Here is a 72,089-nt window from a genome sequence, read left to right as displayed (position 1 = left end):
TTGAGACCATGCTGACAAAAAGAGGCAGGTCTTTCTACAAGTCTGGTAATAGGAATTGTAAAATGTTAGCCAATGCTCTCCATGGTAACCAGGAGTGCAAAATTTTATCGCAGATTGATGTTAAGTCAGGTCTTTGGCTTTGCTATAATAAATATTTAGCAGCAACTTACCACAACTTTTACATGAAGCTAATAATATTTATTATAGTGCCTCTCAGTCCTAGAGTTGATGCAATAAGGGCTTATCTGCATTGTCTAAGAATCTCTCAACCTTCTTCCCAAGCTAGGAATGCCTTTGAGCCCCCTATATACTTTGAGAAATTGAGGGAGGCAACAAAAAACATCATCAGGTAAGGCTCCTGACCCGGACAGTGTTTCCCTGCCATATTACAAAACATACGTATCCCTTGTTTATTCAGCTTTCCTTGATGAACTGTGGTCATTTTCCCCTAGACTTTCTTAAGGCTCACTTTCTTCAAGATCTTGGACTCCTATTTGCTGTGTCTACTGCATAAACTCATATATTAATAACAATTAGTGTTTCTGTCATCCAGAGAGGTGAGTAATAACACTACTAGTAATAACACTACTCTTATTGAGTCAACACAGCTAGGTCAAGAGATAGCCCTTTAATGTTATTCTCCAACAATATGGAAAAGTGAATTACTAGAGTGAAGACTTATCTGTCTGACTATTTTCCCAAATCCAATGGCCCAGATCAGGTCTTCATCCTATACCCTGTTATTTTCATTTACATCCTTGAACCTTTGGTACAATTAATAAAGGCTAACCCAGATATTACAGGTATCCAGTTCATCAGAAGATAGTGACATTTACAGATCTATCGTTGTGGTCACCAACCAGACTCATTACTCAATCTTCTTAAAAATCCCACTGAGTATGGTTCACCAAATATTTAGGCAAGGCATTATCTTGGAAGTACATTATATGTGATTTAACTCTGTGTTCCATTTAAACTTCCTCCCTCCATTATGAATTAGGATAACATCCTTGTTTGAAATGGAAGCTGCTTTATCACTGGAAATCAAATGGGGATTCAGGGATACTAGATGTTTCACTGTATTATGTTGTTGGTTGTTGTTAGTTAAGGTTGTAGACTGGTGCAGCCTTTCTGCTTCTAAACAGCATGTTAACTTTTAGTAAGACTACATTAAATCCTCTACCCTGGTTAAAGGATATTACCTTGGGACATGCTTAGCCTACTTGTACTAAAATCCTAACTGGGCATAATTCATCGATTAGCCCACCCCAGTTGTTTCTGAGCTTGGTAACAGCAGAACAGAATCCTTCCTTCTCACCTGGTGTGAAGGTCCCCAGCTCTACCAGAGTGGTGGAATTTGCATGGCTCAACATTTTCTACATCATGATCATAAAAATTTACCTCTTCCTCGGTTTACTTGAGATTTCCTGAACTGTCCCATTTGTTTTGCTCTATTATCCCGGGTCATTGTTTCCGACATTCTGGGGGCCTGCTGGCTGCAAATCAGCCAGCTCTCTATGCTATGTGATCTTTATTCCCCTGATGTCACACTTCCAACAACAATGTCCATCTGGTCCTGTATTTGAGCAGACATGTATACTGACGTGTTATGACAATTGAGATAGTTGTAACAGAAACTGCGTGCAATCTCTACCGGGTCTACTTTGTCCATTTACAGTTTAATAGCTGTGTAATTAATTTTAAAGCAATTTGTTTAAATAATAAAGTATTCTGTAATACCATGTTAGCATGAGATAGTTTACTATAAAAACAAAGTCTATCATCCTTCTGATTTGTGAGTTTACCCCCTAATTTCTAAACAAATCTTGTTTGCTTTATTACTCCACCATCACAGACCCACCTATTTCTGGCAATGTAATTCAAAACAAATTCATTCCTGGAGTTTACAATGACCATGGCAACAATACTATTACAAATTTGTAGTTGCAGTAATACCATCCATTTTCTGGTAACATGCTGATCTGCACATCCTTTCAATTTATTCAGAATTGGACAATTTGGAAAGTTTCAAATTCTTGAGCTGTGGCTACCATATTGCTTGGTAACTGTAAAGACTGTCAGAATATGTAACAGTTGGCCTTTACTAGAAAGACCTAATAAAGGAAACAGGCAGAGTACGAAAGAAAAAGCATTTTGTAGCAATCGGTAACATTCTTAAATAAACCAGAAGATGAGCTGCCAAGTTCTATTATTTGCATTAAATTAAGCAGAAAAGCAATGTGAAAACTCATTACTACTAAGGTGGTAATAAGGGTCTAGTGCTGCAGCTCAACCCACAGTTCCCCTTTTGGAATTTTCCCAATACCTAGCAGTGACATTACGCACTTTGGTATATTCAAAGTTTCAAAAACGATCCACATTATTATCACCACTCTGGCCCTTTTTGTGTGTGTTTTTATATATATATAGTAACAACAGGTTTAAGGTCTATTATATCTTTTTTATTTGCAGTATTATGAAATTATATTTTCAGGCCAAGATTTTTTGTGTTAACAAACAATCTCTGAATTCAAAAAGGTCAAAAACAAAACAACATAGGACAAAAAAATGGGAGGTTTAATCAGAAAAGTGTTGTTGGGATCAGAGAAGAAGAAAACAGACAGGTTATCCAGAAACTGAGAATATGCTGCCCAAGATTCGCCAGGAAATCCAGTTAGACTCATCATAACATAAATTAATACATTGACAGAACAACTTTCAGGCCTTGTAGAAAATTTACTAAAACCATTAGTCAGAATCACATCATATTTTCTGAAAAAACATCACAACGTTCAGGAATCACTATTAACGAGTGACTATGGATGCAGAATCATTTTTTAGCAATACCCCTCAGAAGTATAGGACTGCTGCATGTTGCATATTGTCTTACAGAATGCAATCTAAACAAGCAATCACAATGTGGTAACCAACTCATGCAGTATATGCTTTCATATCAATAAAGTCTTTAATACTTTCTAACCTACTTCCCAAGCATTAAAAAAATTTATAAAACTTCTAGGTCTAACTTTCTAGAAAATACCCTTACACTGAATAATCAAAGTAGTAGCATGATGGGTTTGTCTAATTTAATCTACAATGATGACATTGTAATTTTCAAAATGATCTATAATTGTTCATGTGTCTAAAAAGATTCCTATAATCTCATGTAATGCACTGAGTAGTTAGCTCAGCCACAGGAATTCCTTCAGTTCCTACAGGGACTGCAAAGTGTTTTGATCTAATATACTGATTTCTCAGACCTGGAGCTGTGTGAGTGCAGCTAGGTGAAAATACTGTTACTATAAGGGAATTTAACCCTTGACAACATACCTATTGTATAATTTCTGAGCAAACTGCTTCTCACCTGAAAAAGTTTTACTCTGTAAAGTTGTTTAGAAATTTATCAAATCATTTTTGAAAATATTACATTTTCTAAATAGTGGTATATTTGAAAAGGGATGACATTCACTGACAAATGACATTCACTGACAAAACTGTAGGTGCCTAAAAGCTCTGTTATTCATTTTTTTTTAAATAACTGTGAAGGCTTGAGTCTATTTACCCAATTCTACTATTTCATTCTCATCTTTCTGTTTAATGGTTTGCCTGAAGGCCACCCACAAAAATGACAAAATTACTTATGAGCTTGCTTATTTCCTCTGCATATTTAAATCTCTTGCTACAAGCCACACAGAGAGATAAAACATTATGGAGGCTATCAATGTACTTTATTAAAACAGAAAGGAATTTAATACACTGGAAACATATTATGTCATCATAATATGTAAGAAAAATAAATGGACCGTTAAGAAACTAACAGCTTGAAAATGATTGCAATTTGATGATTAATTCTACTAACTGGTTTGCACATGATAGGATGAATGGTATAATAGCTATTAATGTAAGAAGATTATTTGCCATAATTATATTCCTAACAGTTATGCAGTTTACAATTTAGACAATTGTATGCTAATACTGCCATCTGCCCTGCTTGATTAAAACAGGAATCTTATTTAGATATTTACCATCACAATTTTGTTTTATTATTTCTCTCCCTTTTCAAAACATGATGCCATACTTGCAATAAATCATAAATCCTGCAATAAATCTTGATAAGTATAATCAGGCTTCTATGTTATAGTTCAAGTAGACAATTGGTTGACATAGAGAATTCTATGATCAGGAGGACTGATAAAATAGTTTGTCGTCTTGATCCCTTCAACCGAATGGTTTGCTGTCTCCGCAGTGCCAGGGTTCGGCATGTGGTGTACTGAGTGGACAAAATACTGGGAGGGGTTGGGTATGACCCAGCTGTCTTGGTCCATGTTGGAACTAATGACAGGATATATGGAAGAAGGAGGTTCCTTAAAAATCAGTTTAAAGAACTAGGCTTTAAATTGAAGGGAAGGACCTGCAAGGTTATATTCTTTGGAATATTGCCTGTGCCATGGGCCACACAGGAAAGGCAACAGGAGCGTAGACCCCTAAACGCATGGCTTAAGTCCTGGTGTAAAAGGGAATGGTTTGGGTTCTTAGAGCACTGGGCTAACTTTTCATTGGGGTAAACCTATATGCCAGAGATGGTTTGCACCTAAATGGAAGGGGATCTGCTGTGCTAGGGGAAAAATTTATGGGAATAATGTAGGAATATTTAAACTAGGACAGAGGGGGGTGAGACAGTCATGTCTACGAGAGTCATGTGAGAGGTGATCTGAAATTGAATGTGAAAGAAGAAATTGTCGATGGAGCATGTGATGAGGTTGAGACATTATAGGTAGAGTTGCATATGGGGATGCATAAAATACAGATAATTATGGGAGTCTGCTATAGGCCCCCCAGTGCAGAGAATCAAATGCTGGTAGTCCCCGGGTTACATACGAGAAAGAGACTGTAGGTTTGTCCTTAAGTTGAATTTGTATGTATGTCAGAACAGGTGCATTATTTTAATGAATGCAATAAGGACAGATGTTTGTCTCAACATGTAATTAGGCAGCGTGATGTCAGTTACTGTATAAAATAACAAAGCAAAAAAAAATAAAAAAATTTGTAGAGCCTAGACATTTATTAACTTCTGGAGCCAAATGTGCTTTGATATGCAAAAACAAATAACTGCAGAGTTTGTCTTGGTCATTAAAGAGTTACAACCCAAAAAATTATTTTACAATTCATACAACCGCCCCCCTCCCCCCATCAAGCCTCCGTCCTGCACACGAACGAGCAGGGAAGCCCTGTTCATATCTAGGAGTCGTCAGTATGTCGGATGTCCTTAATTCGGGGACTACTTGTACTATCACAGATAGAAAGGGCTATGAAGGCTGGCAGCGTGTCAATGATGGGTGATCTACATAAACCACAACATTGACTGGCATAATGGCACTACAGATACAGCTAAAGGGCAAAATAATACAGAACAGAAATGGGAATGTTTCAAGTCTGTTCTACACAAACACACTGCAAAATATATTCCAATGGTCAATACCCTTAGGAGGCTAAAATGTCACTCACAGCTAATGTAAAAAAAAGACATAATGAATAAGAAAAGGGCATAAATATATAAAAAATATAAAAATGAAGGATCACCTTAATCATTTAAAAATTATAAAGAATGTAATAAATGTAAACAGGAAATAAAATGTGGAAAACAATGTGCAAAGTAAGGCAAACCCCCATTTTTTAAAAAAAATTATTAATAGCAAAAAGATCAGGTCTGAGCATGTAGGCCCCCTAAATATTTTTTTTTTAGCTCTGTGTACAGAAAGTACAGAAGGTACAGAAAATGGCAGAGCTCAAGTCCAAATTACTAATAACAATATCACTTCCTTAAATAAGCCAAAATAATATATATTTGAGAGCAAATATATTTGGAGTGCTTCTAAAGTTATTTAAATGATGTTTGCAACTATGGGTCTAATTATTGTTGTTTCCTGAAGAAACAGGCAAAGTATCTGTGAAGTGAAATGCCAAGCAGCATTATCTAAAGCTAGCAAATTACTTTCTTGTATTAACCACCTGGTGGTATTCCTGAGTTTGGCTCAGGGTGTATTTTTTGTACCAAAAGCGGTAACCCCGAGCCACGGGGTAGCGTTGTAAAGATCCTACCTTCTCCCCAAGATCCAGCGGCGTCCTCCAGCGATGCCGGGAAGCTTCTGTGTCACCTGGCATCACATCTCCGGTGTGATCGATGGGATGCTTGAAGCGTCAGTGGGGAGGCGTGGCCTGCTGGGAAAATTTAAAAGCAGAATACATTGTAATCTGCTTTTAACACATTGTTCACAGTAATAAAGTAATAAAAAAAAAATCCAAAAAATAATACGAATTTAACAATAATATTGCACCCTTGTTAGGACAGATTTCAGTGTTTTTGATTAAAAAATATTAAATTACATTTATTGTTATTATATTATTTTAATATTTAATAATTATTATTATTTAAATCTATTATAATATAATTTATGATTTGTGTTTCAAACTTGATCATACCCAGGATATATTCCTAACAATTACAGGCCTACAATCATAAACAACAAATTTCCATACAATGTACCCCTTTTGACTTCAAAAATACTGACATATTCAGGCCGCCAGGGGGGTTAAAAGAGGAATAGACTGCAGAGATGGAGACATAATCCTGCCCCTGTACAAACCATTGTTCAGACCTAATCTGGAATATGCAGTCCAGTTTTGGGCACCAGTTTACAAAAAGGATATTGTGGAATTGGAGAGAGGGCTGAGAAGGCCAACTAAACTAAAAAAAGGAATGGAGGAGCTCAGCTATGAGGAGAGATTAGCTGAACTGAGACTATTCTCCCTTGAGTAGAGATGTTTATGGGGGGATATGATCACCCTGTATAAATATTTAAATGGTCCATATAGAGAACTCTCTTCCCAATTATTCACTTTAAGGTCATTACAAAGAACAAGAGGGCACTTTTAGGAACTGATTTATTAAAGCATTCGAAGACTGCAGAGGAAACACTTTTATCAGTAAAGCTGGGCGATCCAGAAAATCTGAAATGGATTTCTTAAACATCATTTGTTAACAAATGTATTTAATCCTGGACCAGATCCATTCCAGGTATGCTGGATCATCCAGCTTTATTGATTAAAGTGTATCCTCTCCAGCCTTGAATAGCTATGTTAAATCAGGCCCTTTGCGTCTGGAGGAAAAGAAATGTAATCTCCGGATAAGAAAGGGATTCTTCAAAGGTCTGTGAAAATGTGGAATCGGCTCCCTCAGGAACAAGTTTCAGCAAGTACTAGAGGTTGCTTTAGGAAAATACTGGGTGCTTTTCTAGATAGATAACAGAGACTGTTGATCAAGGGAACCTCTGATTGCCTCATGGGATCAGGATTTTTTTCCCCTGTTGAAGCAAATTGAACCAGGCTTTATAAGGGTTTTTTCCCCACTTTGGAAGGCCCTCTTGCCCTCCACCTCTATGTCTATAAAGTTTCCCTAGGGGTAAATTTGATGCACTTATTTTTTTAAGGCCTATCTGACCTCCTATTATGAGACACATTAAAATGTGACAATCTACTGTGTCCGATCACATTGATAATATGTGTATGGTGTGGTTTTGGAAATATCGACAGCTCTATCTATAAAGGCTGAGTTTATGGCAAGTTGGTAATCCACACAACCTTGATTTTCTAAAACCGGAAAAAGCAGTCCTCATCTTTACAAAAACAAAAACTGTACTACATTAGAAGATATGTTGCCAAAATCAATAAGTTATTCTAGTACACTAAAAGGAGTGTAGGCTTTATGTCTGTGTTTCAACAGTCTCAGAGTAACAATAATATATCAGTAACAACAATATATTATGGAATAAAGACACTTATTTTATGCATCAGATTTAGATTGTTAACCATACTCTGACATATTATTGATTAAATATTCATTTATAGTTTTATTATTCATTTATTCTGAACCAATCTGAACCGTGTGAAATCATATAGCATATATGAACATATATGAAATCATATAACTCTAAAGTTTTTGACCAATGTGACTTGAAAGACGTATTCCACTGGGAATGTAATCTTAGGTGTAAAGCTACGTACACACGTCAGATTTTTATCGCCCGATAATCGGCATCGGCCAATTATTGGGCGAAAATCTGCCGTGTGTACAGTCAGTGTCGTCCATCGTCCGGACAACCGACCTGCCGGATCCACGGACGATGGACGACAGCCGATCCTAATGCAAGGGAAGGGGAGAGCGCGCAGCAGGGTGCCGCTCCGTCGCTCTCCCCCTCCCCTCTCCATAGAGCATGAACGGTTCTGTATGTACAGCATCGTTCATGCATCGTGCACTCCCTTGTCGTTGGAAAGGATCGTGAAAGATCCTTTCCAACGACAAAAATTGCAAGTGTGTACGCAGCTTTAGACTGTAAGGCAAAATGGACTCTCATTTCAACACCAGGATTCATTACATGGTTAGAGAAAAGACAGACTATTTAGCAATGACTTTAAATGATCCAAGAACTTTATAATAAAATGGTTAGATTCTGTATAGAAAGGGAATATGTGGGGATTTGCTATACAAATTCATATTAAAATAATCTCATTTGTCTTGAACTGTCATGTTAAAACATTGATTGCCATATAAGGTAAGGTGATTAAGCTTTAAAAAGTAGAACTACATGAGATTGCTTACAAACACCACAGGCCCCTTTAATTATGTACATGTAATACATAAGCACCCAGAGTAGAAACTGGCACTCCTTTTGACAAGGAGTGGGAATACTAGTTCATGCGCAATACATGCTAGCAAATGGTTAAATCTTGACTTATTTTAAAATCATTAGCATGCCAACATCCTTCTGATTGGCATCATTTACCAGCTTCCTCATATTCTGCAAAGCAATTTACTCTGATTCATCAAGTGATTGTAACCACTTACACAATAATAAAAAATTGATGGTTTACCCGTTTAAGTGTAAGTAATAAAAAGTTGATTTTTAAAGTAAATTGTTCATTGCACATTTTTAATGAGAAGCTAATCATTCATGTGATCAGCAATATACTACTCTGCTAAAGGATTTATTTTTTTTTTTCTTTAAAAAATGTGGTATGTTAGCAGTAGTGTTGATGCACGTGCCTTCAATTACCTGTAACCGCAAGCAATACCAGGGCAATAGGGGGTGAATGGAGATACGTATCTCCATTCATTACCTCTACTGCTCTGTGATTGGCTGGGAAATAGGAAACCCTGATGACAGCTCAAGCATCATCAGGATTTTCCTTTCCTCAGCCAATCAAGGAGCAGAGCAATCAGCGGAGCTTTACTATGCTGACAGCTCTGCTCTCCTGATCGCTCCCGCAGCCCTAGAGGAGCTGTGACATGTTTTACAATGTATCTTTTTATGTATCCTTTTACAATGTATCTTTTTACATCTGTTTGGAGGCTGTAGAAGCTCTACACAGTGCTGAAAAAAACCCGAATTTTTCCTCCCATTGACTTTAATGGTGTTCGACTTTGACATTTGACCACCGGAATTTTTTTGCTCTATTCGAGCGAATAGCTGCCGAATCGAATAGTGAGCTATTCGACCAACACTAGTTAGCAGTATATGAGATATATTTAGAGTGACTTCAATAAAAACATAAATAAATCACAATGATTTCTATACTGCCTCATACAGTAACTAATCAACAATAGTTCATTATTCTTTGTACTTATAAAAGTTGGAAATGGCTGACTGCTTTCTGTTACTGCATTGTCATTTTGATACATCATAAGGTGTTACTACCCCATTTTATTTTAAAAATGTAGTTTTTAATGCAGCTGATAGAATGTTGCATTTACTGTAATGCTAGAAAAGGTGCTAGCCCAAGAGGCCTTCTCCCTCAAATGTGCACTTATTTCCACCACAGCTGGCTAATGAAAATACAGCATCAAAAATCCTAAATACAATTGTAATTTTGATTTCCAAAGTACCATAGTCTTTAATTTAGTACAATTAATCTGATCAGAAGGAAATCACATTGAATTTGAAATTGAACATGTTTCTTTAAAAGTGTTTTTGTAAATGGCTATAAGGGTTATTTTGTATCTGTAAGTTTGTATCTAGAGTATACATAGTTTATGTTTTTATACACATATGAGCATGAGTTAGGGCACCCATATTTGCTTATTGCAATATGTGCTAGGTTTTCTACTTGCTTCTGCTGCAGAGTAACTGCAATATTAATTTTCTCTCAATAACTCATAATGACTGAAAACAATACATTGTGTGGGTGGCTATGTGATTCATTTAATGTCACCAGGGTGCTTACTCTGCTGACTTGTCTGACTTACAGAATGCATTTTAAAAGAAGTTTAAATTGCATACCATGAAATTTTTTTGTACGTTTTATCTAGAATGCTAAGCAAAGATCAGACATTAGCTTTCATAAACTGTGTCTCCTGCAAAAACATTCAACTGTTTGTTGGGACACTGCTTCTATTAGTATCCCATGTGTCCACAAGTTTCAGACATGGAAAAAGTCAGCTTCTAGCTATCCATCATTCCCAATGAACCAGCGTCAATAGCTTCCAAACACCACCAAATTAGCAGTATCAGGGATCTGTGAACAGTACCCACATGTCATAAAACAAGGAAATAGTTCTGTGGGGAATGATTTTATACTCAGAAGCTTTCATGGTGCATTCTTTAGTATCTTTGGCAGCTCTAGCTCCAGATTTTTGGTATGGCTCGACAATGTTTCTCTGAAGGGACAAATGAATGGAGCATGCAAAGCAGCCCAGTGAAAATCAGAAATGGCTAAAAGTGTTTTAGGCATCATTTAAAAGTTCATGGTTAAGAGGAGTATGGGCCTATGTACAATACACATTGCACATGTGTGCCACTGTGCTTGTACGCACAAAATTATTGAAATCATTTTACAGCTACGCATAACCCTTAGAACTGAATACATTTTTTAAATTTATACTCCAGCTCCAACTCCAACAAGGAGGTGCAAATTAAGGAATGTACTGTATTGAATACAGAATGAGGTGATGTGAAATATGAAGTATGCAGTGCAAAGTACAGAACAAAGTGTTATGGACTCGAGTACAGAATGAGAGGGTGTGGAAAGGTAATATACATTACAGTGTACAAAATGGGGTGGTGAAAAATAAGAAATGTACAAAATGCGCATAATGTGTGTCCCGATTGGGGAGACAGGGCCACTAGGGGCGCTACAGCTTGCACAAAAGTGGTGTCAGCCCTAAAAAGGGCCAAGGCGCAGAGTCTAAGCCGCAACCAGGTCTTCGCTAGAGCCTCTAGTAGTAAGGATGTTGCGCTGCTTATTACCTCCAAGTTCTGGTCCTTAGGCACACCAAGGTGGGCAGGACAAACACAGTACCAAATCGCAAGGCATAGGAATTGTCAAGAATTGGGGCCAAGGCAGGCAGCAAGCAAGAGAGGTCAGGTCACAAGCCAGGGGGCAAATACCAGGGATCCAGGAAACAGGCACCAGTGACACGGGGCCACTGCAGACAGAAGGAACACAGGAGACACTGGAAGCAACGGGAGGCACAGTGACACAGGAACAACCACAGACATAGAGGAACACTGGAACAGCACAAGGGAATGGGCTGGAAACAACAGACTGGGCAACAAGGAGGTAACACAGGAGCTGGACAGAGGAAGCACTGAATGAAGCAACAAGTGTACAGAATCTAGCTCAGCAAGCTAGGCGCTCTGCACTACTGGAGACACGTCCCACTAACGCTGAGTGCTGTGTAGCTAAATAGGGATGAATAAGAGGCTATTTTCTGACTGGCCGGCGGATTGAGTGAAACCTATAAACTGAGTAAAGCTTGGAAACAGAGGCACTCCCAGAGTCAGAACTGCCTGCATGCTCAGGAGAGAGATGCCTGCTTGCTAATGAGGCAAAGGTAAGTGTGACAATGTGCATAATGTACAAAATCAGGAAACAAACAGAACAGTACAGCACAGTGTGGAATGCAGCATAGGGAAGGTACAGTGCAGTGTACAGAATAAGGTACAAAATTGGTGAAACAGAAAATGTGTAGTATACAGAATAAAGCAGTGTGGAATAGGGAATGCACAGTGCAATGTATGAAATAGAAAAACATGCAATGTAGTGTATGGAAAAAAGTAGTGCATATTAGTCATTGAAGTGTGTTGTATAGTACGCAAGTACAGCCTATAATATGTAGCCAGCATTGCTGTTTACTGACAACAGCCATTACATTCTTAGAGTCCCTGACATTTCCCCCCCTTCTATCAAGTAAATGCAAAAAATATCTTACTGCCTAGCAGAGAACATTCTTTCTTTCCTTTTTACCTTTCTCATTTGAAAACAGACATCATAACTCTATCTGATGTAGTGGACAGTCAGCAAAAAGATAGCATGCACTGTGGGTCCAGACTGACAAGTTCTCACTTCTGGCTGCTAGGGTCGTTAATTCTCCTGTTAAAAGTGACAATGGAGGTAAAACTTGAGTTCTTCCTTGAACATGGGTTGATAATTGCAGAATAATGAGGAAATTTAGGAAACTTTCTGTCAAAATTTTAGGGCTAATAACTTACGTACCAGCTGGGCAGCAACCATGGGGCCCAGTGTGGTCCTCCAAGGTGTGGGTGGTCCTGTGTCTGTGGGGCGAGGAGCACAATGTCTGTAAAATGAAGCACATGCCCAAAAGTTACCCCATGTAGAACTTATTTTTTACAAAACATACAGCAGTCCTTTATAACATAAAACAAATAGACCACCACTAAAGACCACATATTGTTCAGATAAAACATAGGAATACTGTCTTTCAGAAAGTCAGTAGTTGCACAGGAAATTTGAGGAAATCTAGTGGTGTTGTCATTTTAGAGATTGACACTCATGTATTCATGTCATTTTGCTTTTAAGGTGTAGCAGTTTCATTCAAAAACCTTACATGTGTATATACATGCACTTAAAGAAGGTCTTTAACCCCACAACATGCAGAATATCTTTTATTGATTACATTTTCATGGTACTTTTTATATTTAGGCAGTTCGTTATACAAAAAAATCAAGTATACTGATCTGTTTCAATAAATCAAACTGTAAAATAATGACATTGGTTATATTTCAGTTGTCATAGACAATGAGTGCAATCATTTCTGTAAGAACCATAATTATTGCTGTCAATTCCTATGTGTACATAAAGGGAACGCATAGTCATAGGTAATTACAGCACTTAAAAACATTGTGAAAGAGGACATTCTATATGAGTGAACTATACATTTGAATTATTGTGTGCTTCCTATTTTATCTGCATGGGTTTCATTATTATGTTTCTCACCAGGAAAATAAATATACTTGCATCTATGAAAGAATATAAATTAGAGTAGAGATGTGTGTTAATAAACAACCTTTTGAATATTTTCATTTGAAGGAAAGTTGGTGCAAATGTCACATGAAAAAAGAACAATAAAGCATTATTAGAAGCCTTTCCTTTTTTGGACTTTTTTGTTTGTTTATTACACCTTTGGAAACACGTTAAAAGAAACAGATTTAATTTAAGTGATAGTTTTTTGTCTGATTCTGTAAAGATAGATTGTTTTTTGTGCTCATGCTAGGTGTGTTGCTTAGGTAAGTTCTCTTGAGACCCATTGGGTGGCCCTGTACTTAAAGTTTGATCTGCTATTTTTTATGTCCTTCTTTCTTCTATGTCCTGTTTCTTCTTCACTATTATCATCAAAATTCCTTTTAAATCACACTTGAATTAAAAATGTGTTTTTATAATATACCTGCAATGTAGGCAGATCATAGCTGGGGGAATGGGCCAGCACGGTGTTGTGCATAATTACCTAAATATAGGTTGTGGTACCACATGATTACGCCTCAGTGAATGAAAGAAGTGGAATACAAAAAGTAAAGGTGAACAAGGAATCGTTCAACAAAGAAGGAAAAGGCTACACAATGCTGGACATTCATTATCCAGGAAATAAGGCTTAATCTGTCAGCTTCTAATGCATAATATGAGTACATATTATTATATTATATGATATATTATTATATTATATAAGAATACATTTGTGCAAGACTAAAACTAAAGATTTATTACAGCCTAATTATCAGCTTTACATCTTTTTAATCTGTTTAGTATTATATCTTTGAAATATTGAACAATATTTTTTAACTTTATCTTCCCAAATGGGCGGAGTTCTAGGCACCTTTTCACATATTTACTTGGCTTTTCAAAGTGACTAGTATAAAAACCTATTGAAATAAATGAAGCACATACCCCACCTTGCCCAGATGTAGCCACTGTGCAACATCTTTAATATTCTACACTGCATATTATACTGTAATTCCTCAAATATATCAACTAACAATGTATCTGGTCAAAACAGGTAAACTCATTGTGTTATAAAATTGCAGCAACTAGGGTATTGAACATTACCAAAAATCTTTTACAATCTTTTACAAACAGGTTCCCTGAGAATAAAATTATATAGTTCTTTTGTTAATGCCATTTAATGGGTTGCAGCACGGAAAGCAACCATTCTTACCTAATTTGAAGTATCTGTTCTAGACCAATATTGGTTTATTGCTGTTACAGGGATGTCCCCTGTAATACCGTAATATTTGTTTCAAGACAAACTTTCCACATGTCCAAATGCAAAATAAATGTGCAAATGCTATTCAAATATTGCACATGCCATTTGTACTTTTGTACATTTTTAGTGTAACTTACATTACAAAACAACAGTGCAATAAATCTACAGTTGTGTGATTGTGAATAGGGCCAAAATCATGAAAATTATGTCATTCTCACACGTACTTAATATTGTTCAAAGCAGGTATAGGAAAATCTTGTGAAGAGTAAGTATTTTTTTTCCTTAATAGTTTATGTTAAATGGGGTGAAGGATATGACATATTCAAAATGTTAATACAGTCTATATATTTTAAAATAATTATATAATCATAATAAATATGTCGGTCTTAATTTACCTGTAGCTTTTTAAAAAAAATTTAAATGCACTCCCTTAGGTGATTGAGCTGCGTGCAATTTATTTTGGTTTTAAGTTTACTATGCATTTTCTTTGTGTATGTCACAGTTTGGTAGCCAGATATGAAATACACATGTATGTATACTCTAGTGAATTAGCTTGGGTACATGGGTACATATGAAGGATGTGATGCATCTAAATGTTTTTGTGCCTAAAATACATATATTCTGATGTCCTGCCTACTGGATAGATATACACACTAGTGTTCTGCCTGTAATGTGTTTTGCCTGCTAGCCAGATTGATATGTTGAGCCAATGTCTGCTCATCTTGATGCATGTCCTTCTAAGGAAATACACATTGCAATCCGCAGTAAAAATGAATGGAATATGTACATTCGTATAGATTGCCTGCAAGAATAAGGTATGCCTTGTCTAGTAGTTTTTCTTTAGAGACTTTTACTAAACTCTTACTGTCTAAACAATTAAGTTAATAGGTTGAAGTTAAGATAAATTTGGTCTAGTATAGATTGTTATTCCAAGTATTTATCAAGATTGTTCCAGTCTTATTCACTTTAATTAAATAAAAAGCCTCAACCCTCATGAATATCTAAAATGTATCAGGCTAAAAATATAGAGATCACAGATTTTATTTAGTACACCATTTAGTTCACCATTCAGAGTTTTTAGCAGGACTGCTGTGTGTGCACCACTTTCAGCTAGTCCTTAACCACTTCAAAGCTTTGGTTATCAATGGAGCCAAACTGAGTTGTTAAAATTCCCTTTAGTACAGGTTTGGTTGAGGTATAGTTGCAGTGCTTTTTTGATACTTTTTTTATTTACATAGCCCAAGGATAGCGAAGAAAAAGTGGTTACTTTTCAGATGATAGACGTAAACCTAAAGTTGTGGATATAATAGTTGGGATGTAGTTGAACCTCCGCGCTACCTACAAAAAGTAATTGTGTGATCACATACTGAAAAATCTTTACTGGCTTTAGGATGAACTACTGAGACCATTGCATTAGTTAATTGTCTAAATACTCAAAAAAAAACAGGTGATAGGAGCAATTTTAGGCTTAGTCTACAGGGACTAGATGTAGGAAATATGAATGGAATTTGGGGAGTTGTTTGCATATGTGCTCAACACCCAGTTTGTCTTAATAGGCTGTAGGTTTTTAGGTTTGCAAGCTTTGGTAAGCTTTGGTAATTTCATAAAACTATTGGTGGATTTTTCCTTACCTTCTCCACAGCTGGTAAATGTTAAAATTGTAATCTTATACAGTATGTGTTAAATGGTGGAGGATGACTAAACAGGGTTTATTTTAGGTTTCTTTTATAGCTCTCTATGTTAAAATTTCAGTTGTATTTATTTATTGATTGCTTTTTTGTATCTTTGAAGTAAACACCATACAATGACCCCCAATTACAGTTTTGAAAGCTTTACAGAGTGTGCTGGTTTAAGAAATTGAGACAATATTGAATTGGAAATACGAGGAAAGGTTACTTTCCAGGTGTAATTTAGAAAATCTCATTTTTCATGAGCTATTTTTAAAATCTTCAGTGGCATTATTTGGAGCTTGAGGAATGTAATCACAAAGTTAATTCAATTGAGACATTATTAGAGCATGTGATAAAACCTTTATTTGGAAGATATTGTGTTTTCTAAGATAAGCACATTACTGAGAAAACAAGTGATTTTAGTTTGAGTTTTATGTACAGTTGAATAGAATGTGTATGTTTTTCTGAAAACGTGTATCATGCTCCAAATGCAAAATTCAAATTTGTTTCAAATTTTTCAAATGTAAAGGAATTTTGTAATGAGGTGCAGTCCTTCTCTAGAAGGAGAGAGAATGTTAAATCAAGTTATATAGAATCTGAGAGAGAGGTAGACTGATGTTTCCTTACTAGTACTAGATACGTAAAGGTGAAATATGAGAGCTTGGCAAGAACTGTTTCAAAAATGCAATTTGATATACAGTATGGGTGAAAGATGAGATCTTGGCAAGAATGGTTTTCAGAAATAGAAGTTGAGGTAGAGAATGGTTGAAGGATGAGTTTTACAGTGAGATAATAATTTTCAGAAATTGAATTTGATGTACCATATATGTGTAAATGTTGCAATAAGAGACATGTATGTGCATCCCTTGTCTTTTAAGATGTTATATCTACCTTTGTTGTTGAAGATGACAGTGAATGCATTGAAGGGACATGTGTCTTTCCTGAGGCTAATAACTGCTTTTGGATTTGTATTATAAGAATAAGTTATTAGAAATAGTTAACCTAGAAACTAATTAAATTAGGATTTTTTTTTACTTAATAAGAACATTTTATATATGGTTTATTTTTTTGGGATGTTAGTCCGCTTTCGACATTTAGGTTAAGTAATTTTAAATAATAAAAACTACTTTAGATTGACTATCAGGAACCATCATGGTAGGTATTGTGGGGGCTTAAAGTAAATAGGCAAAGAAGCCAGCCATTGTGGATGGGAAAAAAAATTACCACCCAAAAACAGTTCAGAAGGCATTGCAGATGAAGAGATCCAATCTGGTGGAACAAAAAAAAAAAAAAAAATACCAGTTAAGGTAAACAGATAGGAAGTGGTTCAGCTGAGTGGATAACAGCTGGATACTAATGGCAGTGATTCGATAACACTCTTGGTACAATAACTATGTGTGGGAAAAGGTAGTTTTATCTAGAAAACTAAACCAAGTTTTTGGGCTGGTGGTGGTGGGATAGTCATTACATTTAGTACAGAGCCTGTTTGGCTGCATAAAAATAGGGGTAACATCGGATTATTAAAAATAGGACTACATTGTAAAGAATATTTGTTTAGTATGGTGGTTCGTGGAATAAAAGTACTGTAGTAAGAATGGAATAAGTGATGTTAAGGTTATCCTGTGAATAAGAGTAAGGAGTAAAGGTATTGTTCCGGTAAGGACTATGAATGTGTGAACAGTCAAGTATGTATATTTAGAAGGGATCCAGGATACAGGCATCAAGCAAAGATCATGCATTGATTTCTAATATTGGATGATGCATATCTCAAGCAACTGGTCCCAAGCTCATGGAAATTGAAAGTAGTAATGCCTTTGTGGTGATTTGGGTCAAGGAAGTGGGAAATAATAAGAAAATGAGAGAAAATAATGGAAGTTCAGGAAAAAAGGTAAAAAAGGTAAGCAACATAAAAGTGACAGCGATTCATACAATATCTTATAAGCTGCTACAGCAGGAGATAAAAACCACCATCACTGAATACAATATTAGTTGGAGGAGATTCTTTAAATACTTAAATTGAAAAAAAAAAGAAAAATAGGGGTTTTCTTTATTTAACCACTTTGGGGTTTGGCACATACATTACTAAACTAGTAAGGTAGGGTCACACATTTTTTTCTTTAGTTTACCTTTAAAAAATTATAAATCCTTTAAATCAACAAAGGTACAACATTGGTGTATCTCATTTGATGAGATACAGGCCCTGATTTACTAAAGCTCTCCAAGGCTGGAGAGAATACACTTTCTTCAGTGAAGCTTAGTGATCCAGAAAACCTGGAATGGATTTCTTTAAATCATCTGCTATTTGGTATTAAATGTTTTGAATCCTGAACCAGATCTATTCCAGGTTTGCTGGATCACCCAGCTTTACTGATCAAAGTTTATTCTATCCAGCCTTGGAGAGTTTTAGTAAATCCAGGGCCACAGAGTGTAAAAACAGTAAATGATGTAGCAAACAGGCAAATTGATAGATTGTGTTAGACAATAACACAATCTATAAAACAAGACAATAAATAGTTGCAGCAGCTATATGGAAAGTTTGTTAATTCACTTGGAGACTCTGTAAGGCCTTGGTCAGCACCAGTCCCCACCAGACACCAGTCACCCAATCTAACACCGCAGTCTTTAGCGTTAGTAGGCCCCTGCTCAGCCTCGGAAGACCGGTTGCTTCTCCCAGCACTCGGTTTCCCCCAGGACTTACTGAGCAAGGGATGGTGTCTAGGAATGGGGTGGCAGCAAGCCAGAGCCCACAGATAAAGCAGGACCGGGATTCCAACTGAGACAAGTCTCATCAGACAGAGGGTCTGATTTATTAAAGCTTTGCCAGGCTGGGGAGGATACACTTTGATCAGTGAACCTGGGTGATCCAGCAAACCTTGAATGTATCTGGCCCAGGATTGAAAACATTTACTAACAAATAGCAAATGACTTAAGACATTTATGTAAAGTTTGCTGGATCACCCAGATTCACTGATGAAAGTCTATCAGGAGCTTTAATAAATCAGACCCAGAATACCTATCCACCAAACGAAATACAGAAGGGCAAAACACAAGCAGAATCGGGGTCACAGGCAAAGGTCGGTCCAGGCAGCATAAACTCGCAAGGTCAGAAACAGGCTGTGTCAGCAACAGTAAATTATACGAAACACACTTGAGCACAGATTAACTCAGCTATACGCTAAAACAGGCCCTGGTGACTGGGAGCATAGAATCTCCTTCAGCTGTGCACAGCCTAACAGTGGCTTCTGGGGATGCCATAAAATTAATCAGGCTGCACGACTAAAGGGAAGCAGGGGCTGCTGTTATCTTAGTTCTCCTGGCTGCTGCAAATAACATCGCTGCACAGAAAAAACAGTGTTTTGAACTGCAATGGCACACAGCACCTGGTTACCTCACTCCGTGCCCTCGCTTTCTAACACACACTATATAACCACTGTTAACTCACTGTTAAAGCCTTGTTTGCCCACTGGCTTTCCTGGAGCTAATTAAATCCCAGTCTAGCTCCTTGCCTATCCAAGATAAATTGGGATCCCAGACTCCTAAAAAAAAAAAAAGGTATTTTTACTCTTAAATAAGGAATGACATCATTGGTTCAACTAAACGAAAAGCATGATTGAAACAATTCACTTTATTTTTCCAGTAATGATAAATTTAGTGCTGCCAATTTTTGTAGGTCAAATTTAAATTAAGACAAAGAGCTAAAATGATCAAATTCAGATAGTAGGTTTGGAGGAAATGTAGTAGGTGTTGTTAAGTAGAACAGCAGGTTATCCGCAAAAGCAGATATCTTGTGTTCAAGGTTGGAAACTGTTACCCCTTTATTATTGGGGTTGTTTCTGACTCAACGTAGGAAGGGCTCTAAAGGTAAAATAAATATAATCAGTGAGAGGGGGCATCTGTGACGTGTGTGTCTGTGTCGATCAATTTGTGTAGGATGTTCAAGCTAGTCGCCAGGATCTTAGAATATAACTTTTTATTCAAGTTTAAAAGGGAGATAGGTCTTTAACTTGCACACTGGGATGTATTCATAAAAGCATTGAATGCTTCTAGGCAAGGGGCATCAAGAATGTGGATTAAAGCATTATAGTACAGCAGTGTCAGGCCATCAGGGCCTGGGGGCTTACCAAATAGGGTGTTCTTCAATGCCCATGTTAGTTTGATTGTGGAAGTGGGGCTTCTAGTCTTTCTGTTCCTCTGGGTATAGTTGAGGGAGCCTAGAGGATGACAGATTGTCTTTAATAAGTTCTTGACAAAAACTGTTTTCGGCCAGTTCAGTGTAATCCCCTAAATTATACAGATTATGGGAAAAATCTCTAAAAACATTCAATATGTCTTTAGGGAGAACCTTGGGGTTCTGGTTGCCTGGGACAAAATTCTATCATTCTTAACATATTCACAAAATGTACTCAATACAGATAAAGTGCGCAAATTATCTCGAACCAAGAGCAGACGGGTGGCTATTGCAGGGACTTAGGTTTTTTATGTGTGTTTTCAAGGGTATGTAATTCTTGCAGTAAAGTAAATTCGGCTTCTATGGATTTCTGCAATCTGGAGCCGTGTTTAAATAAAGTACCTCCAACAAAAGGCTTGTGTGCTGCCCATACTGCTGCCACGTGTACATTGGGTGTTGCATTTAGGCTGAAATATGAGCTCAATTGAGTGTTCAAATCTGAAATGACCAGTGGGTCCTGTAAAAAACTTTCATTTAGGTGCCACTGTTTATCACCTCAGAAGCCAGAAGCTGAAGCATCATATGAACCAGGCTATGATCCGAAAGTGTTATGTTACCAATTATACAGTTTGCAACTCAGGAGATCAACGTTGTAACTAGCAGATAGTCAATACGGGAATATGTCTTGTGTACGTGTATGAGTAAAAGGTGTAGTCTATCAGTAGGATGATGTAGGCGCCACAGGTTTCATAGCTGATGGGTATGAAACTAGAGTTTACATTTTTTAGTGAGGGACTAGATTCCCTGGGTAGTTGGTAGGTGTTGGGTACATAAATAGAGGCCAGAGAACAGAGTGTAGAAAAAAATATAGCCCTTAAAAAACAGGATTCCCCCCCTCTGTGTCATGCCAGACATTTGTCAGTCACCAGGGTAAATTTTTCACTCCTTTTGACTTTGAGTCCGTTGAGGGCCCATGGTGTACAGTCGTGAAGTTCCTATCCTGCAGTCCTGGAATTTTGTCTGCAGGAATGTGGGTTTCCTGCAGCAGTGCAATATGTATTTTCTGTCCATGTATATCTAGTAAAAACACCGTCCGCTTTTCCTGGACATCAGGCCTCTTGGCAATAATAGAGGTGATGGTCACTGGAGACATGGGTTGACTAGAAGGGATGGGGAAGGAGGTATGTAACACAGAGGATTAGGAAAAGTTTAGGGGAAAAGAGGAAGAGGGTGTAGTGGAAAAAGGGAGTGTTGATTACTAAGTATTTTGTGTGGTCTTCACTACTCAATGGAGACCATCTAAATTAAGGAATTAACTAGCAACAGCGAAGGGTCAGAGATGTGATGCTCAACAATATGCCTGAAAATCTTTTTGTAGTACTTCTTTTGCTGTTTCCTCATTGCTGGGTAGAATGTCATTGCTTGATCAGCTCTGTCGACACCTCCAATGGTGTTATTGTAGTCAATCACCACTTGTGGCTTCCTTATTTCTTTCCCACCTTTTTTGCGTACCATGCCAGTGGAGGCACTATGGACTTTACTCATTAAGCACACATATTTTTTGTCATGCCATCGCAGGGCCATCATTTTGCCTTACTGGCAACCTTTTTTCCTGTCTTCAGCTTCCTTCTTGTAAACATTGATGGCAGGTTGCGCCGGTTAGCCCAAACGGTTCCATACCCATTTGTTTTGTGTTGCAGAGGAAAATCATAGAGTTCAGGAGTGGTGTAAAGGTTGTCGTTTGTGACACAATAGCCCTGATTTAGCTGATGGCTCAATGAGTGAGAGAACAGAAGATGTTGCCATTCCATAGTTGCTGTATTTTGGGTTAAATTTTGTCCCTTTTCCAATGTAGCCAGTTGACGATTCGCACAGCATGTAGGATTTCACACCAAATCGTGCTCTCTTTAAAGCAATGTATTACACCCAGCTAAGCCTTCCCTTATAGGCCACTTTCGTCTATGCTGATGTCTCTTTCTGGTCATCTTTGGTCACTAGTTCACAGTTTCTGCCTCTTGAAAACCTCAGGTGTGAAGCAGCTAATTGTTGTGCAGTGTACCTGTTTGTCTCAGCAAATCTCAGCAAGGAATCTTGGGGGCGCTGCCTAAGCCGCATCAAGGTCAATAGAGCACCAAGTGAGCACATTACTGACCTGAAGTTCAGATTCATCGCTGAGTTCACTTTTACTGTCACTGCCTGATGACAAGTTTCCTGGTGAATCACTATTGTGCAATTCTACAAGTGACTTGAACTCGCTATCGCTGCTTTCTTATTGTTCAAAAAGAGCTTTTGTGCTGGCGAGATTCCTTTTGGATGCCATGGATGTGGTCAAGTCTCCAGTAAGCAGTCAGGAACATTCAAGGTCAGAGATAAGTGTTCAAATGATGAGATCAGGAAATGATGCAAGCAAAGGTCAGATCAAGGTCAGGGCTAATAGTGGCTAACAGAGCTAAAGTGCACAAACATAAATTAGGGCACTGGACAAAGCTGTTTTATGCACTAATAGTTATACTTTTGCATTTATTATTTATTAATTTTTAACTGTGATCAGGCATTTAAAAGCAGATTACACTGTAATCTGCTTTTAAATTTCCAGCCCGGCCACCCCTCCCCTGCGTACCGAAGCTTCACGCATCACACCAAGGATGTGATGCAGATGGCGGCCAGGGAAGACGCCGCTGGATCATGGGGCGCAGGTAGGAGTTTTTTTCCTACCCCGAGTGTGACTCGGGGTTACCGCTTTTTGCATATAAAATTCACCCCGAGTCTCACTTGAGAATACCGTCAGGGGGGTTGAGGTCAGGGCCCAAGGTGGCTTCTGGGAGTCCCCTGATCCGTACATTGTTCCTGCACCCCCTATTCTTCTGATTACCTAGACAGAGGTATAGCTGTCCACGTTATTGTTGCACGGAGGCCCGAGAGGTTTCCAGGGTTTGGAAGCACAAGTATGGATGGTGGTTTCCACAGCATATACACACCCATTCAGCTCAACTACTTTACCTTTCAGGTCTTTCATCCCCCGTTTCAGTATACCCTCTATGCGCTGTGCCAAGGAAGCCAGATCATCTTTAGTGGGGAGGGCGCCTAAGCATCCTCTCAGTTCAGATGGAAGCAGGCCACATGATCCCCGTTGACAAGAGGAGATTAGTGTGGCTGAGATGAGTTGATAGGAGCCTGTCTATAGAGCAGCTGTGCCGGATGCGGTGGGCGCTAAATTATTGGGACCTTCTTTGTAGGACCCGGGATCAGAAGTGGTAAAAACCTGCAGGAGGCCTGATTTTTGTGTCTGAGGGGTAGCAGCTGAAGCTCACTTTCTGTTAGCCATCAGGAGGGTCACTCTGCCATTGCTAGGCCACGCCCCCCCATATTCATACATGCTTAATGCTAGTAAACATTTAGACTTTAATTGTTCTAGAGAAGAATGAGAGATATTTTGGTTGCTAAAAGCTGTTCAAACAGTTCTTTTTATTCCAGCGGTTAGACTAAGTTGTCACCCTTAAAGCCCAAGTTGAGTCCCAAGTCATTGACACCAAGTCAAGTCTCAAGTCACCAAGAATTCTTCCAAGTCGAGTTACAAGTCAAATCACTTAATTTATCCCCATTTGTTCCCATATAGAAACAGAGCTCTGATCCTGTTCTTAAGCACAGGATCACATTCTAAGTCCACGGCTTTCTCTTCTGACAGCTGAAGGGGGCAGGAAGGAAGGCAGTGAGGCTTCTGTAACACTGCCCTGTTCCCAGCCCTAGGAGTTCTATTGACTCGATTTGTCTTTTTTCGCTTTTCTCTTCTTCTGCCATAATATGTTCCATATACAATAATAAAGAAGGCTATGGCCCTGGTTATCCTTTTAGGTTACAGCTTCTAGCCTACCTCCTCACACCATCCTCTTCCCCCTTTTTTTACACTATTGTAGAACAATGAATTCTGCTACATTTTGTGCATGGTAAGATTCATATTACCTAACGATGCATATGTGCTGGCAAATAAATTCAACTTTTTAACATTCAATGATAACTAACATTGCACTAACCTCTGGTTAAATATGTAATCTTTGTACCCCCTTTTGCTTTTTTGTGTTGTGTTTTACTTTGTTATTCCTTAATATAAATAGTATTTATTTAAAATGAAGGCAATTGGAGATCTTTCATAACATTTGTACTGTATAGAAAGATTATGAATATAGATGGTATCTTTTCTGGTAACAAGATTGAAGATGGAGTTTTTGTATAGATGCCTTTTTGAACTATGATCTTTTTGGCAACTACAGATATTTTATTACTTTTTTCGGTGGTCCAATACCCTACAACCTCTATATATAATATTATACACCCAAACTAATTACTGTCAGCATTTTGTGGGAAGTTGGCTGACAACTAAGGCCACAGTCTATGACAGCGATGGCGAACCTATGGCACGCGTGCCAGCTGTGGCACGCGTAAGGTTTAATTGACGTGCTGGCACTTTGAGGAAATTCTTTGGTTTTGTGCGGCAGTTTGGGCACTCGGGCTCAAAAAGGTTAGCCATCACTGGTCTTTGAGATCTATGCAGATATTAAGAATTGTTAACTACCCCAAATATTGGCTCCTAACAATACAAAATAGTTCTAACAAGTTCAAAATAGAATATATATGTAATATCAAGTCCCCTAACAAATATATTTTTGTAAACAACCAGTACATTTTATCCAATTATTAAAGAGGAACTAAACTCAAAACAGCAAAAAAAAAAGAAAAAAAACACTTACTTTCAATCCCGCAGGGCAGTCCAATCCCTCCAGGGGTGTCCTTCATCAGGCCCTGCGTCATACCGGCATTCTTTGCCGCCATCGTCTCTTTTTCTTCCTGTTCTTCATCTGACCCAGGTGTGAGATCGGGTGGCATAGGATTAAAAAACTTTAAAAAAAAAGACAAAAGAACACTTGCATAAATCCTGCCCTATTGGACCTTATAAAGCTGACTTGGATCATCTTGACATGAATGGTTGTACTACTTGTTTTAAAAAAGATTGGTGAAAGGATGTATAGAAACATGTTCAGTCTTACAACTGCTGAGTTTATAATTATATAAGTAAATAATCCACTGTATGTGTCCAACACATAAATATATTTATGTATGGTATTTCTTCTGTTATTTTGATGTATTGGATACTGTGTAAAATAGACATATTGTACATTCAGATCCAATTATTAAGTCTGTAATTACTCTTTTTAAAAATCTTTTTCCTTGTGTGCAAAAATAATAAAACATATCTAAAAATAATATTGCTGTAAACACCAATTATCCAAATAACAAGATATAGCTCTGAAACTACAGATAATGTTATAAACTAACAATTAGCTCATATAGTGAGTCACTGTAAATGTAAGTTTATGATATGTTTACTTAACAATTTATTGAAATATATTACCTTAGTATATGTTATCTCCTAGAAATGGTACAAACCATTTCTACATCTTGCATCAAACAATTCTTTGTAAGCAGGATGAAATTGATGATATCTGGTAAAACAGATCAAATACATTAGCAATAAATGAGTACAAATACTTCCTGCCTTTTCATTTTGCTAATGCTTAAAAATATGGCATAGTGGTGGGTCTATTTCATATGAATTATCCTCGCTATGATTTGTAGTGCAGTGAAGGTCCTCCTTATCCTTTATATTTTAGGTTTATGTAATTTTGGGATTACTGATTTCAATCATCAAAATAGGACTGTCCTTATATTTACCTTCAATAACTGTACTCATAGAAATGTACATGCCCACTATCACTTCACCACAAAATGTTGAAATGTAAAAAATATTAAAATACCAAACACACAAATTTTGAAAAGCTTTGGCCATAGGCCTTTGTTGGGGTTTAAAAAAAATTTAACTGGAACATTTTTAACTCATAAACCATAAACATTGTATAACCAATTATCTTATTCATTCAAGACTCCATTAATCAAAAAGAATTGACCATCCTAAATCATGTAAAACACTGTCTATACACAAAGTGGGGGATATTACCCAACAGCTTTTTGTAGTAGGTAAACTGCCACAGGCCCAAAATCACATCTCTGTGTAAAAGCTAGAAGACGTCTTGATTGGATGTTGATTTTCCTGCTAAAGTATCAGCAGCCAATCCAATGATCAGCTGTGGCTCATTTTGTTAAACACAGCCACCTCCCCTTGCAGCTTCTCCCTAGCAACTCCAGTCAGACCTCACTCCGAAAGAGAAATGAAGAAAGCAAGCAGACCAGTCCAGAATTCTATTTTTTAACCTATGTACTATAAATTAAAATTCAATAAAGAAAAATAATGAAATAAATGGGGTGATGTGAGGGGTGACAAATCCATGGGGTCACCTAATTATTCTTTGGAGCCCCAACACTGCTTATATTTACCCCATATTGTATTATCTTTTGTATATTGTTTAGCCATGTGCTGGCAGTACTTAACTGCTGTTATTGATACTTATTTACTATATGTAATGCCACTTATAGGAGTTTTTTTTGTATCTGCAATAGGCCAATATTTACATGTAAAAACAAACACACAATCACCAGAATAGTGCCTAATCACGTTAATAAAATATCTTGTTATAAAGTTCTTTTACCAACATTCTGTCTGTAGTACATGTATGACTTACTGAATTGAATAGTAAATGTCAACATGCAGTATATGAGAAGGATGTTTTGGTATGTTTCAGCTCAAGTCAACTTCAACTGCTCAGTGCTGTCCATGCAAATAGAAACAATTTAATTCGCCTGCTCAGATGCATGAGGAGCTGGGTAGCTCTGACAGATGCACCACTTGAATATCACCAAAGGCAACTGTTAACTCAGGCAATCATTCATTGTGGATTTTATTTCAGAACTAGAAATGTACTCATCATGTCACGACTCTGCCACTTCTGTGTGGTTTTTGCACGCTACTATATAATGCAGGCAGCAAAATAAATTATTGTTGCATTCTTTCATTTTTTTAAACATATACATAGCCATACATGTTAACTGCATTGCCTTAAAATGAAAAATCTCTGACGTCAACACTACTACATTTCCTAGGATAATTGTGACATGAAAGAAAAGTCTTGCAATAATTGTTTTGATTTTGCACAAAATTTTAATGTTTATCACTGTGACATGTGGCTTGTTTTATATTGTTAGGCTTTTAAGCTAAAGGAAATATGGATAATACCACAAGTGTTTGGAATGGACAGGTATATAATATAGAGCAGCTCAGTTAGACCCCTTCGCTGCGTTTCATGCCACCTCCAATACCACTTTGTAGGTTAGTTTGGAGCATACTAAGTTTTCACCTTCTACAAATGTGAGATGGCCTTAAGTACTCCTTTGTCAACCTTTGTTCATTACCCTTCTTTCTTCCCTGGTTTTGAAGGACCAGGTTGCTTTGCTTGCATTGTATCAGGGATTTGGTCATTTGACTCTCTTCGCTCTTCCCACAAAATTGCCCCATTGTTTCTGTTTTCTTACCTTCAATGGAAAAATGTTGTTCAATCTATGCTCAATATTACTGCTAAACACTTTTCAAACATGCCCTTTAAGGGTGTTTGTGCTATGGACCCCTTAGGTAAAGGTATACTATCACTAATTTATTGTTCCTTTCTCCTTACAGAGGCACACTCCCTTCTAACATATGTGGCCTAGTGGGAAAAAGATATTTTCCAATCTATGGTCAGTTCTCAGTAGGACCAATTTTGGGGTTATTCATGTGGGTTTTTATAATGCCAATTATAAGGTCTTTATGTGCTGGTACATACACTCTACCAAACTGGTAAAAATTTAAACCAGAAATTTCTCATTTATGTTTTCAATAATGCATACTTACAATTAGTTTTCCTGCATTATTTTGTTTATTCTCTGTTTTCTGTAACTTTTTTCTTTTTCTGGAAAAAAATGATAAAATTTTATTAAAAATGATTGAAAAAAAAAAACTTTCAGAAGATTTTTCATAGTAAATGGGAGTTTAGACCGCATGGTGCTAACACCACAGTTGCTGATGGGTACTGAATTAATGAAGTGTTAAGCTATTGCTGAGAGTGTTCTTGACCATCAACTTGTTATACTGTATGACTAACACAGAATTACTGATCTTTGAATGTGATCTTAATACTGTTTCAACGCCTGCTAATTATTATCACAGAGTCCAAATCCTCCTTCGTAGTTTTGTACTTAAGTAAACATATTAAAAAAACATCATAAGCCCCATCCCTTGTCAAAAAAGTAAATCTCAAACTATCCATCTCATCCATTTACAATTTGAAAAGAAAACAATAAACATACAAGTTAATATTAACTTTCACCGCCATGACATCATCACACCACCTTTGTATTCTTTAGGACAAGGAATCACAATGATAAACAGCCAGCCATACTTGGCCTATCACACCTGAGAGGAGCTTTAAAAAAGTATGTTTCAGGGAATAGATGAAATTAATATCAAAAGTATGTAATATATATATATTTATACACACATTCACATCCATCAGCCACTCTGTTAGTTACACCTGTTCAATTGCTTGTCAACACAAATATTTATTCAACCACTTGCATAGCAGCAACTCTCTGTATCTAGGTATGTAGACACTGCTAAGATGACCTGCTGAAGGTAAATCCAAGCACCGTATGGAGAAGAAAAATGATTTAAACGACTTTGAAGGTGCCATGGTTGTTGTTGTCAGGTGGGCTGGTCTGAGTACGTTAGAAACTGCTGATCTGCAGAGAATGCTCTGGTCAGTATGAACCAAAATCCCTAAAGGAGGTTTGCAGCACCTTGGTAAATCTATGCCAACAAACAATTACAGCAATTCTAAAGGTTGGTCCAACCACGTACTAGGTACTTACCTAAAAAATTGTCTGGTGAATACATATACACACAGCTGTGGACAATTGTGTTGGTACTTTTATAGCTATAAATTAAAAAAGTGCTTTTTGCCCTCAGTAAAGTTTTTAAATAAGTAATTGTCCCATGTATATCTGTATGCCTTTGATATGTCATCAAGTAAAGCAAAGTAGCAAAGCAGCAGGTTTATCCATGATAGTCTATTTTAACCAGTCTTGGAGAGTTTTATGAAATCAGTGTTATTTGGTATCATCATATGTCCCACATTGAACATAGAGTTTTCTAGGGAGATCAGAGGCAAATTATAGGTAGGCATGATATAGGCAAAAGGCTTTAAGACCATCTCTAAGTAGCCTTATGTTCCTATGACAACATTTGCAAATATTATTAAGATGATTAGGGACCATAGAAGTGGACCATGAAATGGGAAGAAGAATGGTGAGAACAGTGGACAAAAAGCCACACACAACTTCCAAATGGGATATGAGCTGAACCCCAAGGTCAATATTATGGTATGAATATATACAATGCTTTCTAGATGAAGGCGGGTTCAATAGAAATAGACCCTGAAGGACTCCACCATTAAAAGTAAAAAAGACAGACTAAAATTTGCTAAAATGCATGCTGGCAAACAGCAAAGCTTATCCTTTGGGAAGAAAAGACAAAACTGGAGTTTTTTATGGCAATCCACGTTAGTTTTTTGTTTACAAATAGAAAAAAATACGTGTGCAAAGGAAATAACTCCATACCTACTGTGAAACATGCAGGTTACGTTTGGTTATGTAAATGGTTATGTTTTGGGACTGTTATGTTGCATCCGGCATTGAGTGCCTTAAGTCTGTGGGGAACAAAATTAAATCTAAAAACTATCCAGACATTTTGAAGCAAAACATACTGCCCACAGTCAGAAATCTCAGTCTTAGTTGCAGTCAACTAAACACACAACTAAAACCACCCAGGAATAGATAGGAACAAGACATGGGACTATTCTGAAGTGGAATTTTACATGCCTTGATTTGAATCCTATCAGATATTTATGGCACCCTTGAAAAACTAGACAAAGCTTGAACTGTGTGCTTGGAAGTTTGTGCCAAACTGTCTGTTAACAGAAGGCTCATTGAGAGCTTGTTTGCATTGCAAAAGTTGTGCAACAAAATATTATATTAAGTGTCCAGTCATTTTGTCAATTACATTTTCATTTGTGCCAATATTTGAAGCATTCTGCTGAATCAAAACGCAAAAGAAAATTCTGGTTTTTGTTAAATACAGAATAAATGGTGGGTGTTGATTACTTTGGTCAGTTTTAGGTTATTTCAGAGATAATTGTAGGTTCTTTTTTTTTTCCAGTTGGAGTAAAACAAATTTGCCTGTAAATGCATTAAAAATAGTTGTGCCTTAATTCAGGTCTTTCATATCTATAATGTTATACCTGTAAAACATTACTTCTCCAAACATAAAACAAAATTTTATTTGTCTTCAACCCAATTACACAGCCTTTTCCTTGTTGTTTGGTAAAATATTACTTAGACAAGTATCTCATAACCACAGTCACCAGGGTGCATTGCATAACTTTAATATTTCTGGCAGCCTACAGTAGTAGTCTTTTTCACAAAGCCCAAAGCTAATATACTGAATACTAGATTACTGCTATGGAGTCGCTTTTAAATTTTCATTCTCCTCTAGAGAAATGGCCTTTCTAGTTCATTTTGTTAGCATTACCATTTTAGTCCCTTGCAGATAGCCACATGTTGTGTACGAATGTACCTGCTTTTTACATTTTACTTTTTTCGGGTAGATCAATTTTCTTCAAAGACAAATATATGTTAAATTGCATTATTTGCTCTATGATTTGGACTGTTTTTTATGTAAATTAATTTAGTGCTGTTGTGCTAATGTACTGTGATGTACTGAACTGTCAATGTGATGACTCCCAGGCAGTGTGTCCATAACACAGTGGCCTTACAGGGAGTGGGCATCAATCAATTTGGGAGATGACTGGTATTAGAACACACAACACTAAATCTGCTAAGTGTTTTAGCAGATCAAAAGCAATAATCTCTGGTTTAAAAGATTTTATTTTTATCTACCAATTGCATCTCAAATTCTTAGAGCAAAATTTCAAATCTTGCTTGAATTTATTTAGTTTGTAATTTGTTCAACTGAACGAAGCCAGAAATTTATATTTAGAATTTTCTAAAGCTGAAACCAAAACAAGCCCTTTAACAGGCAGCTGCTGCCCATTGTACACAGTTGGGTTATGTATACACACTAGATTGACGTCACTAGAAACAATCTTTTGTGATTGTCTAGAAGAATGAATGCAGCACACACAGCACCATTCTGTTCCATTGAGAAGGAAGGGGGAAGGACTTGTTCTGTCCTCCTCTCTTCCTCTCTATAACAATGGTTATCCCCAAGCAGGTGTTCATTGATCCTCCATTTGCAGATTCCCAGCAAAACCAACCCCAGGACAGCAATTTCAAACAATCAGCAGGTAAACCTAGAGGTTCCCTGCAAACAAATCACTTCTGGTTTCACCTCAGTAGTATTACCTGAGAAATTGCTGTCCCATATATTGTCCAATACATTGCACACAGGTGACCTCTTTATCACTGTGTTACACCATATTAATTACATGTAACATAAAATATTTACCATATAAAATACATATTAAGGTGCTAGAAAAACACATACTACAGATGTATGAAGTAATAGATTAGGTTGTTAGTTCTATGTTGACCCCTCTGCATCCAAACAAGCCATTTGTTGATTCTAAAACCGTCCATGTAGTCTGTTTTTAATGAAAACATGTTGCTGTTGCCAAGCTTTTAGATGTTTCTATTTTAACCTGATATTAATGGACTATTTTGCTTGCAGCTTTGTTCTTTTTCCACCTCAGTGATTCTTTAACAAGTTTGTCTCTCATGGTGCAGATACCAGAAGACTGAAGATTTACTCAAGGATAATGATGAAATTGTTTATAGCTCATATTTTATCCTTGGGTTTTATCCAGAAAGCTTAAGAGTTAAATAACACAATGTATATAATGTGCTTTTTAGAATATTTTCAAAGTTAATTTCAGGTAACAAAAAAAACTTTACTTAAATTTAATAATAACCACTAAGGAAATAAATCCAATTTGAAAGCAATAAATACCTATGCAAGTCTAGGTATTATTTTGCTAAGTAGCAGAGCTCCTGCACAAAGGCAGAATACACATATATACATATTTACATATGCATATTTACATATTTCATATGCAAGTCTTAACAGTTATATCAACCTGGCAAATTATACCCCCTTACTAATCACTGGAGTAAAAGCAAACAAAAACAGCTAATTGAAATTCCAGTTTTGAGTCTTGCTCCTGCTGTCTATGCTGGAGGGGTGGGGGTGTTCCTTTTTTGGGTTACCACGTCACTGCAGGCATAAAACTGACAATTTAAAATGGTTGGCCAGGGGTGGGGTCCTCTCAGGAATAAAAAGAGAAGTTGCAGATGACATTAATGTGTGGGGATGGACTAGAACAGATGCATCTGTGGGGCTGGATTAGTGGTCCTTAAAATAGCATTGCCTACGAACCTGGACAGTAGATTTAAAGGGGTATATCTTGCTTTACAAGGTAAAGAAAAATTTGCAACAATGGTCACAGTTTATTTTTTGCCCAGAGATGGCTTTAAGTAATGTTGCTTGAATAGGCATGAGGTTTGAGAGACTGGTCAATGTTTGCTTCGGGCATAACAACCACTTGGTTGGCAAGGTAAACTAACTCCTAAATGTAGCAGGCATGGCCAGTGATCATAATGACTATAAAACATAGGATGTCAAGAAATACAGTGGTTGGCATTCCTACTGTCTGGTAGCCTACTTCCCAGGGGCGGGACCATCCTTACACCACCAGCTTGTAGAACCCTCACCACTGATTCCAATCACAATGCACCAGGTGCTGTAAAATTGCAGTCAAGATATACACAATGAGCATTCTGATTGATGGTCCCACCTTTTGAGAATGACTAGGGAATGAGAATGTTCACTGTTGCAAACAGCTTGTGGTTTACAGTTATTAGGACTAGCATAACCCAAGTCATTACTGGTTCTTTTTAATTAGGAATTTAAAAGAACAATTAAATTACCTATACAAGCAGACTTTTGGTCAGTCTACCAGAAATAATCTAATTGTTTGTTTCTTTTTATACGGCACCACCATCTACTTATCTCTGCCTAAAGTGAACCTATATTGAGTAATTATAAAAGCTAACATGGCTGAACTTATAGGGATCTCTAGAGAATGCCAATGGCTTGATTTTGAAGCTGATCTCTTGACTTCAGTAGTTTAATTTAAATACCTAAAACAAGCAAGCAGCTAACTGTGGTACAAGTTGTATTTTTTTATAACTAGGTCAGTCCAGGTCAGATTATTCATGGGAGCAAAAGGAACTCTTACGTGTCTGGAATCTGTAATAGTTCCTTTTCTGCTAAAATAATGACTAATATCTACTATGTAATACCTATATGAATACTAAATAAGTGCTTTGGTAGAAAAAAAACAAATACAAAAGATATTTGATATCACCTACCTCAATTTCACCAGAAAATTTATAAAAAGCTTGGAAAAGGCTGTAAGTAACTGTTGCACTGTAGACTTTCAGCTCTTTATGTGAGATCCAGGAGTGTCCTGGAAGTAATAGGTGGGCTAGGCTTTCTATGCCTCTTCCAGGACAGAAATTGAAGATAGCTTGGAAGCACCTGGCTGATGCTAACAAAGGAGCAGGTCTTTGAGACTGGAAGCGCTAGAGCCTGAGGCCAGGTAGTTCAGGTGGACAGGTTGGGTGTAACCTGTATGCTGCGAGGGAAGCTGTATTTGTATTTTCCCCTGCTCTGCTATGATGACACTGATCCCCTGCAAAGGAAAACCTTTAAATTTGCTTTCTTTTAATTTTTGTGTGAATAAAATGGGCAGAGGGCCCTGAATGGTACACCTTTGGTGCAATATTTTTTATGAAATAAGTCTGGGTAAGAAATCAATTATAGATAATAGGGAACATGCCAATTTACCTTACCTATATATTTTATTATATTAAGAACAAAAACTGTGTCCTTACTAAATATATGGTAATATCTCCAGCTGTCTATGTGGTAATAGAGCTGTCGCTGTCCTTCTCGCTTTATACCAACTTAAGTGTAAGGGGCGTCGCATGTCCATTTTTACCAGGTACATTCATCCATATTTTTGAATGATATAAATTATATTGTAAATGTGTTAAATATGATTATTCTTGGACAGGTAATCAAATATGTGCTTTTTTATGATTGCAGATCTCCTTTTTTCTGAAGAAGTGGATTATATCAGTGAAACGCGTAGAAAAATAATTTGGCTTATCCCCATAAGGGGTAAACTACAATAAGTAGTATCTATCATGTGACAATGATTGTAATTATGTTTGTGTATGTTTTTTTTTAAAATAATTTTAGTGTTATCCAATAAAAAGATAGGAATTTTATATAACTAATGGAAATTTTTGGCCTGAAAAGTTCAACAAGTAGGTGATGCACCACATATATTGGCTGTTGTATGTTTAAAAAGAGATGTGGCCATGTCATTCGAAACAGGCTAGATTTGTCAATGATATAAGGTTTTGAAAAAACAAAATCATGCTTCCTACATTGTTTGTGTCAGATGTGTGATGAGGAAAATGTTGTAAAAATGTTAATTTTAAAATCACCCAGATCAATAACTACAGGTCAGTAATTTTTAAATACTTTAAATAAAAAGAAAATGTTGCAAATTCTTAATGAAAGGTAGGGCAAAGGGAGGAAATTCCAGAAATCATGGTCAGTCATAGGAAAGATCTGGAGCTGTGTATAATAGGAGGTTGGATGTGTGAACGTCATTGATAGGCCATTGGAGAACAAAGGAAGGTGGCTATATGTATGTAAAAGGTTAGAAATATAAATGAGATAGTGGTGTGATTTAAAGATAAAGAAATATAGCCTAAATTTGAAATGGAAGCCAACAGAGTGATCTGCAGGGAAGATAAGCTAATGAGAAATAGAAGGATAAAGGAGAAGGATACGTCTACCTGGAAACATCATGATGGACTGTAGAGGTGAGAGTCTAATTAGTGGAATACTAAATAAGAGGATGTTATAGTAGTCAAGGAAAAAGATAATTAGAGCATCTACCAGGTGACTGGTGACCTCTGGGCCAGGAAGGGGACATATTTGGGAGATGTTAAACAAGTAAAGGTGGCAGATTTTAGAAATGTTATAAATGTGGGGAGTGGATGACAGTAATGAGTCAAAGGTAAAACAAAGACTGCATACATGTGGTATGGTGGCAGTAATATTTACAGCCAGAGATGTCAGGAGGGACATTTTTGAGAAGGACATAACTCTGCTAACAGGCAAACCCAGAGTGACTAGGCTATTGCAACACCTTGATTATTTTTATTATTTAGCCATTCTGTTGTAGATTTGCTGGTTTGTGTCCTGTTACATGACTTACATTTCATTTTAGAATACACAGGTATGCAGAGTAGTTCATGGTCGACCTAATGACTTCAAGATGCCCAAGACCTGTGGCTGCAAAACAAGCCCAAATAATAACTTATCTTCTCTCATCACTCGTTCACACAAGGAAAAAATGTTCTCACATATGAATAAAGTGCTGAGCTCTCCCCAGGGTCTGCTTATTGAAAAAAAAGAGAAAAACACCTTAGTGGAAAGGACACGCACCAACATTTTCCATCTTGGAACCTGTTTGAATATTAGACGCCTAAACTAACTGAATTGATGGTGTGAATGAATAATGAATCTAGATGAAAAAGATTCTATGGACATGCTACTCTCAATTCTAACAGCATACTAAATTATGATTTAAAATGATACCAGGAAAATACAGATGATAATTGGATTTCATTTCGGTTTTAATTTTCTAATTTCTGTTTTTAAATTTCCTTCTGTATTTAAGAGAGCAAGGTATTACCATTTTTTCCTGACACTCCTCCTGACAGCATGTACAAATGGGTTAGCTCCGCACTCTGCTCTCCACAAGTAACCTCTGCCCTGCAGGTGTTCTTTTTCTGTCCTCTCTCCAGGACTAAACATTTGTTTGCCCTACCTCTCCCCCCCGGTTCAGCCTCTCCAAGGGGAAGTCCCATTGTGGATGGTAAATCCATCATGTTTTGGGAACCCTGGTGCCTAGGGTATGGTGATAGGGGGCCTAAATATCCCTTTGCTGTGGGTAGGTGAATTTCTTCACCTCACAACCATCATTCATATGGTAGTAGTAGAGATGGATGAGTTTGAAGGAAAGAATGTCTTGCTTTCTGTTGTATCTCTGGGGCCACCTGCTGTATGGCTCAATGAAATTGCAGTCTGAGCCTCAAATAATAGGCATTGTATATATTTAGTTGAATTTTGTTGTAACATTTTTGTACATACAATATGGCTTAGTGCACTGTTGTTCTGCCTGATAGTGTTTTTGTTACCAGGATTCTGTTATTCTATAATTATACATACCTGTTTATCATCCTGGGGTATTTTGTGGGAAAAACCTTGGAGTTTCTTTCTTGGTCACTTGAACATTTATTAATCATTAGATGTTAATGAGTGCAATTTGCTATCATAACACTGTTAATTTTCAAACTACTCCAGCAAGGTGTATTTTTCTCTAGTAGCAGCCTGTGTTAGGCAGCCATCACTGTCCTGCTTACAGGAGGCGCCATTTTGAAATACTTTTTCTGTTTTCTACTTCTTTGTAGCTGCTATGCTGACTGGCAGACAGTCCGATAGGAAGTTTTATTTGTAAGTATTGTTAGGTAAATGTAAAAGAAAGATATATTACTTGTGTTTAGTTGCTGGCTCACCTAACCTCTCCTCACAGGCACGAAAGCTGTGGCACAGGTGGGGGATGGATTCAGAAGATGGCCACCACCTTTAAAAAAAAAAAGTTTTATTGTGGTTTCCTTCTGTTGTGGGATAAAAGAAAGAAAGATAGAATGCATACCAGGAAGTCAGAGCATGCCTCTCTTCAGCTCAGTTTACCGTGCCTCTAATAGAGGGTGTGTAACAAATGATGTCTCCATGTAGGCCAGTGTCAAAGGGTGCTAAGGCTTCCTTAAAGCAATGTGCAATTTGGCAATGCAACCAGGCATTTATCCCACTGATCTTCACACTGACCAGCAATGTACAATCTGTGCCTCTCAGGTCAGCTAACTATGACACCAGGTAATGTTTTGGCTATTTCTAAACGTGACATTCTTCTCACTGGCAGCAATGCAACCAGGCATTTATCCCACTGATCATTACTCTGACCAGCATTGTACAATCTGTGCCTCTCAGGTCAGCTAACTCTGACACCAATTAGTGTTTTGGCTATTTGTAAAAGTGACAACCAGTGCAACAAGGCATTTATCCCACTGACCATCACTCAAGCGTACAGTGATCTGTGGATGTGTGGACTCACAAGTTGTTTCAGGGGCTTTTCCGATCTTAAAAGGTTTAGAAAGATGGATTTAGGCCATTAAGCAAAGAGAAATCTCCTGCCCGTTTTAAGTCAGTCCACAAATCACTCTGCCATTAAGGTATGCTGGGCATGTGGCACAAAGGCCTTAAGCTACGTACACACTTCCAATTATTATCGTTGGAAAACGAACGACGAACGATCCTGCACGATATCTACGAACGATCGTATAGCACCGATCCTGCACATACAGATAACGACATGATCGTTCGTAGATATTGTACACACAATAGATACGATCGTTTGAGCGATAGAGGAACTATGTGCACGACAGGAAAGTGAACGAACGTTCGTTCATTACGCATGCTCAGCCCATGGACGATCAACGAACGATCGTACACACGATCAACGATCACACGATCAACACGTTCAACGATCGTCGTCCAATCCGATCCGCCGGTCCGGTCGTTCGTTTCCAACGACTTTCCTCGTTTGTCGGCGTCGTTGGTTACTTTTTTTACGAACGATTTTTGCCCAATCGATCGTCGTTCGTTTTGAACGATAAAAATTGGAAGTGTGTACGCACCTTTACACTTCACATTTATCTGTGCATCTTGCTCTAAAGAAGCTAATAAAGATAAGAAAGCACAACCAAGCCATGCATTATGTCTGCGCCAGAGACTTTCCTGCCTGCCTCTCAAGTACTACCTGTTCAGCAAAGGGATAAAAGCCCTGGAAAAAAGCATCTCAGAAAGACAAGACACCTGGCTTTTCCCAGTCCTATTCATCGATCCTCTAGAAGAGGACGAGGGGCAAGAGAAAGTTCACCCTGTGAAATTACTAATAGAAAGAGGTCACTCTCTTGTTCCAGAAGCAAATCAGTGGAGCACCCGGAAAGTGAATCATGTTGGACATTTGTCACAAGAGCATTACCATCTAAGCGGGAGTGTGCTATATGCTTAAAAGAAGCAGGCTGAGATAAAGAAAGTGAATCAAGGCTAGTAAGAAGTGACCGTTCCTCACCTAAAGAAGTTATATCCCACATTTTAGAATTGAATTACAAATATTTTCCATTTAGGATCCTCTGGGTCACTGTCTAGATGAAGACTTGAAGCGAATCTAAACCAAAACAGGTCTGGTTATTGCCCAGCAGTAGTATTAGGATTGGTGTCACTTTGTTGAGGTGGGCAGGTAAACAGGTCCTGTATGCTGCCCAGATCCTAATTGGAAGAAGGTATACAGAGGATCACAGGGGGCAAATTGCCACGGTGTGGCATAGGTATCAGTAGCTCTTTTACATAACTGTGCAGGAGGCAAGAGATTTCCAGTCAAGAAATGTGTAAACCCTCAGTAAATGGAACCTAAAATCCTGTTCTGTAGTCAGATAGTATGTTCTGTAGTCAGATAGTCTAAGAAGAGCCTAAGGAAAGCCTTTTGAGGGTGTATCCATCCAGACGTCAAAGATATAAACAAGATTGTCCTGGTTTCTGATTTTTGGAAAAGCATGCGGACACCCTGTGTGATTTCAGTCAGGTAACAAGGTAACTGGATAGAGTTTTTGTAAGGCTCTCTGAGATCCTGGTACATTCAGACAACAGTTCCAAGCGATTCATAGAAGTGCAATGCGCTTCTATCTTATGTGCAAAGAATGGGACAGGCAGTGATGCTGCTTTCAATAGGGGAGCAAGAAAAAGGATTCTATTCCAAACTTTTCATAGTAAGGAGATTTCTAATGGAATTATGTCAATTCTGGACCTGAACGAATAAATCCCTTTCACATTAAAAGGTTTTGTATGACAATTTTGCAGATGACCTTGTCAATTTTTTGTCTGGCTTATTAGATGATTTCAATAGATCTAGCAGAAGCCTACAGGCCTGTCTCGATTGTGGAATGGCACCAGACATTCTTCCTGTCTCAAACACCTCCAGTTTACCTGTCTACCCTTCATTCTTTCCACAGCTCCAAAGATGTTTAATAAAACATTTGTCACAGTGATAACCTTGCTGTGGTTCGGGGAGTCAGCCTATGTCACTACTTATAACTTACAACGTTTTTTGCTTTCAATATCTAAAACCAAGTTGGAGAGTCACAAGAAGAAAATTCTGCAAACTATGACTCTGGTAAACTATCAGAAGAGTCATTTAGGGTCAATGCAGGGAATAGAAATTTGAGGATAATATTCATTAGGTGAAATCTAGAACACTTTTGCCTTTGTACAAAGTGGCACAAATGATGGTGTGGGCTCAAAGTGTTTTAGAGGGGGCTACACTGTCAGTGAATGCATTATTTTTATTATTTTATTATAATTATGCAGGTCAGATCTTCTACATTCTGTCTCCCTAACCACCTACCTAAAATCTGTAGTGTGATCATATTAGCAGATCATTTCTCAACCACATGTGGCCTCTGGGCAGACACAGTTTTTCAAGTTGATAGACCTGCTTGCATCTCCAGTTATGTCCAAGTGCCAGCAAATACTGTCTGTGACCCTGGCACGAGAGGTCTTCGGAAAAAAGGGAGGATTTAGAAAAAGCAATGGTAAGTATTTCCCATTGACTGAAATTGGAATGGTGTTAAACTTTAATGTGATGGCTACCCCTTTAATTTTTTCTTGCCTGAACTAACTTTTTCGTGGCCATTAGCAGCATTCTATCCCTTACTGCCTTTTGAATGCCAACTTGCTGGAAGGCAGAGGCTCCTAGCATCTGGGTATTTTCTGTGGTGGCAGATATGCTCAAAGCTAACAAGCATCTATAAATAGATGCCACAATATATAGAAGTTTTTTTGTTGCAGAAATCAAGGGTTTTCTTGGTTATTCCATCACTAGCGTAGGTTCCAGAATGTTCTGCATTCAGCTCCGGGTACCCTTGATTAGGTCCAAGTGTCAGCCCCCGCAACTATTAAGGGGGTGGAACATCTTTTGTGGTGACAGTTCTTCAAAGTAGTTGTGTAATTAAAGCCTTCAGTAAAGTAATTATTTTCAGCATAGGACTTGCAACTGGTCCAAGTTACAAGTACAAGTTCTCAGGAAGCTTCCCTTTCATCCAGTCTAGGTCTGCTCAATAGGAAAATGGACTTGGAAGAATAAATTCTTGATTTACTGTGACCATGACAAGCAAGGTTTCATAACTATGCACCCTCTTGGAAAGGAGCCAGATAGCGCCTGTCTTCCTGAAATGTATATGCTTCTATCATTGAATGTCTTGTTAAGGTGTATCCAGTGTATCACTGCAACTTAGAATTAATTTATCAGCATGGAGACACTCATTTTCTGAAGGTTCTCATGAAAATGAGAAAGATTTTCTCCATTTACCTTCCGAGAAACAATGATTTGATAGTTGTAGATGTTCTAGTCAGACTCTCTTTCAGAGCTTTATTGAGCACAGCAGTATCTTTGTCAGATTTTGCATCCTGGGGTTTTTAATACCATGTGGTATGCTTACATCATGAGAACTTGATTCCGTAGCAGGAAGAGACATTCAACTAGAAAAGGCGCAACCTTATAGGCTTAATTTACAGAAGTATCTGTAAATACCCAGTTGGAAGTCTTCCAACATCCATTTAGCTTTATAGGTTGGAGCTTCAGCCACCTAGGGGCTTCCATTTGACAAGTGGCTCTTGATTCCGTGACAAGTAACTTTGATTCCGTGATTTTGTTTGTTGTTTTCTTCCCTCCCTTTATTGCTTGCCACATCTCAGGAAAATGGAAAATTGTTGTCATACTTACCTGTAATTTTCCTTTCCTCCAAACACCTCCTGACAGCATGTTTCTCTCCCTTATCCTGTTGTGAGCTTGTTACAGAACACCTGCAGGGCAGAGGGAGGTTATTTTTTTTGCTTTGGTAAAGTGGTCCTGTGGAGAGCAAGGGGCGGGGCTAACCCATTTGTACATGCTGTCAAGAGGAGTTTACAGCAAAGGTAAATTAGAGGTAAGTATGACAAAAAATTTCCATTTTTTCTACTTGTACAGGTACTTAGGAAAAAAAACATATCTAGACACTAATATTAATTGTATTGAGCATTGTTACAGTGACAGCAAATTATTACCAAAACCCCCAAACTTTGAGCTATTACCGAAACAAGAATGGAGGGGAAAACTTCCGATAGGGACACTGGTTCCTAAGAAAACTAGGTACGACCCAATTTACACTTGATTCCATTACCACCCACCAACACCTAAACCTCAAGTACCTTAATTTAAGCAACTGCCATTCCTTATTTTACACTTTATCAAATGCCTGAATGTAAAACTGATCTTTTGGTTTCAATACTTTCAGTTATACATCTGAAACGAGCATCCCTTCTGTGTGACCAGTTTCATAGCAATTAGCTGAATTTCTGACTTGCATATTTATTCTGGGTCATTGATTTAGAAGGTAATAAAGGCAAAGGTACTGAACATCAATGGACAATCAGTATTGCCTGTATTAACAACCAAGTGAAAAATGTAATCTTGCATATTCACTCAGAATAGGTCTTTTTTAAGTGCATGTGGCTCAGCACAAACCAGGTGCTCTCCGTTTTGTTGTGACCCAAAAATATGTTTGATTGGGATTATGAATAACTAGCAATCTAACTGGTTGTTTATACTCTTTAGCCTAGAAATTAGAGGACCTTCTCATCAATCTGGCAAAGGAATATTGCTTAAATACCACAGTTTAAATGCAATTTTTGTCAGCGTTACATCTTTATGAATTTTGGGGATGTACTTTATATGTCTCTCGGACATCACCTTTAAAAGCTTAGTAACAACAATTAGTAACAGTGGCTGAAATAACTGAGCTCAGCTCTTTGAGGACACGTAGATATTATGCATTAGGTCCTGGTGCTTTGTCAACCTTAACTTTGCACAACTGTTTTCCAATCATATCAATTTTGATCCATTGTGGCTCATTTAAGGCAGTGACATTGCTATTACCAATTTGGACTTCAGCATTGCCATTTTCCTTACATGTACACAGGACTAAAATAAAAGTGTTTAGTAAATCTGCCTTTTTATTATCCCCAGTTACCAACCCTCGGAGATCCTTTAAGGGGCCTATATGCTGATGTCTGATCTTTTTGCTATTATTATATTTAAAGTTTTTGGGGGGTTTGCCTTACTTTCCTTGCACAGTTTATCCTTACATCTTTTGTTATATTCTTTATAGTTTTTAAATGATGATGGTGATCCTTCATTTTTATATTTTTGGAATGCCCCTTTCTTATTGTTTATGGCTTTTTTTAACATCATCTGTTAGCCACATAGGGTTTCATTTTAGTTTCTTAACCTCCCTAGCGGTTCATTTCTTTCCGGTTTTATATGTCTAAAAGTGGTACATTGTTTTTCATGAAAATTTATTTTACAGTATAACATAATAGTATTAGTATAATAAAGTCTGAAATACAAAATCATGTCAAAATAATAAATTGAATAAATTAAACAATCTATATTTTTAAAAATATTGTTCTTTGAGGACAATATTTCCTCTCAGTCCAAGCCATGGAGAGTCACCCTTAATAATGGGAAATTTGCTCCCTTAAAATGATATGTTTTTATCTTTCCAGTTTTTGTTTCCTGTTTACAACTTTTATTAAATGAAATCATATTATGGTCACTACCCAGATGATCTTTTATATGCAAATTTGTTAAAAACTGTTAGTAATACCTAGGTCCAGCAGAGTATAATTTTTAGTTGGGGCTTCTATAAACTGTACCATAAAATTATCTTGTGTTCAATTCATAAATGTTCACCCTTTTGCTGTACCTGTAATGCCATTACTCCAATCAATGTCAGGTTAATTAAAATCACCCATTACCACAACTTTGACAGCATTTTCAGCCTTTTCTATCTGTGCTAGTAGTTGGTTCTCTATTTCTTCTTTAGCACTTGGGGCCCTACAGCACACTCCAATAAATAACTGTGTATTATGCAAACCCTTATGTAACTCCACCCATAATGTCTCAACATCAACCTCATCACATTCTTCAGAAACAATTTCTTCTTTCACATTCACTTTCATATCACCTTTCACATATAAACAGACACCATCACCTTTTTTATTTTACCCTGTTCTTACGAAAGAGAGTATACCCAGGAATATTGACAACCCAGTCATGTGAAGAACAAAGCCAGGATTCAGCAATGCCAACTAAGCCATAATCCTCTTCATTCATTAAGGCTTCCAACTCCCCTAATTTATTTGCCAGACTTCTATCATTGGTGAACATTCCCCTTAAACCATTTCTGCATTTGCCATAGTGGAAGATTGATGTTGATTTCTAAGTGAAGGTATATTGGAGGGAAGGTAAAACTAAAGGGTGAAAAAAGTAGTTAATTATGGTATAAATTGGGTAAGTATTGATGTAAGATTTATTTATTGCATATTTGACAAAAAATAACCAGTTGAATAAACTGAGATGACCTTGAAAGCCAGATGAATAATTAAAGGTGATTTATTCGGTTGGAAACCAAAACAGAAGGAAGTCAAGTGGTCCTTGAAATAAGGGGTTTTGAATAAATGCAAATAACAGTATAAGTTCGATCCTGAATGAACATAACAATAAATAGGTATATAAGGTGTAAGAAAAACTAATCAAAGATGGGAGTACTTACACAAATCACATTTGGAGCTGGAATATGGTGTCTTAATGGGAGTATTGAAGCAACAGCGGTTTATTAAATGAAAGGTTTGGGATAAAAATAAATGAGTGTTTTTGATGGGAAATGGCAAATGTAATTGAATAGATGTGTGGAAAAAATTTGTCAAAAATGGAGGTACTTACACAAATCACATTTAAAGCTGGAGTATGGTGTCCTAGTGAAAGTATTGAAGCAGCATGGTCCTAAAGCATGGTTTGGGACGTATACAAGCAGCCTGAAACGTTGGCTTGCTGTAATAGTGGTGAAAGGGTTTACCATGCTGACAGCCTGCCTTAAATCCGGCTGGCTGTGGCTTCCTAAGGTTTCAACTACACATGCGCACCTTGCACATGTGCAGACGCCATTCTGGCAGCATGCACATGTGCACATAAAGTTTTAGGTGGACCAAGGTTGCGCCTAGTGCTGTTCCTGATCCACCCACCTAGTGACTTTCTCCCTTCTATACAGGGAGAGATCCTGGATGCTGGTACAAAGTCGACATCCAAACGGGGGAGGTTGAGTGAAAGAGCTAACTATAAATGAGTCTGCATGTCACTCATTATTGTCCCCAAGGTTGCAACAATTTTTTTTACCTATGTCTCCTCCTCTGAGTTGGGGTGGATTTGGTTAGAAGCAATTTTTTTTTTATTGTCAAAGTTGTGCTTCGAGACTACATGGAGGCTCACTGGGTTACCATTTTAACATTATTAGTGGTATATATGTGTTCATAGGTCCTTTTTTGGAGTGATCTCTTCAGAAAGATGATTCCCGTGAAAGAACAATCCATGTGGGGTATGAGTTTGTGTACCTGTCCATTGGGTAAGGTAAGTGCTTGGTTTTCAAGAATCCAATTACATTGAGTACTTTTTCCACACCTAAATGTACCATTTGTGAAGCATTGGGGGGACGTTGGCTCGTTTAGCTGGATGTCATTTAGAGAGACATATCTTCTAAATACGATTTGGGGTTTAGGGTGAGTATGTTGTGCAATCCAGGAATCTGACAAAAGTAAATTCCAATTTATTGAACATATATTATAAAACATCTGGAATTTTTTAGTTGCAGGTAGGGTGTTTGGATAAATGAGTGTGTTCTTACTTTTTTTTTTATATGGTCTTTTCAGTATCTTTTTGCTATATCCTCTTTGTAGTAAGTGGTCTCCTTATGCTTTGGCTTCTTGTTAAAACTGTTCATCTAAAGATCATTTTTTTTTTAATCCTCAAGTACTGACTATATGGTATGCTGTTTTTCAGTGATTGCGGATGTGCATGCTGCAGTGTGTTACCTGCAGTTTCTTTTCTGTAGAGGGTGGTGATCAGAAAGTTATCCCTAGATATGCTCACGTATACATTAGGAAAAGTGTAATGCGCCTAGGGACACAAACACAGCCAACTCCAAAAGTCCTTTTATCAAGTTTTATTGTAGTCATAAAACAAGACAGGGTATTTACAGAAATCAAGTTCGAAGCGAAGTACAGGAGGGTAAGGCCAAGGCAGGTCAGGAACAATCCGAGGTCAGGACAGGCAGAGTTCAGGCAAGAATCAGGTATCAGACCAGGTCGCTATTAAAATTAGAAAAACGTTAACCAACACAAAGAACGCACCCAAGCACACTATACACAAAGACTTATAGCGGGCAATGGTGTACTAGACAGGTTCTCCTTAAATGGTCAGAGTGACCAATGACCTTGTGCCACCTGGCGCCATTTGGTTGGAGAGTAACTGAATCCCCTGCGGCCAATTGGCCACAGGGAATTCAATACTAACTATGTCTCGCCCCGCGGTGAGGGAGCCGAGTGCCACGCCCTCAGGGGGTACAAGAGGCACGCGTGGTAGCGCACGTACCTCTTCCCACAGTACCCCTTGGACGTGCACTACTTTGCACATCCAAAGGAGTGCTGAGAACAGGACTTTTTGTAATCACATCCATAGAGATGCAAGGGATGCTGCCTGGCGGAACAGTAGTTTGGCCAGGACGGATCCCTCCGCCTGCAGAGAGAGACACGCTGCGAGCAGGGCAGCAGTCTCGGCCATGCTGCCTGCTGCAGCAGCGTATCAATCTGCGGCTAGGATCCCCAGGGACGCCGTGGGCTCGCAGGACAGGTAAGTTCCTTACAAAAAGCAATCTTTTTGTAGTCATAAATTTTAGATTAAAATTGTTGTGCTGAATAAAGTGAAATAATTCTTTGGGAAGATTCTCTGGACTGGTCCATAGCAGTAATTAGTCATATTGTTACATATGTATATTCATAAATATTTATTATATATATCACCAGAATTAAATGCAGAACGTGTACTTTTAAGGTCTGTATATTTTTTTTCTGCCCTGCCCTCTAGACAATAACTGAACTGATCATCCATTTTCAGACTCTGCCCCGTTCAACCCATCAAAGCCACTTTTTTTTTAGGCTTTGGCTAGCAATTTTGTGTGCTGAACTGTAGCACTGTAATTGCTTACTTTTAAAATATTTAACTGTATTTAGCAAAGTTACCAACATTTAAAAATAAATTTCAAGGACACTTTGTTGATAAAGCATTTTAACTAAGCTAATGTGTTAAGACTGAATCAGAAAACTGCAGCACATTACAATGCCAATTTACCAGAATTACTAAATTGATGGATTGATTGTATTATATGATTTTGCCGAATAAACTTGATAGCATTTAGGAAAATCATCCAAGTTATTTGACATTTGTCCCTGGGCTGATATTTCAACAACAACAACAATTATGTTGTTTATATTTAATTATTATAGTTAAGGTTTTTGGAATGCATTCTTGTAGCCATGAAGAAAGTGCTCCAAAAATAATTTCAGGATTCCAATATACAGTAATATTACAAACCTTTACTCCGCACAGTAATTGGAAATATTCCATTTTAGATATCTTATAAGGCAGTTTCTGAGAGCTACACTTCAGCAGTAATCCCCTTTTTACCCTATACTAACTCATTATTTTTTCTTCTTAAGCTGTGAATAAAGATATTCTTGCCTAAATTCGCTGTGCAGGTACTTTGATATCACCGTTTCCAGGAACTGCTAATTAAGTGCTGCAGATGCAACCACATCAGCCATTCTCCCACAGTCCCCTCATGCTAACATTATCTCTTGTAGACTCTCTTCAGGATCATAATAAAACTCTGGTCAGTCACTAGGGATTGTCCCCATTACACATACCAATTTTAAAGCAGAACAAGCAATGTCCCTATTATTTAAATAGACATACCTGCATTATTGCAATTTTTTAAATACACTGACCTCTCTGAATATAGTGTTGAGGACAATAAAGCTTTAGGTCATTAGCCATATATTTTGGACCCATATCACACTTAGGCTTTAATCTTTGGACAAGTATTGTAATATTTCATTGTATTGGGTTTTTATTACTTTCTTTATTCTAATGGTCTAATTTTATTATTGTCCAATTATTTTATTTATTTTAAAAAAAAATCAATATTGTAATGAAAACACCTTCCCTTGTTCCACTTTTTCTTCTCTTCCAGGATTCCAGATCTTTGGCCATTGATTGGCCAGGCCAGAATGAGGGGACTCCCACATATGTGCGCAGGATTTCATTTAGTTCTGGCAGCCCCAGGAGATGCGCAAGCACAGCTCAGTGTTTTTTTAAAAGAGACATTCACTTATTGTTTACATCTGTTGCTCTGGTAAGAGGTTTTATCTGAAAATCTTTTTGTAGCTGACCATGAAAATTCACATGTAAATGTTGCTATTTAGATTATTACCCTACTTGCTAAAGCACATATTGTGGTTTTGTAAATAAAGATGCGGCAATACATGCATTGTGGAGATGCGGCAATACATGCATTTTTATTTATATAATTGTAAAAACAAATATTCATGTTTTAGTATTGTTAGAACTTTATGTTTTGTAATGTAGTTAGCTTTAATAGTGGGGATGAATCAAAATTATAGGTAGCAGCAGGCAGGGGACCACCAGGATCACCACAACTAAGAACACTAATACTAGTGATAGCAGACAGAAAGGGATCCTGTTATACATGGTTTCACAAGGTAGTAAAAGGCAGATTCCTTGCAGCCATGCTTTGCACCTGGGTGGCCCATTCATCATTTCAGTCAAAGCAGGGAGAAAAAGATAATGAAGGCGACACATTAACCAGGAGCCAGGGTACTCCTGCTTCCTCTGCAACACTCATAACCATGAATTTTTCCACCCACTGGAGCTGCAGATACCTCTGACTTAGCACTACCTCTGACTCAGCACAGCTCTGAGAGCATAAAGTTGTGAGGTCTAGTTCATCAGGTGTCTGCTGTATGAGCATTTTTTATGACCGTTTATGATGATGCATCTTTTGCTGTGTGTAGCATATTTAAACACAGAGTTAACTGTTGGTGACCAGACACACATGATTTAACATCTCTCATTTAGCTCATGAAGAAGCATCATCTACAGATTTGGGAGATCAAATCATACCTCCTTTCTTCTCATTCTCTATCCAGTTCTCAAATGGTTAAAAATTCCAATGGTGGTACTATTACACCTGATGATATTACTGCTGGTGTTGTTGGAGCATGGAGATCAATTGTCATCAGGGCATACAGTTTGTGCTACAAAGGAACAGAAAGGGCCATTCTCACCTTTCCCACAGAATCCTCTTCCTACTTTTTTTCATCTTGTAGTCATAAGCCTTCGATTAATGTTTGGACAGTAGATAGAAGTATGTTTCCATTCATCCTCTTGTATGCCAACTGAATACTATTCTGACAAAGCCACTGGTGGCAGGTACAAGCTGGTAAAAACAAGTTCAAAGAATATATTTTAAACAAAGACATCGTCAAGAATGCTACAAAGCTCATAATGTTCTATTCGAAGTGTGTAGCTTTGTCCATGGGACAAGCTAAAAGAATGCCAGAGGAAAACACACATTAGGAGCAGCCAGGAGCCTCCTGGGATGCGTGAGGTAGATATCCCGGGAGGCTCTGCACTCTTATTCAATCTTGATTGCTAGAATAGAAAAAAATGGGGAAAAAAGCGTGTTGCTGTAAAAAAAAATGAAATAAACAATATTTTTAATTTACATACTTTTATACAACATAAAAATTTTAGTTTAGATTACACTGGGGAACAATTTTGAACAATTTTTTGTTGACTTAAATTTTTAAGCTTATTTACACTAAAATAGGTATGCTGATTTTGAAGTGAATAAGCAAAAATTATTTTTTTACTTTTACTTCATTTCTTTCAGATCATGTCTGGCTCTGCTGTTTCTTGTCACAATGGCCTAAACAATCCTGATTCATTTTGGTATATCTGTGGCAGTTTTTACTATTCCCAGTCAAAGGGCAAACATCAGCACATTTGTGGAGCAAGCCTATTTGGCATATTTCAAAGTTAAACTTGGTGATCAAGATAAGTCTTGGGCCCCTCATAAGGTGTGCAAACAGTGAGTCGAGGGTTTATGGATGTGGGCAAAGGGAACACGTGATAAGATGTCATTTGGTATACCTATGGTTTGGCAACAGCCAGGAGATAATTTCAGTGACTGTTATTTTTGTATAGTGAAAACTTCAGAATATAACAAGAAAAATAAATGTAAAATAGAGTATCCTAGTCTACCATCGGCTATACGCCCAGTGGCTCATTCAGATGAAATCCCAGTGCGGGTTTTCGTTACACTACCCTCTCTTGAAGATCATGATTATGGTGATGAACTAGGTGACAACAATGATGAAGAGGACTCTGTTCGTAAGGGATTTGATCAGCATGAGTTGAGTGATTTGGCACGTGATTTGGGACTATCGAAGAAGGCTTCTGAACTCCTAGCATCAAGACTGCGTGAGAAAAACTTACTTGAAAAAGGAACGAAGGTATCGTACTTTCGAACCAGAGAAATTGCATTTCTGCAGTACTTTAGAACTGACATTGGCTTTGTGTATTGCCAAAGCGGAGTTTAAATTGTGTCCTCCTTCATAATGGCAATATATTTGGGTCAGTCCCAATTGGCCATTCAGTTTCTCTTTGTGAAGAAAATGTAGACATAAAGAGAGTCATTGAGTTGTTGCAATATCTCCAACACAATTGGGTCATCTGTGTTGACATTAAAATGGTATGCTTCTTTCTTGGTCAGCAAGGCGGATACACCAAGTATTTGTGTTATCTGTCAATGTGGGACAGCAGAGCTCGTGGGAGGCATTGGGTAGATAGGAATTGGCCTCCAAGATCTGCCCTAAAACCAGGTGATCCAAACATTTTACATGAGCCCCTTGTTGATAGAAAGAATATTATATTCCCTCCTGCCTCTGCACATGAAACTGGGTCTGATGAAGCAGTTCGGTAAAGCTTTGCTAACTGAAGGAGACTGTTTCAAGTACCTAATTTTGGAATTTCCTAGCCTGTCATTTGAAAACATTAAGGCCGGTAAGATTGATTGTCCACAGATTCGGCAGCTCATCAAAGATGAACATTTCATCAGGACAATGTCAGAAGTCGAAAAGAATGCTTGGCTATCATTCAAAGCCATTGTCAAGGACATTCTTTGAAACACACAAGCAAATAATTACACAGAAATTGTCCAGAAACTCTTGGAGATCTACAAAATGCTTGGTTGCAATATGAGCATCAAGGTGCATTTTCTGCATAGCCATCTTTCTAACTTCCTGGAAAACCTTGGTGCAGTCAGTGATAAGCAAGGTGAACAATTCCACCAAGATTTGAAGGTCATGGAAGGACGGTATCAGGGTAGATAGNATGTACATATGATGGCTGAATATTGTTGGAGCATCCGGCGGGATTGTCCTAACACTGAACACTCCAGGAAAAGCTTTAAACGTAAATTTTTTACTTTAACCTCTTACCCGATTAATTTTCAAATGTTTTACTGTAAAAAAATGTCAAGAGTAAAAGGTAATATTTCATTATTTTTTCATTGTATGTAAAAATTTGTATGTTTTTTGACAAAAAATGGAGTGTACCCTGTATCGTAAAAACTGGATGTGATAGCAAAAAACTGGGGTAAAAAACAAGTGTAATGTCTAACTCAACAAAAAATGTGTTCCCCAGTGTTATTAATGTTTAGTGTGGTTCTGATTTAGTGCCTGAAGCCAAAAATGTTTGGTGATGCACTATTTGTTGTTTTGGGATCATGTTTTTGGTGGTGTCAGTATGGTATTTGGTTTCTAGGTAAGGTTTATCGCTGTGGTTCAGATTGTGTCTCTTTCCTTTTGTTTGCATAAATATGGTACTAACTATGTCTCTCTTGAGGTTTTTGGTTGTGTCAGTACAGTACAATGTTTCTATAAAGGACATATTACCAGTTTAAATTGCGTTTTAGTCAAATCCAAATATGACCATAAGCTATTGCAATAGAGGTCTAAGTTTTGATTGAACATTTTTGGTGTGCTATGTTGTGTGTTTGTAGATAAGGGGGTTGCACATGTGTGTGTGTGTGTGTGTGTGCGTGTGTAGCGGAGAGGGAACTAGGTTTAGGGGAGAAAAAAGTATAACTGTTGCCTTGAGTGAATGTAGTACAGAAGCAGTTAGTTGACATTGTGAATGACTGATACAAGAGATGGTAACAGAACAGAGAAGTGTGTGCTGATTCTGACAAGTGGAGGATAATGAATTAGCAGGATAAATTATAAAGGCTGTAAATTCTCCTGCTGGCACAGGGTGTGAAATCACTATCGCAAGTGTTGCCAAAATTAATGCAATGAACACTAATATGGAATTCATCACTGCTGCAGAATTTTTTTATGACTCACCAAATCATCTGCAGCAAACATTTTTATCTTTTGTTTATAAACTAACACATGCACCATATATCTTATACATAAGTTTTCTCTTTTGTGTATAAAAGGTTTTGGAAAATAAATGTCCTACAGACAGACACACGCACATAGAAAAAAAATGACTGCAAAAGCCGATTTATTTTAACAAGTGTTTATAAAGTGTACAGCAACAGCTGTGGCAACAAATAAGAATAAAGATATACAACAAAACTGACCGGGCACAATATGTTGGAAAAAAGATCACACATAGTAAACCGGGAAAATGGCCAGGAATGTAAGCCTCCATGTCTAGGGTACAGTTGCTGATTACTGCATCTGCAAAATAAGGAGATACCTACTGATAGTCACTGTAAATACTGCTGAAAAAAATCCAAGGCAAAGTACAATCATTAGGTGTAGCAGAGCAATCGTTAGGACTATACTATTAGGGTTTACATTTCTTAGAATCTGCTCCTCACTTTAAAAATTCCAGACTTATCAAAGTGAAAACTTGTTTTATTTCCTGGCGAGTGTGCTTCCAAAAGTATAGAATATATGTACCATATTCCTTTAAAGTTGTATTCACAAAGTTGATACGCAATCAAACAGGCAAAAAGGTGTTTTAAAACAAAACAGATGTTCATTGTATCTTATGTAATTCTACACTTTTAAAGTGGATAGTAAAAAAGGCTTGTAATTTACTAATTTCTAAATAAAGGAACAAAAAAATATGGCAATGTGTTAAAAAGTGTAGCTAAATTGATTTCTCACAAAAAAAACAAACTATAAAAAATGGTGAACGTTTTAGGCAAATCAAGAGTTGATACGCAGTGATAACTTTCACCACAATTATGTAAAAAATCCTATTAAACATTTGATACTTGTGCCCAGATGTTTTCAGATAAAATGTTGCAAAACACCTATTGATTAACCAATATAGACAGATTGATTCAGATGATTGTTTTCACTTAAAAGAAATTGCCTATCAAAAAGGTAGGAAAATCAATGTCTAAATTCAATGAGATTTTTTTTATCAAAGATGAAGGATCCTTGAAAAAAAATAGAAATGTCAGTTTATTAATCAGGCTGCCCTTTTTGGTACTCTAGGGTTAGCCTCAGTAAATCTAAGATGGGTATAGAACTAGTGAATGCGTGAAATTAAGCACTTTTTTATATTACAGGAAAGCCCATTGATGACACAATCTTGAACATACTAGTGTCAAACACAGACACTAGACAACACATGCTATCCAATGCTCCATGATCAAGCAGTTATTATCTTCATATCTGACCAACTATCTGGTTAAGTCCAGATTTTCTTGTGGTGAGGATGACCTGCAAAGTCTGTCATGGAAGGTCAGGCAGATCTAGCAAGACAGCAAGGGATGAGATGAAAGGCAAAGTCAGATTTGCAAGTCCCCTTGGCATGGTCAGGCAACTGTAGTTAAAGCAGACATTCATTTTTACTTCATATAAAGGGGTTGTCTACCCTTTTAACTATTTTTTTTTTTTTTTTTTTTTTAATGTTGTTGCAGTTAAAAAAAAAACCTAAGGTGAAGCCCCTCACCTTTCTGTCTTGATTGCCATGGTCATGACTGAATGGGAGCAGAGAGGCTCCCAGGATACCTATGGCACACATTCCAGGAAGCTCTTGGCTTCTCCTTCTGCGCATGCCCGATGTCAGGTATGTGCAGAAGGGGCATTTTCCTACACTTAGGGGATAGAGGTGCCAAGCTCATGCATGCACTGGGAAATTGGCACTATTTTTTCCGCCTTTATAGCAGGCTACAGTGCGAGATTGAGTGACATAGCCAGAAGAAGGCGGCTGAAATGGTGATGCCCAGCGCTTCCTTCATGCTGGGATGAAGGAGAATTCCAGGACAATTGAGGACTTCTCTGCCAATATCAAGGGATCTGCAGGATTAAAGGTAAGTGTGATCATTTCAGTTTAGTTTCGCTTTAAGCCAGAATCAGCAAGGTACCAAGGTGCAGTTTCCCTTTCAAAGATACACTAAACTGCAGAATAGAATCTGAACCAGATGTTGCATGTGAGATTGAGAAAACAGCACATGCGTTCAATGTTTGTAATAAAATATAGGACTACTGTCATTCTGCATTTTAACCACAAGATGCCGCTGTTTCTGAGCACAGCTAAACAAGTGGCCAGTATTTGTATATTGATAGGGGGTGTGGTTGTTCTGAGGAGAGGAAGCAGGAAGCAGGAGAGCAGACATCTTGCAAGGACTGTGTGTGAAAGAGAATCCGCTTGCATCCAAGGGTCAGCGTGTTCCTAGAGTCCCAGGAGCTGTGGCTGAGTGAGGCTGACCACCGTCCAAGGCAGATCCTGTCCAGAGGAAAAGGATTGTTTCCCAGGAAGGCTGAAAGGAGCTGAGGAACGGAGCGCTGTCTGTGTTGTAGGACCTCATGTTTGTTGAAGAGACTTGTTGCAGTTATTGAGTTTAAAGACATCATTGGATCCAGAACAAGACCCGGGTCAGTAAAATCGTGCACGCACCGCATTATAGGATTGGCGCCTGAAACACCAGAGACTGAGATTACACCTGCAGTAGTTAGTAAGTTAGGGTCTATGTGTGTGGCAGGTCATAAGAACTAATTTTGAAATAGGGCGCTGTACTGTCCTCTGGGATGAGTGTATGTAATGTATTTTCTTTGTGTTATTGTTTGGAATTTTGTTTATTGTGATATTACGCAGTAAAGTACGTTCTTTTTTATATGAGCTGGCGTCCGTGTTGTGTTCTCTGTTTGTGACTTCGCTGTATCCTAGAAAGCCCCCGGTACACGGCTTACATGCACCCCAATGTGTATTATAAATATGTGTATATGGGTGTATATGTGTGGGAATGTTTGTGATCTGTTTTTCTTTGTCAAGCCACCTGGACCACCTAGGGATTCCAAGGATTTCACACAAGGGACAACAGACAAACAGACCATCAAAGGCCAGGAAACAGATACAGTTCCAATAATAGATATGATTACCAATAGGGCCTTTTAAGGGGTAATTAATCAATTAAGCTGAGATGTATGAATAGCTGGACAGATGGGTTGGGGTGATGGCCCATCCAGAACTTTTGGTGACACCTAGATTAGAGGACTCCTACTTGACTTCCCCAACAACTTCAGCACTCCTACATTTTATTTTTTAATTAATTACTGGAGTTTGAAGTACCCTATCCCAAGCTAGGGGAAAGCTTCAGCCAATAGGTGTTCAACAAGTCACATCCAGTAGCCAATCTTAACTCTCCAATGATTCCTAATGAGAATTAACTGTATCAGACTGTGAGCTGGGAGAAAGGTAGCCAGCCAGAGCCAGCAGGAGAAGGAAGCCAGATAGTGCCAGAGGAAGCCTGTTAGTATGAGTTACTGAGTAAGCAAGAAATAGTTAGCCATGCAAGAAGCATGGAAACAAGGGAGAAGTTGGCAAGACACTGTTCTTAGGGAATCAGACTCCTGGGGTACCCATCTACATCTTAGCAGCTAGCTATTCCTGATTGCATTCTTACATTGTCCTATATGTGTCTATGTTATTGTTATGTTGTTTTGCTGTTTGTTTGTAATTGCTGTATTATGTACTAACCATTACTAGATTACTATACTTTTTTGTTGTGTGCAGTGACACAGCCCGTTCACTCTCCTATCGCAGGCTCAGATCTGAGGGATGTTTTCCTTGGCTCTGGCTGCTGCGCCCCCCCCAACAGGGTCCTTCTCCTGACCTTGCTCGGGGTGGGGCACCTGCCAGAGCCACAGAGCACCCATAGGGCCGGAGAAACATCCCTATTGGGTCGTAGTTTGCTCCACGCCTGCTATAGGGGATTCCTACTAACAACATTATTTCATTTACTGTATATTTTATTGATTGAAGTTCCTATATCTATATCAACCAATATTGCTGTGTATTATATGTTTCAACTTGTTCCTTAAATAAACTGTTTGAATGACTAGCTAATATTTGTGCATGAACCTTCATTTATTGAATATATATGTGCATTGATAGGGTGATATATTATCCATATTCATGCAGATAAGATAATCAACACAAGACATGTAGAAAAGAATGGAACTTCTCTCTGAAATTCATTTTGCTGTATAAAACCAAATATAACTAATTTGTATCTCTTTTTAGCTCAGAGACAGAAAAGCATATTTTGCTTACAACAATAACATGAATCTGTGCTGATTATGACAATTCAAAGGATGAGAGGGTGGATCAGAACTTCTTCTTTCATCATATAATTCAGTCAGAATACAAAAGCAGCTTAAATCAAGTTTATGACTCTTGGAAAGAGTTTCAGTGCAGGTCAGAAGGAGGCCAAATGCACCTGCTAATAAATCCTTAAAAATCAAAAAAGCATATTTAAACATGTCATATCCCATCAGAAGGCACCTGAAAGAGGAATTTGACTATCGACGTTAACCAAGGAGTGTCGATAAATGTAGAAAATTGGCAAGGACTGGCCTATTTTGGTTAAACCAGGAAATGTTTATGTGTTTGTAGACACTTAGCTATCCAGGGTGCTGTTCCCTGTGATATAGAGTGATATGCAAGTGTTTTGCTCTATATACACTAATTATTCGTAACGCAAGTTTCCAAAGACAACAATTTAACACAAGATCATTTTTTAAGGTAGGAATATTTGAAGAGTTGGTAAACACTGAAGAGCTGTTTTACTAATTTATTTTTGTATTTGCCTGCAAAAAAAGCTTAATGGAAACAAAAACCTTTACTGCAAATCTTTATTATATGAATAGACAGAACCGATATAATTCAAAAGAAAATTAAAAAAAGAAAACATATTTCACATTCTAAAAATAGTGGACAAACCTTCCACAGCTTAGAGTGGGTACTCTGTTAAAAGCTGGGAGTACATGGAGGAGGCTAGGTCTGTGTCCAATGAAAACTGATGATACAGTTCTTTAGATGTAAAGGAGTAGATATAAAAAGATAATGGTAAGAGAAATTAGTTAAGACGAGTTAAGAATATATTAGAATTTTAAAATGATAACATTCATTTTAACTAACATCATTAAATGGTTTATGCAATTTCAGCAACACAATAAATTGTAATAAAAGGCAAAAAAATATAACAGTGCACCAGATGGATTGCTAATAAATTCACATTTGCTGCAGCTAACCAAACCCTCTACTCTCTTGCTAGGGTTGAGGGAGGTGAAAAAAGCATGTTCTGAAGCATACTCCTACCTGGCTGATACAGGCTTCCCCAAAAACGGGAAAAAAATGAAGGGCAGCTTTATTCAAGGCTTTGTGATTTGCGATCACACACACATGTGTGGCACAATTGCCAATGCTGCCATGCTTTTCAAAAGAAAAAAAAATGTAAAAGGGATCACATTTTCCAATTATACAACAAGCTTAAGTTGTAAACAAAGATAAAGGTAATTATATTTTGTTTTCAATCAATCTGTGCCTAAATTTTGAGCAAACAGGTAAAATTGGGCAACCACAGCCAGAGACAGGCAGGTAAAAACATTTTAATATATATCAAGTGAATATTTGTGTTTTCAAAAACAGGACATGAAAAAACATGATAGTAAACATTTAATCAAAAGTTAAATGGTTTCATCATGGTAATTGTAAAAAAAAATAATTAAAATGATTAAATAAAAGTTACTAGTAAGACTAGTAAACTTTAAAATAAATGTTTAATGAAGAAGCATTGGTTGATAATAGAAATACACATCTGACCTACTCATGCATTAATAATAAAATGGAAATAAAGTTCCACTTAAGTTTGTATGATCAGGGTGGTCATTATCACAGAAAATTACAGTTCATGTCCCTTACAGCTGATGAACGGGATATGTAACCTATAATTGTCAATAAAAATAACTAATATAATTAGTGTAGGGTATAGAATTCTATCTTCTCCACATTCCATGACCTGTTGGAGCATCAACAACTTTTTTTTTTCACATTAGGTCACCTCAAACCAGACAACTCATATGAAGGGGACACAAGATGTTTACAAGGACACAGGATGCTTTACAAGTCCATATGTAAATCCATGATACGTGTATTTAGTATTATCTCCCACTCTGCAGACCAACAATTTGGACCTATTATTTAAGCTCCCCAGGTGCCACTCTACAACAACAAGTTCTCTTTCATTCTTCTGCACGACGGCAAGCATTCTGTGTGTGATTGCCATACCACCAATTATTCATATGATACCTCAATGAGCCTGATTTATTAAAGCTATCCAATGCTGGAGAAGATACACTTTCATCAGTCAACCTGGGTGATCCAGCAAACCTGGAATAGATTTCTTAAAAGTAATTTGCTATTTGTTGGCAAATCTTTCTAATCCTTGACCAGATCTATCCCAGGTTTGCTGGACCACCCAGGTTCACTGATAAAAGTTTATCTTCTGCACTCCAGTTGGAGAGCTTTTATAAATCAGGCCCCATGAATCAACTGGAACTCTCATGAGGGATGATTGACCTCTGTGAAGCATATTCCATTGGGCAATTATATGGTCTTTTGAATGTCTATATATAATGAAATCCTACTTTGCAACTATCAATATCAAAAAATCTTGATAATATGTGTATTATCTATGTCTATTTTCTTCTGAAGTGTTTTTCAAAATAATTTTTATAGATATTTGATTGATATACCTTATATGCTACCATTTAATGTTTTAGATAGGTTTGTGTTGATTAAATGTTTGTTTGTACAGGTACTTGTTCCATACCTGTTTTAATGAATTATTTAAATAAAGTTATATTTTAACGTATTTTTAAAACAAAAATTTGGTGCCATAAATATTTCTATTTTTTATTTATTAACACATTAACACATTATTAGCTCTATAGTAGTAGTAGTAGTAGTAGTAGTAGTAGTAGTAGTAGTAGTAGTAGTAGTAGTACCAAAAAGCCCTGCTACTCCAGCTACTAGCCTACAGTACCCTTAAACAATATGACAAACTTACTGGCAAAAACACTCCCCCAGGACTGCAATGTCCAGATTTTTGAACTTCTATTGTCACTCTATTGTCACTTCCTCCAGGTCCAGAGTCTTTGGTCATCTTCATCTGGTAGGTTGGGACAGCTCAGCACATTGGCTTTAAAGGAAGAAACTTCACATTCTCTTGTGTCATAAAAAAGGCTACTAGCACTTTTCATTTAAAAGATATTACTTCCATTTTGCAATGATTTATTGCTTTGAATGGCGAGATGGACTAGAGAAGGCTAGAGGGCTGTGGTTTCCAAGAATTAAAAGTTATGTAGTAGGGTACAAATGGAAAGATGTGTGTGGAATTTGTAAAAAAAAAAGTTTAACTGAAGGCTGAAAGCCCTGGTAAAGTTTAAGTACTTAACATGGCTTTCAGCTTTTTTTATTTATTTTTTATTTTATAAAATAACACAAAAGATGACATAACAGCATAGGGAAGCATTGCCAAATCATGCCTATAATTATTGCCAAGTTTTAAACTGTCTGCTGAACTTCCCACCCCCTTCCTGTTGCTGCTACAAAGATATTAAAATTGTGTAATATAACAAAGTAACCTTCAGACTATTTTGAGATAAATAACACATAAGTAGTTTCTAACTGATAGAACTTTGCCAGACTGGCATTCAAAAACAATAGGATTCCACGTCTGGGTACGTGTTCAAATTTTACTAATAAATATCAATAATAATAATTAGGTTTGTTTTGGTACTGGCAACACTGCTGACTGCTAACATTATTGTGTGCCAAGTGCATAATGTATTTAGTCTGTACTCAGCAGGACTCCATATTAAAATAGGGATGATTGGGATTATGCAAATTCCTGGATCTGATTCCAGTCCAAAAATATAATCCAATACACCACCCATTGTTCAATTTCATTCCAAATCCATTAAAGAAATGTACTGAAGGTTCAAATGATGCTGGCTTTGTTACTGAAGCGGAGTTGCCCCATCCACTTGCTTCTTGTACTGGTAGACAAAATGTAAGGGAAAATAACCTCAGTTGGGACACATAAATAATAGAATGATAGAGTTTCTAACCATTCCCCACTGTGTCAAAAAATAACACTAAACATATCTTAAACTCTCAAGAACAATATTTTTAACCAAAAAACAATTTTATTAAATCTATTCCACGGTGTTAGTGGTTAATATGAGACCTTGAAGGATGCACAAAATGTCTTTTCCCTGTTTCAAAAACTATGAGCACTTGTCCTGTGATTTTAAAAAGAAAAAAAAGAAGGGATTTTAAAATGCACAGCTTGTACAATAGCTAAGTTCTGAGTCATGCAACAACAGCGAGGACAATTATGGGTTTGTTTAGATTGTAATGCAGTCATTAAACCTGCAGCTATTGAGCCAAATAATGTTGCAATATTTTGTGTACACATAATATCTGATGTACAGTGGATTCAGAAAGTATTCCAACCTCCTTCTTTTTTTCCAATTTTGTTATCTTGCAGTCTAATGCTACAATTTTTTATTTTTTTTCTAATTAAATCAAGTCAGTACCCCATGATGACAAAGTGAAAACAGAAATGTAGATAATTTTGCAAATGTATTAAAAAGAAAAAAAACAGAAATATCACATTTACATTTGTGCCCTTTACTAACTACTTAGTGGAAGCACCTTTGGCAGCAATTACAGCCTTAAGCCTTTTTAGGTATGATGCAACAAGCTTTTCACATTTGGATTGGGGGGCTTTCTGTAATTCTCTGCTTCTTTGCAAATTATTTCAAGCTCAGTCAGGTTGGATGGTGGACAGTCATATTCAGAATTTTTTCAGAACAATCCTAGCTGATCTCTGCAGGCAGTTCCTTTGTTCACCTAGCTTCCATTTTTGCTCTGATATGCATTGTCAGCTACGGGGTCTTCTATACATAGGAGTGTGCCCCTAATTTTCCCACAGGTGGACTCCAATAGTAAGGACTACCAATAATAAGGTGCAGAAACATCACATAAGTAATCAAGAGAAAAAAGATGTAGCACTTTAGCACTTAGCTAAATTTCAAACGGTTGTTGCAAAAGGTGTGAACAATTGTAATTGTAATTTAGTTATTGTAGTATCAGGCTGCAACATAACCAAATTAAAGGAGTCTGAATACCTTCTATAGCTACTAAAGATATATATTGTGGCAGTTGCAGGGAGAGAGTGTTTGATGGTGTATACATATGTCCCAGATTTCCCTCCTATGCACTGCCATTTTAAAAATCCACTCCAGGGTTTGGTGTTCTCCCTGGGGTAAATTCTTAGCCAAGACTGAGCTGGTTAGTCCACCTAGTCCAGCTCTGGGAACCACATGTCAGTGGTGGATTGAGGGAAGAAGGTACTGTGTTGTGTTGTTTGGGGACAAACAAAGCTGCAGCTTCCTATGCACACTTAGGAGTAGTTGTGTACTTGTGAAATTAGAGCATTTTCAGTACAGCAGAGGAACATGTACAACCGCAAGATAGATCGTAAAGCTTTGAAAGCCATGCATAGAACAAACTGTTTCAATTTAGATTTTCAACTTTTACAGGAATTTCTATGAAGTGATTACTTTAAAACATTTATTCCATTCTAAACTTAGCTTTGTTGCAGTAGTTCCGGAAAAATACTGTATGTGACATGTAATAAATATTAGTACCAGCCTTGACTATTCAACATTGTTGTGTCTATTCATAGTGATAGACCACAAAATGAAAATCATGTAACAGCCTTTGGAATAGCAGAAAGAACTGAGAATAGGAATATAAATAAAGTATCCTACGCCTACATGCTTTCATTGATTTGACCCTTTTTTAGCACTATTACCAGTGCTGTATCAAAATGAATTACTTGTTTTTATGTGATGCATGTTCTTTTACTGCTATAGTACAGTGTTCTTCTCCCAGGTATAAGGACCACTACCCATGTTTGTGGGGTTTTAGAGCTCCATCAGTAAAGGAACCAGGTGAAAGCTGCACAAGAATAGCCAGAGCAGGATCATAGTACCCAGAGTCTAAAAAAAGCACTAGCATATAGATCAAGAAACATTACATGAAAGCTGAGCCTGAAGTATAGGTTCATCATTCCTGCAACACAGGCAATAGTGCAGGTTAGTGCAAACAGGAATAATCTTTGTTGCTAGATGATGCTGAAAGGTTTATACCAAGATGCAGGCTTTGGAAGTGTTTGGTTTCATCAAATGTCATTAGTGGTGTGCACGGAATCAGAAAGAGAATCAGTCATAATTCTGAAATGCAGGCATAATAGAAGTCTGGCCAGAGGGCAAACATAGTTGGAGAACCAGTCAAGAGTCATAAAAAAAGAAAGTCCAAATATTTTAATTGAAGATGTAACAACAATACAGGAAAGCTTAGACAATACAAAAAGGCAAAGCCCAAATGCAGAGACAAAGTCAGGGATGCCAAAAATCGAGTCAAACTAGGCTTACATAATGCGACAGAACTCTTGAGTTTGGAGCCTCTACACAGCAATAAATGGAGTAAATGGAGAAAACTGTTATAACAAATAAGAACAAGAGAAGCCACTAGAGCATAGTGTTAAAGTTAGAATATATCATAAGAGGAAAGAACAATGAGATAGGAGTAAACCACAAGACTCAAATCATAATTGTTTACCACTCCTGTAAAATCTGAAATGCACTTATTAAATTAAAGGGGAACTATAATGATTCTTGTGTTATTTTTACAATGCATTATAATGTTTATATATGTATACATGTATGTTATTTATTTGTTTTACTATACATTTTTTCTTCTATTTTCCTTATGTTGAAAGTAAACATTTCATATACCGATAGGAGCATATTTTTCAACATAAGAGCAAAGGAGACCCTGTTTAAAAAAAAAAAAAGTCCTAAAGCTCCAACTGCTGGCTGAATTCTGAATGGATGGGACAATAAATAATAGTTATATACTTTATTTTATAGTTACCCTGGCCATAATAAATATAGAAAATGTACAAAGCCACTGTAAATTTTCTTCATAATACATATATATCACATTACATGATAAAAAAAAAAAAAAAAACTACAGCCAGCCTATAGATGATGGGGAAGGGGGTAGGTGCTGACGCAGGCCTTTGACATGCCAGAAACTGATATGACAGGAAGGGATAACATGCACCTACTGTGGGATTGCAATGGAATAAAGACTGGAGCTGTGATCAGCAGGTGGAAGGTGCTTTGGTTAGGTAAAAAAAGCAATACTGTTTCCCCTCTGCAGACAGAAGGTTTAACATACTTTGTTTTTGCAGGCACTGAACAGCAGCTAACGGAGCCTTTCTCTTGCCAATTCACGTTCCCACTTTCATTAAGGTTTCTTTTTTTTTTTCTACCACCTCTGACATTTCTGGAACTGTTGGCGTTTTTTTGCTTGTGATATCTGTTACTTTTCTCCCTTCCAGTCCTAAGACTAGCAGCTCGTGGGGAAGCCTTCATTAATCTAAAAAGAGAGCATGCCTGTACAAAACAACTGATAGTCAAGAACTGAATGGTAAAGTGTACACTATCCAGTCATGTAAGCGTTGGACAGAATAATGTTGTATACAATGCACATTTCAGATTGATTATATTTGATAAATTATCATCTATATGTCTTTCTATAACACTCCTTTAAAATAGAAGATCAAGACAAGATCACATCCCCACAGAAAAGATATTTCTTAACAAAAGGACTCAGTAATTCTTAGCTAAGATTTACTGCTTATTGAACAGCTTCTCAAACCCAAGAGGTTATAAGATCACAAAAGGCTGTTATAACAACTTGAACTTTACTGGATCAATACACTTGATAGCTTGTTCCCTAAGGATTGATGAGAAACACAATCTTTCTGCTTTCATAGACTCATTAATCATTTGTAAGACAACATTTGTGCATTGGTGCTTTATTTACTCCTTATAGTAATGGTAATATGATGTGTGATAAAGTTGTTATCACATATTGCTGTTTAACCTGGCTTGTTGAATTAAACAATATACTGTAACTCTTACATTATTTTATGATATCTGTTTTACGTTCATACCTGCCGAATACAGGGTGAGCTGTGGATGATTGCCATAGTAACAAGGAACAGAACTCAGGTTTCCATGAATCCTTATAGCATCGCTGGATTCTGCCTCCATTTGTAAATAGGTATTTCTATAGTTAAATAAAACTGTGGAAGTTTTGGGGTAATTTTTATTTTAGTTTTTTAGATTATGTTTAAACCACTGTGTGTAAATAAAATAAATGTTTTAGTAACTTTCATCTCATTCTCACACTGGATGCCATTCTCTAGTAATTTCTCCTTGATAATATACAGTATCTGTAATTACATTTTGCTCTGTTACCTGTTAGATTCTTTATTTTTAAGTAGGTAAATTGTTAAATGCCAAATCACCTTGGCATGGGGTGAGGCATCAAAACAGCTCTTTTCTTTATGATGAATGAATTTAAGGTAACCGGTGATAGGGCCTGTGTTGATGGGCTTTTGTTCACTTCAAGCATTTTTTTCAATACAATGCAGTCTATTAAAATACAAACATTAAATGCTGCTTAGGAGGTCAACTGCAGCTGTCAATGAATTCTGAATGATTTTAAAAGTGTCTGCAAGGAAGGCCATCAACATGAGCCCAAAGCACCTCAATGTGCTTCTAGACTGCATCAACATGAACAAAACAGTCCTTGTTTCGGGCTCACAAAATAAAGCTTCAATAGATAACTTCAATAGATAAGCTTACATGGCAATGTATCCCTGGTGTTTCTGCATACCTTAACCAACACTAACTAGGACTACACCAACCAGAACCGGGGGAGACACAGGAAAGTCAGGACATAGGTCCGCTCTATGTAAGTTTCAGACCAGCTTCAACAAACAATTTACATTTTTGTAGAATGTCAGAATGCATAAGAGAGCATTTTTGAAAAGATATATCCTTCCTATACCAGTCCTGTAACCGTATTAGAAGCCTTTAAGTAAGGGGTTTCAAAAGTTTACTGTTCTAACCAAAAGGTGTACATTTAGTAAGATGTACTTACAAGATTCAGAAAATGCCTCTATTTATATGTAAATCCTGGCCCCCCGAATACCCCAAATTACATTAACAAATCTTGAAGCAGTTGTAAGCCAACTTTTTAGTTGAACATCAAGCTATGTGACATTGTTATTCTCTAATCTTTACACTGGAATAGAACATTTGCCAAACAGCTGCTATGGTAGCTGGAGTCTGGCTCTATATTAAAATGCCCCTAGTGCACCAATATTATTTTAAATATAAAAAAAACAGCATTCATCTAAATCCATCCAGTATACATGTCATGCTTTAAAAGCAACATTTCAAAACCTCTGAGGATTTATCTTAGCGCACGATTGACAATATAGATGCCTTAAATAAAATAGAAACTGGGCAGTTGTCTTGAGCCTGAATGCCATACAGGTCTTCGACCGACCGGTCCCTTCTTAACCTCCTTGGCGGTATTCAAATTCCCCCATCCTTCACGATCCGAAATGGCACAAGGCAGGGTTCTCCCCTCGCGGCCACAATTTGTCAGCACCACGATATTACAGGGGTTTCCGCTAAAACCAAGCAGTTTACAATAGTACTGTATGCGGATGATATTCTCTTAACTCTCACACACCCCCAAGTAACCCTACCCAACCTCCATAGGGTGTTGGATGAGTATGGCACCCTCTCTGGATAAAAAATTACCTCGACTAAAACAGAGGCCCTTCCACTTACCCCCCCTGGCGTTCTAATCCTGTCCCATTTTTTACGCAAAAAGTGTTAAATTGTTTTGCATTGAAATTTATTTATCATTGTAGGCCTATAATTCTTAGACATAACTCACCAAAATATGTCCAATATTTAATAAATTCAATAACTTTATTAATAAACTTTAAATAAAAAAAAAATCTGTTAAAACAAGGGTGCATAAAAATACTGAAAACTGTTACATAACTGTACAGTAGCATGTATAATAATATTATATAAAGATTTATTTGTATTGGAATCAATACGGCTATTTTGTTTTAAATCCAATACAAAATTATTTAAATTTCCCGCTGCACCTCCCGCCCGCTCTGACGTCACCGGGGAAACCCTGGGAACGTTACTGCATTCGTCAGCTGAAGATTGGAGAAAGACGACGCCTCCCAAGGATGAGATCTGTCGGGCAGGATGCCAGGGGACATGATGGGACAAGGTAAGAGTGTTTTTTTATTGTTTTTAGCTACCCCGAGTGTGGCTTTTTGCATGTTTTTTTTTACCCCGAGCCACAATCGGGAATACCATCAGAGGAGTTATTCTACCTGACAGTTTAACCCCTTCAATTGCAGTCCCAGTATCTGTATAATTGGAAATCAGACAAACTTAAATATTTGGGGATTCATCTGACTCTGACTTATCAAAGCCTGTATAAAAGCAACTATATGTCACTCCTCATAGAAGTCACGGGACTTCTCAAAAAATGGAAATCTCTCCCAATATCTTTTTTTGGGCGCATAGCCCTAATCAAGATGTTGGTTTTTCCTACATTTCTTTATTTATTCTCTTCTCTCCCCGTAATTGTACCCCATAAAACGCTTAAGGGACTGCAGGCAGGGGTGTTGGATTTCATCTGGGGCTACCAAAAACAGACTCCCCACAAGTGTGCTATGCTCATTGCGTAGCAAGGGAAGGTTGGGGGTCCCAGATTTCTCTAAAAACTACTATGCCTCCCACCTTGGGCTCCTCATGTCCTGGTCGACTCTGCAGTCCTTTAATCATTGGAACTGAATTGGAAAAACTATGGATGGCCCCAATCAATCCCAACTCCCTACTATGGGGTTCCTCCAGCAGGGTCCCTCAATCCACTATGCTGGCCCCAATACAATTCACCAGACTATCTAGTTACACTATAAAAATAAATGTCACCTAATGTCCAGTACCTCACTTCTCACATCTTTTTCTTACACCTCAGAAATCTCTGATAGCACCACACGCCCATGGCAAAATCGCCTCCTTTTCACTATGGGCAAATTGTCAATCCCTGCACCTGACAATTACTGTCCTTGCACGTAATCCAACAGAAATAAGAGGACATTAAGGTTTCATTCTATAGTTATTTACAGATTCAGCTTTATGCCCAGGCCCTAACGAAAGATCTGGTGTTCTCGTCTCCCACCTCATTCGATAGACTATGCTTAGGAGGACCTGCACAGAGGAGTCTGATCACTGGTATTTATCAGAAATTGCAGCTGGAACCACTCAATCCTACTACAAAGCATGAATATATGAAAAAATGGGAAAGGGTTCTAGGGAGGGAGCTTCCAGAGGAGCTCTGGAAGATCATCTGGCAGCAAGCTCAAGTTTATTATGCACTATATATAAAGAAAATACCTATAAGATCCTTATGCAATGGTACCTTACCCCAGAGGCCCTTTATAAAATTTTTCCAAGACAAGCAACTATTGTTGGAGGTGTGGCACTTAAGTGGGTACCATGCATTATATCTTCTGGACTTTCCCACGCATAGTCCTCTACTGGCGTATTGATTAATAATCTCCTAGAGGAGATAATTGAGGTGGCAATTTCCTTGAATATGTTGACCCATCTTCTGGAATTACCAATTCGCGAGTTTTATAAACTTAGTAAACGCCTGATGACTAACATTCTTACAGCTGCTAGATGTTTAATAGCCAAGCACTGGAAATCAACCTCTCCCCCCACCTGGTCAGCCCTGATCAACCGTATTAAGGGCGTACATCTTATGGATCAATTGACAGCAAGATTGTATGATAGTCTGGATAAATTTAATCAGATCTGGACCCCATGGGCTGGCTACATGGTGACCCACCCAGACACAGACCCTGCATGATTAAAACTGGTCACACCCCATAGAAAAGGTTATAGTGCACTTTCCTCTTTCTCTCATGGCCCTTCCATTGTTTCCCTCTAGTTCATCCATTTTTTTTTTTTTTTTGTACTTATAGCCTACAATGACTATTTGGATTTTTTGATCCTGCCTACTTTTTTATGCATTATGTTTCTTTTACCTTTTCGATTATGTAATCACCAGCCTATACTCTATACTCCAAGGATCTCAGTATTTACAAACTGAATGCTAAGAACACGTTAAATTACGACTACTGTTTTTCTTTTGTGTTTTCTGGCTCGGTTAATAGTTCTGGCATCTAACCCACCACTGGATTATTAGTCAGTATTTTTCATTTTTTAATCTCCATGTACCCCTCCTATACAGAATATTTATGTATTCAGATGAGATGAAAACACAATAATAATGTTCAGCATAACAGATCAGGAAACTTTGGTATTGTGACATTGCAAGACAACACCCTGGCTCAGGTATTAGCTTTCGCATTTTACTACCTGCAGCTACTGGTTAATAGTTTTTAGTTCTTAATCATCAGGTACTCTTCCTATACAGAATTATTTTATATTCTGACGAAACCAAAATACATGTGTGAACTTCATTTTATCAGGCCAGGCTCACATTTAAAGGAAGATATGCTTTCAAAAAGTGATGTGGTGCTAAAGCATGGCAGTGCTACAAGGTGAACTAAAGTATATAAATATATAAATATTATTATTGATTTTGAATGATACCCCAACACAGATACACAGTAAGAAAAATCACAGCTGTATCACAAAGCACAGCTGTGAGTACTTTGAGCATTGTGGTGCGCTGCATTGCTACAAATGTGGAAATTGGGTTATTTAGGCATGAATGTTTATTCTGTGCCTATTCAAAATAAACAGGCTAGCTTGGCATAAAATTAGTGTATGTACAAAATGCAAAGTTGTTAATAGGGTTAAACTGGTGTGGTGTGTTATGTCACAATTTAATGTGGGTTCAAACTGTCCAATGCACCAGAAAAGAATCAAGATTTATTTATAGTAAACCACAAAGCCTGCTAGCTTATTTCTATGGATTGTGGTGTACGATGACATAGATGCCATGAAGATCAGATGGCATTGTGGCACACCAATACACACAACATGCAATTCCTGCACAGTACCGTAGCACAATAGGGGAGGTGGCAGCATTTCCACAAGATTTTGTGGACGCACAGTGCAGCATCCAGAGGCAGCTTACCACTTCTATAGACTTCAATGGGTAGTGTTTGTACGGGCATTTTTCAATGCCAAGTTTTTTTGGTTGTTTTTTTTAAACAAGGCTTTACAGGCAGTTGTAAACAAAAAACAGAACTGAACTAACAAAGTAACAACACTTCAAGCTCTATTTATATGGAAAAACTGTCTTCATGTATTTCTAGGTCATTTACTGAGACAGTGTTGGTGCATAATAGGTGAACAAGTGACATTTTCACAAGGAGGTCAGCCATGGAGGGGGAAGCATTACATACACACATAAATGTCAGGCACTAGGTATGGGGTAAATAGACCCAGCCAGAGAGTAGAATGGTTCCCTGGCTGTGGTGGGACAGTGCCAGGAGAGGCTCCCCACAGGCTACATGTTGGGGCTGGGCCCGGGGATTCCTGAGGAGCCATGCTGACAGGGTGCTCGCCCGTTCCCGCCCATCTCCTCCTCCTCCTCCTCCCTCCCATGTGCCTGCACGCTGCATCCTCCTCACCACTGTCAGAGCTGTTCTGGCAGGAGCTCGGTACCGCGTCCTGGCTCCTCGTCCCTGCTCTCTGTAGCTTCTTCCAGCTGCCCTTATGTTCGGACCGGATAAACTGGGCTACGAGATGGATTTCGGCTACAGGAGTACGGCTTCTCTGGGGGAGTTTAACCCGTTCAGCGCTAGCATCCCGGCCACCAAAGTGGAGCTAACAATCTCCTGCAGGTGAGAGATCCGAACTCCTCTCAGACTTCGCAGCAGCTGGGTGCGCCGGGCAACTTTTCACTTTGTCAGCACGAGTGTGAACGGGGCCGGGGAGCGGGCAGTGCCCTGTGTACACATGGGTGGAATGTATGGGGTGTGAGCCTGGTACATGTGCGGTGCCCCCATGGTATGTGCGGTGCCCCCATGGTATGTGCGGTGCCCCCATGGTATGTGCGGTGCCCCCATAGTACAGAACAGCAGGAAAAGTGTGCTAGAGTAGTCACACCGAGAGTATTGTGTAAACATTGCTGTGTTTCTTCATTTATTAATCATTGTGTAATCATTTCCAGTGTATGAGGATCACAAGGCTTTTGGTCTGGGCTGGATAACAGCCAGTGTCTTCCCATAACACTGTGTGTGTGTGTGTGTATATATATTGATAGATACCTTGGTCCTCATATAACACTGTGTGTGTGTGTGTGTATATATATTGATAGATACCTTGGTCCTCATATAACACTGTGTGTGTATATATATAGATAGATATCATGGTCCTCCTATAACACAATAATTCTCATATCACAGTGTGCCTGATAGTTATTTTTTAGTTATACCAAGTGCAACGTCTTTTATGTGTTGGTCTGAGCTGGATGACAGCCAGTGTGTTCCCAGAAATGTGTGTTTGTGTCTGATATAACACAGTGTGTGTCTGCTTTTTTATGAGCTTTATATATACAACGTACAAATTATTTTATATGTTGGGCTGGATATCAGCCAGGGTTCCCAGAAATGTGTGTGTCCCGTATATCATGGTCCTCATATAACACTTGTTTATGAAACGGTGAATCTGACTTTTACTGAAACATTCAGAAACTTCCAGATCCATGTGTTTCAAAGCTAGTAAATGATTCAAGGGAATGACAGTTTTTCTGCTTTATAAATACACCCCTATGTGTGTCTCAAAATTGTAGATCTTTTTTATACACACAGTGTAAAGTCTTTTAATTGTTGGTCCAATGCCTTCCCTTACACCATGTGTACGCCTTTTATATTATAGTCTTCCTATACACTGTGTGTAGACGATGGTTATTTGAATATATATATATATATATACACACATAGATATGTATTTTAACAATGGATCTTATCTATAAGATAATATATATCTATATGCACTGTGTGTCTGATCCTTGTGTGTCTGCCTCAAGACAATTTGTAAGCCTTTAAATTGTTGGTCTAGACTGGATGACATCCAGCTCCTTCCTATACAGAATATGCTGTAAGTTTTTTTTATTTGTTGCTATTCTTATGCATACTGTGTGGATCTTTTATTTGTAGATCAATATAGACACAATGTGTATATACATTCTCTGTGAAAGCTTTCACATGATATCCCATGTTTCAGAAATGTGAATCATGTCATTGTCCTATAAAGCAATCTCTTGTGTAGCAGATATCTTTTATATTTCAAGGAAGAGGGGACTAGTGCAGAAATCTTTCATTATGCAGCACACATGTATATGATATATTTATAATAAGAAAAGTTTATAAACTGCTGATAGAGGATAGATATTTGATAAAGGGTTACAATCTCTTTCTTATACTGTCCAGATGATGCTTTTTGTTCTCTTTGTAACTATCCAAGTGTTTGTGCTTTGTCATTACCTATTAGAGCTCAGCCTTGTTTGTATTTGCTTTTAGTTTTTTGTTCACTTTATTAAACTGTTCAGGATTTGGCTATTTGAATGACTCTGGTCCTTGTAGTATATAAAAAGGTTTCAAGGTTTCAATCTGTCTTTTTTTTTTTTTCTTTGCAATGGTACCAGGCTAGAATACAAAGTCTAATGTCAACAAGCTTCTCAGCTGTCTGTGCCTGTCCTCCCTCCCAATACACTTCCTGCTTCCTACAATTATTTATTTACTCCATGATAATCAGGAACAGATTTGTGTTTGCCTTTTATTAACTTGCACAATACTTTCATCTGTAGTGTGCTGTAAACTTTTTTTTTTTAAGAAGTGAAGTGATGTGTGAGTCAAAGTGAGATTAGGTTTTGGATGTCACACAAATGTTGCCACATTTTATTTTCTGACCATCAAAGTGGAAAAGTTCATATGTGCAGCAAATTATACTAGTCAGTAGGTAATTTATTTTGATTTATCTAGGGCAAGCTAGACAAAAAGAGCAAATGTCTGGTGTGTGAATTCTGCGATTAGTCTCCTTTACAGCATTTAAAGTGTTCATGCTGAACGTAGATCAATGTGGATTTGTTTATTACAC

General features: G+C 37.6%; 1 protein-coding gene and 1 long non-coding RNA gene across 2 annotated transcripts in view; one reads left to right on the top strand and one right to left on the bottom strand.

Moving 5' to 3' along the window:
* Positions 1–25,140: 25,140 nt before the first annotated feature.
* Positions 25,141–33,966, bottom strand: LOC140322123 (uncharacterized). Its single transcript, XR_011919144.1, has 4 exons — positions 33,815–33,966; positions 28,224–28,281; positions 25,797–25,887; positions 25,141–25,282 (listed from the first exon to the last, which is right to left on the bottom strand). It is a non-coding gene; the product is annotated as an uncharacterized lncRNA (long non-coding RNA).
* A 35,635-nt stretch (positions 33,967–69,601) lies between these two features.
* The window catches only part of CPNE8 (copine 8), a 125,088-nt gene continuing 122,600 nt past the window's right edge, over positions 69,602–72,089 (top strand). The window contains exon 1 of the mRNA XM_072399040.1: positions 69,602–69,832. Coding sequence (XP_072255141.1) covers positions 69,705–69,832 — 128 coding nt within the window. The 5' untranslated portion in view covers positions 69,602–69,704. The remainder of the gene's footprint in view (positions 69,833–72,089) is intronic.

The sequence above is a fragment of the Pyxicephalus adspersus genome, chromosome 2 (assembly GCF_032062135.1).
Source record: "Pyxicephalus adspersus chromosome 2, UCB_Pads_2.0, whole genome shotgun sequence".
Classification (NCBI taxonomy): Eukaryota; Metazoa; Chordata; class Amphibia; order Anura; family Pyxicephalidae; genus Pyxicephalus; species Pyxicephalus adspersus.
The sequence above is the reverse complement of the archived record's forward strand: the minus strand, read 5'-3'. Positions and strand labels throughout refer to the sequence as shown.